The sequence below is a fragment of the Bos javanicus genome, chromosome 1 (assembly GCF_032452875.1).
Source record: "Bos javanicus breed banteng chromosome 1, ARS-OSU_banteng_1.0, whole genome shotgun sequence".
In the NCBI taxonomy this organism is placed as follows: Eukaryota; Metazoa; Chordata; class Mammalia; order Artiodactyla; family Bovidae; genus Bos; species Bos javanicus.
The window spans coordinates 6118282-6190370 of record NC_083868.1 but is presented as its reverse complement, the minus strand read 5'-3'; the positions used below and the strand labels follow the sequence as shown (position 1 = coordinate 6190370).

General features: G+C 38.7%; 1 protein-coding gene across 1 annotated transcript; it reads right to left on the bottom strand.

The window, feature by feature from the left end:
• Nucleotides 1-38460: 38460 nt before the first annotated feature.
• On the bottom strand, nucleotides 38461-40984 carry CLDN17 (claudin 17). Its single transcript, XM_061428235.1, has one exon. It carries the CDS (start codon nucleotides 40430-40432, stop codon nucleotides 39755-39757), a length of 678 nt encoding a protein of 225 aa, XP_061284219.1. The 5' UTR covers nucleotides 40433-40984; the 3' UTR covers nucleotides 38461-39754.
• Nucleotides 40985-72089: the final 31105 nt, after the last annotated feature.

The following is a 72089-nucleotide window of genomic DNA, read 5'->3' as shown; positions in this document are numbered from 1 at the left end:
AGACAGTACCAGAAACAGAGTCATTCATAATGATAAAATGGTCCACTCATCAAGAAGGCATCAAAGCCCATAATATATAGGCACATATGAGGAGAGTTTCAGAATAAATGAAGCAAAATCTGGCAAATATATTACAAATAAATCCATAAATAAAGTTAGAGATTTTAGCATTCCCCTTTCAGTCACTGATAGCACAAATTTACTATAAAAACAGTATGGGTATCGCAGATTTGGGTAATATCATCAGTCAACTTGATCTAATTAAATATTTAAACTTTCTTTTATATAACAGAATACACATGTGAAAAATGTGCAGTCTTCTCAAGAGCAAGAAAACATTCACCAGTATAGCGCATGCGCTGGGTCACAGGTGCTCAGCCGCTCAGTCACCTGAATCTTTGCGGCTCCACGGACTGTAGTTCACCAGGTTCCTTTGCCCGGGGGGAATTTTCCAGCAGCGTGATAAAATTTCCTCACTCACTGTTTTCCTTGCTCAGAGGCCTTGTGGATGTCTTAGACAGCAAGACATCTTTACTTTTTCTCAACCAGCAAGTGACCCACATGGATCAACATGAGAGGGGATGAGCATGTAGCCCTTAAGAATCCCACCTTAGCTTCCACACTCTCAATTTTAGCTCTTCTCCATCGCATCTTGAACTGGATGTCCTTTCTTTGCAAAGTGGTATTTCTTTCACCATGATGTATCCCTTCCTATATGACCATGATGCATCCCTTGCTATATGTCTACCCTCTCCTCAAGACATAATTTAAAATTTCACTTAATTTACTATCTAAAATCTTTCTAATCCACTTCTACCTGCTCTGAACTTTGTAAGCACAGACTACATATTATTATTTAACTCTTTTTTAAAAACCTCTTTAATACATTTATATCTTGTCTCCGCAATTGTATTAAAATCTCTGTGAGAGCAAGTGTCACACTTTATACTTCTTTGGAAATATCGCCTAACTAATTTCTCAATAACTACTTGCCAAGTAGGTATAATGAGTGAAAGTGGAATGGTACTTTTCTTTGTTTCATAGCTTTAACTTTCTTGTACACACATATCTTAAAGATGTTTCACATGCGCCTCTATATTTTACAAAGACAAATGTTCTAGCAAAATATGAATTGCTATTTCAGATGAACTTTGCTCTACTGTAAATATTCAATAAACAAAGGTTGAGCAGCGAATTGGAACAAGGGAGACAAGATTTTGAAATGATGTTTCAAATTTACTTTCAAAATAAGCATCACAATGTTTTAAATGAAAGAGTCCTTGATATGGATTCTAACACACAAACTTTAGGATTATGATAATTCTAGATGGTCATTGCCTAAGGGAAAGAACAATTGAATGATTATGAGTTAGGAGTTGTGCGTTTTTACATTATTAGTTAATAAGGAATTGTGAGAATTGTATCATTGCATTGCTTTGAGATTTCAATTCTTCACATTTAAAATGAGTAGTTACACTAAATGTCATGGAAGGTACCTTCTAGGTTTAATCTTTTTCTATCTTGTGTAGTTTACATTAGAGCCTCACTGCTTGAAGCTGTCATGAAACAATAGCAGTGCTGTCACTTGGGAGCTTGTTGGAAATACAGAGTCTCACTTCAGACCTTAGCCCAGACCATAGATTCACATTAAAGTTTAGAAAGCATCATTCTAAAGTGGGCTTCCATGGTGGCTCAGTTGGTAAAGAATCTGCCTGCACTGCAATGCATGAGACCCTCGTCTGATCCCTGGGAAGATACCCTGGAGAAGGAAATGGCAACCTTACTCCAGTATTCTTGCCTGAGAAATTCCAGGGACAGAGAAGCCTGGTAGGCTACCATCCATGGGGTCACAAGAATCAGACAAGATTTAGCTACTAAATCGTCACGGGAGTGTGTATGTTAAATTATACCCTAAATACGTTGCATATTTTTCTTTAAAGTTTAAAAAACTAGTCATGAACATGAACAACCTGTTATTTTCCCCCTCTGAAAGCTGTATGTTAGAAGAGGTGACTATTCATTGTGCATACAATCATCCTCTTGAATTTTCATTGTATACGTAAGAAAGCATGGTCTTCCACTCTTCCAAGCATCCGTCTTCACTTGTCTGTTTCTGTTCTATGAATTTGAGGGGAGTTTGCTCTTGAGAGGACAAAAGCAATACAGACTTTGGGAATGATAATATTTTATGTATTTGTCTCATGGTTGCAGTCTCTATTTTCCCTGTACATCCCAACTGAATAATAAACTAAATTATATTGGCATGTCTTTCTGAAATGAGTAAAATATTTGATTTAATTAGTTTTTCCTGTTTCATTGCTTGACATTAGCTATAATTAATGCATAAAACTGGATGTTACCATTCTGAGTTTCTTAATAAACAACAGCCTTGGAATTCATCCTTTTTTCTTTCCCTCTAAGATAGGAGGCTTTGTTAGTTACTTACTGTTTTTGGTGATTTTCATCATGTTATGTTAATTCTCTCCCTGTATGACATTTTTCTGTTCAATCAATTTCTTATAGAATGTATTATATGACATTAAAAATAAATCATTCAATTAAACATTTATTCATTTCACTGTTAAAATGGATTTCCTTTCATGAACTGCTTATTTCATTGATCAACTGAAACAATAGACTGATTGATGGAATGTTTTGACATTATATTGACATAAGCTTTGTAGTTAATTTCTCCTTTACTAATTTCACAAGCTAAACTGAGAAAAGGGGCTTCAATCTGCCTATATTCCCATATTAAACAATCCTCTTGCTTGTTAAGTTGTTGACATTTTTATTACTCTTCAATTTACACTACTTTGTTCTTATATATTTAACACTACTACTAAGATCTTCCTTTTCAACAAATCCCTCTTCCATCAGTTCAAGTGCAAATGAATTAGTTACAAGGCATAGTGTGCTGTGAAAGAAAGCTATCACAACCCGAGTAGCTATCACAACCTGATAGAAACCTATCTAAACCTGAGTTTAGAAAGTAAGACAAATTAGATTTATAAGGCTACTCAACAGTATGCCTTCTCAGGGGAAGATCTCTAAGGTCAGTGGACCACTGTCCTCAATTAATCCACATATGTAACACATCTCTCATTTTGGAGTGTTTTTCTCTCTCTTTTTTCCCTGATCAGTTTTGTTCAGTTCAGTCGCTCAGTCGTGTCGACTCTTTGCAACCCCATGGACTGCAGCAGGCCAGGCTTCCCTGTCTATCACCAACTCCCGAAGCTTGCTTTCTCCCTGATACCTAGAAAGAAACTTGCAGTTTTTCCATTCCATCACACACAGCAAGCCAAAGACTCATTTTTGCTACCCAGACCAAGCCCACCATTATACACATTAAAATGCTATCCCTCAATCATTATGTGTTATCTCCATTTGGACTTTGGAGATAAAATCTCACTGATGAGAAGGATCCAAGCACAGTCTCTGAGTGATTATCCATTTCTGTATGCATAAGAAATAACTACAATGAATGGATCTTGTCTCCACTTTATAAACCAGCTTACAGATAGACATAGATATAAATCTGATTTATGAACAAAAATAAAAATTTTAGTGTCCAAACTTACTTAACGGGGGACTTCCCTGGTGGCTCAGATGGTAAAGAATTGTCCTGCAATGCGAGAAACCCAGGTTCAATCCCTGGGTTGGGAAGATTCCCTGGAGACAGAAATGACAACCCACTCCACTATTCTGGCCTGGAGATTTCCATGGACAGAAGACCCTAATGAGTTACAGTCCATGGAGTCGCAGAGTATGACACAACTGAGTAACATTTTTACTTTAATAGGGATTCAGGGATAGAAATCTCATAATTTGGGTTAATAGCATCATCTTTTTCCTTTGTTAAAAGTTAAAAAGCGTAACATTAATTACAGAGATCAGAGTTTCAAATCCCAAAAAATGCTGCTAAGCTGAGTAGCATTTGGAAATTGACAGATGAGATGATTCTATCAACAATTGTCTTCAGTCAGGCCCATCTGTGGGTCTCCTATTCTTATCCTAATTTAGATTTGTGTTGTCAGCTAGCTAATTTAGATTTGTATTGTCAGCTAGCTACAGATTATCCCATTGCGAACTTGTCACATATTCCAAGGTGGCTCCACTCAAATACAAAATAACCATTACTAATATCAAATAGTGGCCTATATAACTTCTAGAAATAGCCATTTTATGCTTTAAATACTGTATTTGAGATATATAGATATGTCCTAAGGTAGTATTGGGGAGATACTGTTTTTCTGATATTTTTAAAATATATGCAAATTTTTAAAATATCCTAATCAAATATTGAGCTATTTTTTAAAGGAAAGTAAAGATTTAGAGGAAGACTGAAAAGTGTAGGAAATGTTTTATTTTCTACATTTTTTTTTTTACCAGATGGGCATTTTAGTGAAATAATTCTTGATCAAAACACTGACGTTAAAATATAATATTTCATTTTCATTTTTCTTAGAAATCAAAGATTAGTGTTGAATGGAAAATATATTATGCAGTATAACAAGTAAGCACCCTGCAGAATGCTTTCTGCTATCAGAATGGGTAATCTTGATGTTCTGTTAACGACTCTCCCCGTCCACACCTTCTCAAATGCCACAGGTCCTCCGTTTCAGTAGCTCTCACTCAGTTCCACATTCGTGCTCTCTGTGTAGACATTCCTCACGTATCACCATCACTTGAACTGCTTTCATTTCATACCTTGTACTACAAATGCTTTCGTAACAATGTCTCATTTTCAATTCATTCTCTTTCCTCTCTTGAACCAGATCTTCATTTTCATTATGATTTTCAATTCTTTTATAAATATATTTTCTTTCCATCTCATAAGTCCCACCTGGCTTTACTTCTTTATATCCTGAACTTCACAATCATTACAACAATGATTTTAGTAAGGATTTAGCATTTACCATCTCCTTAGCCTGCTATGATACCTTAGTAAATATATGCACAGTCTTGAGTACATTCTTCCTTTACCTACACTGGCTATCAAACATTGATATAAGAAAAGAAAGTAAATAAAGAAGTCATAAAAAGCAACTAGCAATACCAAACGTCTGATTTTTTTAAAGGCAAGACTTTTAATTTTTTCAGCAGTTCTATTGAATCTCTATGATAATTAACTGAGTTATTATTTTAAAAAGATAGAATAGACATTATTTTGCTTCAGAAATAACCTCAAAACATTATTGGCTTAAAATAATTCATGCAATATATTTCATGTTAATTCATGTGGGTGGGGGTGTGACTTTATTGACCAGACTGACAGAGTCTCTGGCCTTTAATGCTGCTTTCTTTCATGGTAAGACTCTAGGATTCTATCTGTATGTCAGGAAAGGTGATATAGAACTATCAGTCAGAAGGAGAACTTAAAAACTAGGTATCTTCTACAATATTCTGATGCTTCTCACTCTCCGCACAATGTAGGACTCATTTTCATTTTTCTTACTCTCAGTGGAAAGCTGTTCCCACTTTAGCTGGTAAACTGATGCTAAACAACACATGTCATCCAGTTGCTTTCCATTCCACATTCCTTTGGCATATTCACTCATCCTTTCTTCTCCTCTGATTGCCAGCATCAGCTCAATTGCAAAGAAGTTTAGAAATAGGGGCATTCATGGTCGATGGAAAAGAATGTTTACTAGGACAGCAGGACTAACCCAGCCTGTGGCTCAGCTGGCCAAGAATCTGCCTGCAATGCAGGAGACCAGGTTCCATCCCTGCTTTGGGAAGATCCCCCTGGAGGAGGAAATGAAAACCCACTCCAGTATTCTTGCCTGGAGAATTCCATGGAGAGAAGAGCCTGGCAGGCTACAGTCCATGGGGTCACAAGAGTTGGACACGACTTAATGACTAAAGCACCACCATGAATCAAAAACTATGAAAATTAGTACAGTGTAATATTATTATGTTAGGTCACTAATAAAACCATTTTGGTAAGATGTACAAGCTACAGTCTACAGTAGGAGTAAATGTCAGGGACTAGGCCATCCTATTAAAATAACTGAAAACAAGGACATAAGAAGAGTAGGGACTATAATGGTGCCTTCATAACAGTAAAGAATGGCCCAGAAATTGTGTCAAAATTTGTTATGAATTCTTGGATTGGCTCTGCTAATACCCACTTCAATCTTTTACAAAGTGTAGAAGATAAAAGAACAAATTCGCGAATGCCATTGCAGCGATATGGATGGACCTAAAGATTGTCATACTAGTGAGATACATCAGACAGAGAAAGACAAATATCATATGATATCATTTATATGTGGAATGTAAAAAAGTGGTATAAGTGATCTTATTTACAAAACAGAAGCAGAATTATAGTTGTAGGAAACAAACTTATGGCTACAGTTACCAAGGGTGAAAGGCGGGCAGGGAAGGAGACCAGGACTGACATTCACACACTATTATGTGCAAAACAGGTAACTAATAAGTGTTAACCGCTCAGTCGTGTCCAATTCTTTGCAGCCCATTGACAGTCTCCTCTGTCCATGGGCTTCTCCAGGCAAGAATCCTGGAGTGAGTTGCCATTCCCTTCTCTGAGGGATGTTCCCCAACCAGGGATCAAACCCAAGTTGCAGTGCAGATGGATTCTTTACTGTCTGAGCCACCAGGGAAGCCTAATAACCTACCATAAAACACAGGGAACTTTACTCAATACTCTGTAATGACTTATACAGGAAAATAATCTAAAAAAGAGTAGGAAAAGAGTGGAGCTATGTGTGTGTATATATATATACACACACACATATAACTGATTTGCTGTGTTGTATAGCAGAAACTAACATGACATTGTAAATCAACTCCACATCAATTAAAAAAAAAAAAAAACACCTTCCTTTACATATACATATGGGTTTGGGATCTGACTTATTTATATTTTTCATGTGTACTCCCATGAAACTTACATGAGGAACAGATCATCGAGGCAGATATGCCGAGATATATCCAATTTGTAGACTCAGATCATGACAACGATGGCATATTTAGACACTTTTTTGAAGAACAATAGCTCTGCCAGCCATGGAACACATGCATAAGTGTGTGCTCAGTCACATCAGTCCTGAATGATTCTTTGTGATCTTATAGACTGTAGCTGGTCAGGTTCCTTTGTCTATGGGATTCTCCAGGCAAGAATACTAGAACAGGCTTGTGGCTCAGATGGTAAAGAATCTGCCTACATGCTGAAGACCCGGGTTCAATCCCCAAGTCAAGAGGATCCCCTGGAGAAGGAAATGGCAACCCACTCCAATATTCTGCCAAGGGAATCCCATGAAGAGAGGAGCCTGGCAGGCTACAGTCTGAGTGAAGTCGTTCAGTCATGTCTGACTCTTTGCGACCCCGTGGACTGTAGCCCACCAGGCTCTTCTGTCCATGGATTCTCCAGGCAAGAGTACTGGAGTGGGTTGCCATTTCCTTCTCCAGGGTACGGTCTATGAGGTTGCAAAGAGTTGGAAACAACTGAGTGACTGCACTTTCACTTTCTTTCAATTTTCCTTCTCCAGGGGATCTCTGTAATTATGATATTTCTCCCATTTGGGGGTTGGGGCATGGGTCTTGATTATGCCACGTCTCCATCTCTCCTGTTTCATTTAGCTCCTTTTTTGTATCTTTAGCTGTGGAAAATCTTTTCTGCTAGTCTTCAGGTCCTTCTTATATACAGTTGTTCTGTAAGAAGCAATTCTGCTGTACCCACATGAGCGGGTGAGTTCAGGGTCTTCCCACACTGCCACCTGGGCCACTCATCTGTCTCAGATCTCAAGAGATGAAAATAAGTTTCATAAACTTAAACAGAGATGACTGTTTTGGAGCTGCTATTTTTAAAGTGGTCCTTTTTTTTCCCTCCCCCTAAAGCAGTTCAACTTATCTCCTGATATCTGGTAAATTTATTTTCTCTATTCCAATAAACAGGGAATAACTGAAGTTATTTGCTTTCACTTGGAAAGGAGAGTAAAATGTCTTTGGGACCTTACTTTGGAAGTACGTCAAATTTCTGGATTTTTCCAATTTATTCCTTAAGAAAATTTTCTATGCTTCCACAGGGTACCCACCAGTCTACTATATTGACAACATCAGATGATTTGATCTGATGAGCAGGGAAAACTTGCTTTATCACATGGTCTGAGTAATCATACAGTTTCTAGATGCAGTAACCTTATGGCCTTTAAGACCAAGTGGATCAGATGCTATGTAAGGATAATGAAAGCTTGAGATGAGAGTAAGAGTGAAAAATCTTAGAATTGGATATAAAGCCATTCTGTTTTCAGAAACTAATTTTTCTCTCTTTGAGATAGCTCTTGGAGACTGCACATATGGGTTCAGTGGGACCTGAGATGCCCAATACCAAGTGGTTAGCACCACCAATTCATGAAATAAGATATTTAAGCAGCCTCCCACCATTAAGCAAAAATAATAAAACAGAAAGAGGTTCAAGTGATGCTTGAGAGCACAAGTAATGTTGTTAGAAGACGCCTCTTTCTTGTGTGCCTTCTTCTGCAGCATCAGCATGATCCCCTCAGCCTGCATTATGACCTCATTGAGAATTCCCTATGACCAATTGATCAAAGAAGAAAAAAAGAAATTGAGCTGATTTGTAAGTATGCTATTTATTCATTAATTTAAACAAACAAATATCAATTGAGTCTGTTTTTTTTCTTAGGTCATATTCTAGACTCTGAGATACAACAGAAAGTCATACAGTTACTGCATCTAGTAACTGCACAATTACTCAAGCAAGTTTTTCCTGCTCATCAGATCAAATCAGCTGATGTCATCAATAGAGTAGACTGGCGGGTGCCCTGTGGAAGCATAGAAAATTTTCTTAAGAAATAAATTGGACAAAGCCAGAAATTTGATGCACTTCCGAAGTAAGGTCCTGAAGATACTACTGACTCAGGAAATGCAAATATTCCTCACTATTCAAACTCATTATAGATGGTGGGATGGGTGAGTGGTGGGAGGAGATCCAAGAGGGATGGAGTAGAGGTATACATATAGCTGATTCATTTCATTGTACAGTAGAAACTAACACAACATTGTAAAGCAACTATAACCTAATAATATTATATATATAATACATTTTATATATAGATTATATATATTTATCTATATATCCTATGTTTCCAAACTCTCCTTTACTGAATTCAAGAATTACCCTTATATGATCTTTGGTAAATTTTTCAGGCTATGTTCTCACCAAAGTCTTATTATTCATTAGACAAAGCACAGTAATCTGTGCTATTCCTACCCACACTCATTAATTAAATATATTTGACATTGAGAGATATTTGTGTATAATATATTGCTGTTGTTTAGTCACTAAGTCATGTCTGACTCTTCTGTGACCCCATGGACACCAGTCTCCTCTGTGGGATTTTTCTTGCTAGTATCCCAGGCAAGGATGCTGGCATGGGTTGCCATTTCCATCTCCAGGGGATCTTCCTGACCCAGGGACTGAACCAGCATCTCCTCCTTGGCAGGTAGATTCTTTACCACTGAGCCACCAGGAAAGCCCAATATGTTAACCTTTGATAAATGCTTTGGTGGTAAATAAAGCAGAGTAGGAGAGAAGCAATTTCCAGAGTTGGGATGGGTATTTTACATAATAGAAGGTGACACTTGAGAATTTGATATTTGAATAAAGAAACTGACAGAGTGATCTAGAAAGATATCTGGGTAGAGTGGGAGAAGTCGGGAAGCAGCATTCCAGACTGAGTGAACATCAGGTAGCAAGTTCTTGAGTCGAGCAAGATTCCTGTGTTCTAGGACAACAAGGGTGTTGATATAGTTCTAATGATGTAATGGAAGAAAATTGCCAGTGGGTGATGTCAGAGGTTTGAGGGCATTGGGATTACAAAAGACATGAGAACCCACTATAAAAATGGAAAGGAAGATTATCAAAGGGTTTAGGAGAGAGAAGCAGTATTTATTTACTTTACTTAAGCAACCTTGGGCTTCCCTGGTGGCTCAGATGGTAAAGCATTTGCCTGCAATGCAGGAGACCTGAGTTTGATCCCTGGGTTGGGAAGATTCCCTGGAGAAGGAAATGGCAACTCACTCCAGTATTCTCACCTGGAAAATCCCATGGTCAGAGGAGCCTGATAGGTTATAGTCCATGGGGTCGCAAAGAGTTGAACACGACTAAGGGACTTCACTTTCTTTCTTTAAGCAACCTTATATGCCAGACATTATCCTAAACATTTTACAAGTATCAAGTAATATATTCTTCATGGAAACTTTAAGGTTTATCACATTTTTATTTCTATTTTACAGATAAATAAACAGAAACCAGAGAGATTAAGTAATCCATGCAAGGTTACTTGGTGGGTAAGTAGCAGATCCCATCATGTCTGTCTTCAGAGTCCATGATGTTGGCCATGACTGTAGGTTGCCTCTCTGCATGAACTTAGATTTTGGTTAGGTTATTCTGACTGCTGAGTCGAGAATTATTTATAAAGGAACAATAATGAAAACAAGAAGACCAGTTAAAAGGCTATTGTTAAAATCTAAGCAAGAGAAAAGATTTATATGGATAAGGTGTTAGTGGTAAGGGAGAGGCATGGTGTCCAGATTCAGGGTACATTTTAAAAGTGGAACTGACAGAATTATAAAGTGTGAGATGGATTCAGCAATCATTCCAAGGTTTTTGGGCTAAATGATCAAAAGAATAGAACCATCATATGCTGAAATGAGGAAAACTGGGAGAGGAGTGGAAGGAAACGCCCATAAGAAAGAATGAAGGCCATCTTCATCTCTTCAATGTTGGAAATGTTAAATGTAAGATGTGTGTGTATGTGTGTGTGTGTGAATGTTCAGTTGCTCAATCATGTCTGAGTCTTTGTGACCCCATGGACTGTTGCCCATCAGACTCTTCTGTTCATGGGATTTTCCAGGCAAGAATACTGGAGTCACCTGGGAAGATTAATGAAAAATATTTATTGAATGTTCAATAGAAGACAATTATATATGTGAGTATGAAGTTCAGGGGAGAGGTCTGGCTGGAAATTTAGATGTCACTTTTTAGAACACAGATGGTGTTGAAAGCTATAAACATGGAAGAGAAAACTTTAGGAATTATTATTAAAAGAAATGAAAAGTTCAAGAATCCCAGTATTTGGAAGATAAGCAGGTGAAGAGAACATTTTGTCTCCCATTAGAAAAAGGGGCTAAGACGGTAAAGCGTCTGCCTACAAGGCAGGAGACCTGCGTTTGATCCCTGTGTCGGGAATATGCTCTGGAGAAGGAAATGGCAACCCACTCCAGTACTCTTGCCTGGAAAATCCCATGGATGGAGGAACATGGTAGGCTACAGACCATGGGGATGCAAAGAGTTGGACACGACTGAGCGACTTCACTTTCACTTTCTTTTCAGAAAAGGGGACTGGGGCTTAGATAAGAAGGTACAACCCTGAAGGTTAGAGGAAAGCTAAGACAGAGTGGAGCCTGGAAAGTTAAAGGAAGGAATGATTAGAGTAAATGCGAGAGAGTACTGAGGTTTCTTGGCTGAAAAAAACAGACTCAAAACACAAGAAATACTGCAACATAGTCAATAAAGACTTTTAAAATGGTTCATATTAGGAACAAAATCTCAAAAAAAAAAAAAAAAAATGAAAGCCTGCTTAGAGTGAGTATAAGGGGAATAATGTCTAATTATCTTGAAGAGATCTCTAGTCTTTCCCATTCTATTATTTTCCTCTATTTCTTTGCATTGATCTATGAGAAAGGCTTTCTTATCTCTCCTTGCTATTCTTTGGAACTCTGTATTCAAATGGGTATATATTTCCTTTTCTCCTTTGCCTTCACTTTGCTTCTTTTCACAGCTATTTGTAAGGCCTCCTCAGACAGCCATTTTGCTTTTTTACATTTCTTTTTCTTGGGGATGGTCTTGATTCCTGTCTCCTGTACAATGTCACGAACCTCCATCCATAGTTCGTCAGGCACTCTATCAGATCTAGTCCCTTAAATCTATTTCTCACTTCCACCGTCATAAGGGATTTGATTTAGGTCATACCTGAATGGTCTAGTGGTTTTCCCCACTTTCTTCAATTTCAGTCTGAATTTGGCAATAAGGAGTTCTTCATCTGAGTTACAGTCAGTCCCAGTCTTGTTTTTGCTGACTGTATAGAGCTTCTCCATCTTTGGCTGCAAAGACTATATCAATCTGATTTCAGTGTTGACCATCGGTGATGTCCACGTATAGAGCCTTCTCTTGAGTTGTTGGAAGAGAGTGTTTACTATGACTAGTGTGTTCTCTTGGCAAAACTCTATTTTCCTTTGCCTTGCTTCATTCTGTACTCCAAGGCCAAATTTTCCTGTTATTCCAGATATTTCTTGACTTCCTACTTTTGCATTCCAGTCCCCTATAATGAAAAGGACATCTTTTTTGGGTATTAGTTCTAGAAGGTCTTGTAGGTCTTCATAGAACTGTTCAGCTCCTTCGGTGTTACTGGTCAGGGCATAGACTTGGATTACCATGATATTGAATGGTTTGCCTTGGAAATGAACAGAGATCATTCTGTCGTTTTTGAGATTGCATCCAAGTACTGCATTCCGGACTCTTTTGTTGACCATGATGGCTACTCCATTTCCTCTGAGGGATTCCTGCCCACAGTAGTACATATAATGGTCATCTGAGTTAAATTCACCCATTCCAGTCCATTTTAGTTCTCTGATTCCTAGAATGTCGAGGTTCACTCTTGCCATCTCTTGTTTGACCACTTCCAATTTGCCTTGATTCATGGACCTGACATTCCAGATTCCTATGCAATATTGCTCTTTACAGCATTGGACCTTGCTTCTATCACCAGTCCCATCCACAACTGGGTGTTGTTTTTGCTTTGGCTGCATCCCTTCATTCTTTCTGGAGTTATTTCTCCACTGATCTCCAGTAGCATATTAGGCACCTACTGACCTGGGGGAGTTCATCTTTCAGTGTCCTACTTTTTGCCTTTTCATACTGTTCATGTGGTTCTCAAGGCAAGAATACTGAAGTGGTTTGCCATTCCTTTCTCCAGTGGACCACATTCTGTCAATAAAGGACAGAAATGGTAGGGACCTAAGAGAAGCAGAAGATATTAAGAAGAGGTGGCAAGAACAGACAGAAGAACTGTACAAAAAAGATTGTCATGATCCAGATAATCATGGTGTAATCGCTCACCTAGAGCCAGACATCCTGGAATATGAAGTCAAGTGGGCCTTAGGAAGCATCACTATGAACAAAGCTAGTGGAGGTGATGGAATTCCAGTGGAGCTATTTCAAATCCTGAAAGATGACACTGTGAAAGTGCTGCACACAGTATGCCAGCAAATTTGGAAAACTCAGCAGTGGCCGCAGGACTGGAAAAGGTCAGTTTTCATTCCAATCCCAAAGAAAGGCAATGCCAAAGAATGCTCAAACTACTGCACAATTGCACTCATCTCACATGCTAGTAAAGTAATGCTCAAAATTCTCCAAGCCATCTTCAGCAATACATGAACTGTGAACTTCCAGATGTTCAAGTTGGTTTTAGAAAAAGCAGAGGAACCAGAGATCAAATTGCCAACATCCACTGGATCATCGAAAAATCAAGAGAGTTCCAAAAAACATCTATTTCTGCTTTAATGACTATGCCAAAGCCTTTGACTGTGTGGATCACAATAAACTGTGGAAAATTCTGAAAGAGATGGGAATACTAGACCACCTCACCTGCCTCCTGAGAAATCTGTATGCAGGTCAGGAAGCAACAGTTAGAACTGGACATGGAACAACCGACTGGTTCCAAATAGGAAAAGGAGTACATCAAGGCTGTATATTGTCACCCTGCTTATTTAACTTATATGCAGAGTGCATCATGAGAAACGCTGGTCAGGAGGAAGCACAAGCTGGAATCAAGATTGCCGGGAGAAATATCAATAACCTCAGATATGCAGATGACACCACCATTATGGCAGAAAGTGAAGAAGAACTAAAGAGCCTCTTATAAAAGTGAAAGAGGAAAGTGGAAAAGTTGGCTTAAAGCTCCACATTCAGAAAACTAAGATCATGGCATCTGGTCACATCATTCATTCATTTCATTTCAGTCGCTCAGTTGTGTCTGACTTTTTGTCATCCCATGAACTGCAGCACACCATGCCTCCCTGTCCATCACCAACTCCCAGAGTCCACCCAAACCCATGTCCATTGTGTTGGTGATACCATCCAACCATCTCATCCTCTGTCATCCCCTTCTCCTCCTGCCCTCAATCTTTCCCAGCATCACGGTCTTTTCAAATGAGTCAGCTCTCTGTATCAGGTGGCCAAAGTATTGGAATTTCAGCTTCAGCATCAGTCCCTCCAATGAACACTTAGAATTGATCTCCTTTAGGATGGACTGCCGGGGACCAGCCCCAGCTGATCCAGGGTATTCGAAGGAGAGACGGCCTAGGCGACTATTTATATGCTAATTAGAGATATAAAGAATAATAGAATGAGGATAGCTCAGTAGGAAAATTCAGTGGAGAAAAGAGGCTGAGTAGCTTGGTTTACGCGGGAGACCAATAAAACTTCAAGACAAGTTTGCACCACTTACATAGGCCGCAGGCGCCCTCTCGAATAGCAGAAGGTGCCTCACCCTAGACACCTTCTCGAGTGCGTCTTAGAAGCCCAGGCATAATTAGTAAGCATGGTGGGTTCCGAGCTCCAGATGGAGACTCAGCTGGAAGTTAAAGGTAAGAATGACATGGGGAGACCAAGCGTTGGTGAGTAAGGCCCGTAGCTTTATTTTCAACAGGGGCTTATATACCCTAAGTTACACATAGAGGATAATAGGGGATGCAAAGTCAGCAGTCTTTGATTCTTATCAAAAACCAGGGTTTCTTTCCTGCAAATTTATCGTATACAAATGGTTTAGGTGATTTACATCATCTTCTGGCCAGAAGGCCTATTCACATTTTAGGACTCTTGACAAGGACTTATCAACAAAGACTTATTTTCTCTAAGAGTAATTATTTTAAGGTTTGGCGCCATCTTCCAAAGATAAAATTGCATTCCTATAGGGCGGATGTGTAATGGGTTTACAACAAAGGAAAGAATTTATTACCTTAAGGGTCTAAAGTTACTAACACCAAGGCCACTACTTATTTTTTCTACATACCCACTATTAATTAATACACATTCAAGGATACAATTCAGGGGATGTGAAAACTTGGCAACAAGCATTGACTCATCAATGAAATCCTTTACTAGTCTTATTCTGACAGTTTCTAACTCTCTGAGAGGTTCTAAGCTATTTGAATATCTTAAGCTTCCCGTGCCTCTCGAGGCTGGGAGACTGTAAACAATCGTATGCATAGCTGCAGGAGTCCGGGTAAACTTGTCAGGCGAATTAGAGAGCCATCTGAGGGGTTTGGATTTAAACATTCCTAATTGCCCAGGAACTTTATTAATTGGAGCTGTAAGTTAACTCTTTGACAGAGAGAGCGAGATGGTGGTAGGGGACAGCCCCCAGTAAAGTCAGAGGTGAGAGCACAAAGCAATAAAGTAGGCAGACTCTGGTTTTTGGGGGGAAAATGCTCGAGAATATCCGGGCGGACTCCTGAGGCTCGATCCGCCTTTGCGTATGCCGAGCCTCCTTCCTCATGACCTTTGTCACAAGCGGAATGTCTCTCGCCGGCTCCCGGCAATGGACTGGTTGGATTTTCTTGCAGTCCAAGGGACTCTCAAGAGTCTTCTCCAACACCACATGGCAAATAGATGGGGAAACAGTGGAAATAGTGGCTGACTTCATTTTTCTGGGCTCCAAAATCACTGCAGATGGTGATTTCAGCCATGAAATTAAAAAACAATTACTCTTTGGAAGGAAAGTTATGACCAACATAGATAGCATATTAAAAAGTAGAGACATCAGTTTGTCAACAAAGTTATATCTAGTCAAGGCTATGGTTTTTCCAGTGGTCATGTATGGATGTGACAGTTGGACTATAAAGAAAACTGAGAGCTGAAGAATAGATGCTTTTTAACTGTGATGTTGGAGAAGACTCTTGAGAGTTCCTTGGACTGCAAGGAGATCCAACAAGTCCATCCTAAAGGAAATCAGCCCTGAATATTCATTGGAAGGACTGATGTTGAAACTGAAACTCTAGTAGTTTGGCCACCTGATGCGGAGAGCTGATTCATTTGAAAAGACCCTGATGCTGGGAAAGATTGAGGGCAGGAGGAGAAGGGGATGACAGAGAATGAGATGGTTGGATGGCATCACCGACTCAATGGACATGGATTTGAGTGGATTCTGGGGGTTGGTGATGGACAGGGAGGCCTGGTGTGCTGCGGTTCATGGGATCGCAAAGAGTTGGACATGACTGAGTGACTGAATTGAACTGAACTGAAGGGGAATGATATGAATGGAATTGGAGATAGCAGGTATTTTCAGATATTTGCAGAAAAATGAAAGGAAGCTGGAATGTGATATCAGAAGAGAGCTCTTTTTTACATGCTTATACATTTATGTCAATGATTCAACCAAGAAAGTAAAAATTGATAATTTAAGAGAAGCAGAAGAACATTTCTTGGGCCACTTAATTAAGCACGATTGAGTGAGATGTAGAATCCAAACACAGGGCTCTTAGATGAAAAAATAAGCAATTTATCACAAATACAAAGGAAGACAGAGTATATACACCCATGCATGGGTAGATGTTAACTGTAATCTGGAAAGCTTATGTATTGTTTCTCCATATCTTGATTTTTTTTTTTTTTTTTACTTATGGGGTAAGGGTTTCTGTAGGAGTGAAGATGGAATAGGAGATGGTAGTGATTAGCTTCATAATTTAGTTCACAGATTACATGAACAAGATGGGGCTGTGACATAACTAAAGTGAAATAAATATCACCAAGATAGGAAGGTAGTGAGCCTGTGGATCTCATGTTGTTACGGTAGGACAAGTGCCTTGTGCACTATCTTAGGAGAAAACATGCTGTTTTTGGCTGGAGTAAAAGGTTCACATGAGGAAGTCTTAGAGAAATCAAATTGGAAACCAGGTAAGCAGAGGCCAGATACCAGGAGCTTAAGGTCATTTGACAAGTAATTTGCTCTTTATCTTGCTGTCCAGAAGGAAATTAGGAAGATTTTAAGTCAGGGGATGACATCATTAGATTTTTATTTTTAAAAGAAAAGATTAACCTCTCTATTGTATCTATCTTTATCTATTGCGGATAAGGCATTTTAAAAAGAGGCTAGAAATAAAATTAATTGAAGTAATTATGCAACAGTGCATGCAATGAATTTGAAAGACTAAGAGAATGGTAGCAGAGGTAGAGACAGAAACAGCTTCAAGATATATTGAGGATGAGAATATGGCAAGGATTATTGACTGATTGGAGTTGAGATTAAGGAAAGGTGAGGTCTCAAGGAAGTCCTTGAAAGTCTGTCTTTTGTGCCTCAGTGGAAGGTGGTGTCATTCAAGTTAAGAGATGGATGGTATGGGGAGGGAGGACGGAGGAGGGTTCAGGATGGGGAACACATGTATACCTGTGGCGGATTCATTTTGATATTTGGCAAAACTAATACAATTATGTAAAGTTTAAAAATAAAATAAAATCAAAGAAAAAAAAAGAGAGATACTGTGAGAAGAGCAGGTTGGAGGATGCCAATTATTTCTGGTATATATAAGTACCGCTGACAGTGCATAAATGATGTATAGATGGATATGTCTTGTAGACCCTCCACTTGTGAATCTGAAGCTCTGGAAAATAGTCTAGGTGATGAAAGAAATACAAATATTTAGTTCATCGGTGCATTTCAAATAACTGAGGTAGATGAAATGCCTGAGAAAGAAGGTAGAATGGAAGTAGAAGAGGAAAAAATCTTGGTGAGCATAACATGAAGAAGCTGTTAGAAGGGAAGAAGCCAATATAAAATGGCCAGGAAATGATGGTGAGAAAGAAAAAAGTAAAAACCAAGAGCCATTTCAGAAGAGGATTATTGTTCATGAGTGTCAGATACAGCCTGGCAAAGGCGTTAAATAAGCACTGAAAAGTGTTCTTTGGATTCAGTCACCCTACAGTCAGTAGTTCCCTGGCACGGTGGTGGGGTGGGACCGAAAGTCAGTTTGTAGTTAAGTAGCACAGTGAATGGGGAAGGCAGGAGGATAAAGACCAATGATAAATGTAGAATAACCTTGACTGTTAAGAGAAGAAAAATGTGCTGAGAAAAAATTTAAGAAAAAAATTTAAATAATGAAATAGAGTTGAGTGTATGTCTATGCTCACAGAGAAAAGAGACCGAGAAATGAAAGATCCATAATGAGAGAGGAATAATTGATATATAAAACCTGGACAAAGTTGAAAGAAGATAAGATCTATAATGTGTATAGAGATTAGTTACAAACAAGAGAAGTGATTCTCTTTATTTGAGATAAGAACTGAGGGGATTGTGTGTGTGTGTGTGTGTGCGTTAGTCACTCAGTCATGTCTAACTCTCTGTGTCCTAATGGACTGTAGCCCATCAGGCTCCTCTGTCCATGGAATTCTCCAAGCAAGAATACTCTAGTGCGTTGCCATTTCCTTCTCCAGGAGATCTTCCCAACACAGGAATCAAACCCATGTTTCCCTCATTGCAGGCAGACTCTTTACTGACTGAGCCACAATAAATGTATATATATATATATATATAGAAAAGACTCTAGGTATAGGGAGAAAGTTGATAATTCTGAAAAAAAGAATAATTGAGGTATAGAAGAAGAAGGCAGTAAAACCAGTCTAATGGTTTGGAAGTCAAGGGAGAAGTACAGAACATGGATGAGGGAAGAGTCAAAAGTCAGTGTAGTCAAGAAGAAATATCTATACAAATATGTTTTCCACATGCATGTCATAATTCTCCTCTTTGCCCACATTCTGACATTTTTCTGGTGACTTCAATATAATTGTGATTAAACTATCAACATCTGTCCCCTTAAAGCTTTGACTTCTTTTTTCCCAGTAATGCTGACGTTCTCTCAATCTGATCTAATCTGTATCTCGTTTGTCTTTGTAACCTCAGGCAAGCTCATCACATGGCATGAGTGAGCCCTCAGTATAAATGGACAAATGAAGAAAACAGTCGGTGAATGAATGGGATTAAAAAGCCAGGATGGAATAAAACAATGTTGAAATTTATGAATGAAGTCCCTCACTCTGTTGTTAGAGGGTAGGCCCAAGAATTTTAAAATGGTTTTCTACATAGCTGTATGCTTGTACTGAGCACTTGCTAATACCTTTTAAAAATTAAATTGTATTCTTGTATTCTTGTTTAAGGCTTTGGAAAATACCCTGATGCTGGGAAAAATTGAAGGCAGGAGGAGAAGGGGACAACAAAGAATGAGATCGTTGGATGGCATCACCAACTCGATGGACATAAGTTTGAACAAGCTCCAGGAGTTGGTGATGGACAGGAAAGCCTGGTGTGCTATAGTCCATGGGGTTGCAAATAGTTGGATAAGATTAAGCTACTGAACTGAACTGATTAAGCATGTATGAAAAGCAGTTAACCTAAGTGGCAATCTTTCATTATTTTTAAAGTGTCATTTTCAGGGTTTTAATAGAAATTAATTTTTTGGTCTGTTTTATGAATGTATAAATTTAACATATATACGTATATAACACATTTCACAACAGCCTTTGACTCACTCCTAATAATATAAATGAGATATTCTCCTTAAAATATGAACAACTGTATACATAGGTGGAAAATTGTGACAAATGCCAGTTGGTGTCATAGAGATGATCTGAGTTGTAAAAAATATCCAGAGAATAAATTCTCCCAGAATGTTTAAAAGCATCTGGCTGAGAAAGTCCTAGGTCTCTGGCATCATGCCCTCTACACAAAGTCAGTTACTGTATCTATTAAGCCATCTGCATTCATTTCCCAGGTAAACCAGGAAACCAGAATTGCCTGAGGGAAGTCTTGAGTCATATACAACAGGAAGTTTGAACTGTAGCCACACATGCAATTAAGATGTTCCGGTAGAGCTATGACTCTTGGTTCAGGCAAATTCCACTGGCTTAAGCACTCAGTAGGAGGAATACACCAAATACTTCACGCTTTAACTCATAGACTCAATATTGTCTTAATTTACATTTTAATATTTTATCAAGTTTTCATCAAATTTTATAGCATTTTCATCAAAAATAGTTCATGTTTTAGCTCATAAATTCTTAACAATGTGATGTTAAAAGACAGGGATAAAAATAAAGGAAAGCTGTTAGTATTTTACAGCTATTATCTTCATGAAATTTGAATTCTAAAGGGAATAATTGTATCTGTGTTTACTACAATTGTTCCGTATTTACCTAGATCTAAATAGAATCAAATTTAGAATATAAATAAAGATATGCTTACATTTAGTAGCTCAATTAGCATAATGTCTTAGATAATCTCCACTCTGAAGAATTACATGAAAAATAGTAAAATCATGGTAAAGTTAAAAGATAGTAGAGATTACAGACGGTCTCTAATGCAACACTTCATCTGCATGAGTTAAGGTGCCCTTCATAGAGGGTGGAGCACTGTGGAGCACCTGGTCTGGTCCCATTGAGGTGTCTCTTGGACCTTCTTCGTGAATTTCTCCAGCAGGGGATGTGATTGGCATTCCCCACCATGGCAGATACGGTCATGATTTGGGACAGTATTTCTTAAGTATCAAATCATTCTATCATACTGATTTTGCCACGCTTGTTAAAAGCTACTTAGGTCACTAAAAGAGAGTGACTTTGAGTACCTCTTGATAAAGAGAATGATATCCCACTAAAGTAGGTAAAACTTCAAAATGTATTATTCAGCAGAAGTATCTCAATAATTTATGGAGAGAAAATAAATATTCACTTTTTCAATCATAGCAAGTGAAAGTGAAGTCACTCAGTCGTGTCCGACTCTTTGCGACCCCGTGGACTGTAGCCCACCAGTCTCCTCAGTCCATGGGATTCTCCAGGTAAGAATACTGGAGTGGGTTGCCATTTCCTTCTCCAGGGGATCTTACCCACCCAGGGATCAAATCCAAGTTTCCCACATTGCAGGCAGATGCTTTAACCTCTGAGCCAGCAGGGCTTGTCAATCATGGGTAAGCCCAATACAGTTGTCTATAAATTTCATAACTATATAAAATTAGATAATAACAACAACAAATAACATGGAAAGGTAAAAAAATAAAAGATTATTGTGGTCTGAAATATGGATTGCTTTTGACTGTTACATGCATTTCCTAACTCCTAATTTTCTGTTTCTTGTTCTTCAATTATAGGAAGGATACCTGAATCAAGGCCAGTCATCACAATTCTTTCCCCATTTTTCCAGGACATAGTTATTGGTTCAGGGTGGACATTTGAACCAAGCCAGACAAATCCATTCAGCAGTACTGATCCACAGCTTCAAGTGGTAGGGGTCCTCCCTCTGGAACTACAGGACTAGCCATATGAGAAGTTGCCACCATGTTGAGAACACTTGTTTCTAATTCTGGAGAAAGAAACAAGCAGAGATGTGCCCTGGAGGTCCTTGCCAGCCAGTCCTTGAGTCCCTGGTTAATTGCAGATATATGGCATGAACCAGCAATCCTACTACTGGGCATATACCCAAGAGAAGACCATAATTCCAAAAGATACAGGCATCCCAAAGTTCATAGCAGCTCTATTTACAATAGTCAGTATATGGAAGCAACCTAAATGTCCTTCAGCAGAGGAATGGATAAGGATGTGGTACTTATATACAATGAAATATTGCTCTTTCTTTAGCTCTATCAGCTCCCTCAGAAACTCTCTCAACTACAGGACATAATGCAATAGCAGCAAGGCTTGAAAAGCCGATGTGGTAGAGTACTTACACACCTTCATCTATTTGAATAATGCCATCAGCTGATTAACACAAGAATGTTATCTAAACAAAGATTCTTCTGATGTATGCATCACTAGTCCACTTAATCAATTATATTAAAATATCTATTGTTGATCAGTGACAGAATCTAGGGCCTATGAGGCAAACCTTTGATCACTGACGTGCTATTTCAGGCCCTCATGGAGTCCAGTAAAGAGTGAGTGAACGTCTATACACTCTTCTTTAGTGGCTTGGAACTCACAATCTCAAAAGGCAGAATATTTTAGTGTTTTTAGTTATGTGAAAAATGTCTTACTCATATTGAGCTGAAAGTGTTGCTCTGTGACTTGACGCTAACTCTATTCCTGGTATCAACATAGAGCTGTTTGAGTTCTATTACAGAGTCTACTTCTTATGGCACATACGATTTTGAAATTTTTGGAAATAGCTCTCATATTCTTCAAATTTTCTCTTCTCTAAGACAAACATGCTCAGTTATTCTAAACATGTCTCAAACACAGAGGTCCTGGGACCAGATGTCAGGTATCACATTTAGGTAAAATCTTCCATAGACAATTGAATTACTCGTTTTCAATTCCTAACTCTAGAGGTACTAAATAACTTATATCTTTGAGTATATAAAAACAACTTAAACAAAAATAGCTTATATTTTGTGATTATAAAATTTAGACTCACTGGAGAAAGCTTGCCAAACTGCGAAAATCATCCAGGAAAAGACTTACCATTGAAAGCAGTAATGCTGGTTCAGTAGTTAAGACTGTGTTCTAACAGGGTAAGTATTTGATCCCTGGTGGGGGAACTAACAGAGAAGGCAATGGCACCCCACTCCAGTCCTCTTGCCTGGAGAATCCCATGGACGGAGGAGCCTGGTAGGCTGCAGTCCATGGGGTCGCTAAGAGTCGGATACGACTGAGCGACTTCACTTTCACTTTTCAATTTCATGCATTGGAGAAGGAAATGGCAACCCACTCCAGTGTTCTTGCCTGGAGAATCCCAGGGACAGGGGAGCCTGGTGGGCTGCTGTCTATGGGGTCGCACAGAGTTGGACACGATGGAAGCGACTTAGCAGCAGCAGGGGGAACTAAGATCCCATATGCCACATGGCTTGGCCAAGAAAAAAACCTTTTTCTAAAGTGTATATTTCTTCTGTGATTTGAACAAAAAAAGTACATCCCTCCCTACAAAGCTGTAGCTTTATAATTTGAAAACTGACAAATAACTAATAGTTAAAAATAAATACATGAAAGTAACTCTTTTCACCAAAAAAGATAAATGTTTCTACCCATTAACTACATTTGTAATATTTTTATAGTGATAATGCCCTGAGAAGAACAAAATCATTTTACTTTTGGAATGCAAAAATATTTAAAAGTCAGCAATGAAGAAGCTGAATCTTTAAAACAATTATTTTCTGAATTTGGGTTTTATTATTCTTAGTCTAAAGCTATTTTGTTGATCATCTTAAATACGGGTTATTGTTGTTCAGTTGCTAAATCCTGTCTGCCTCTTTCCGACCCCATGGACTGCAGCCTGCCAGGCTCCTCCATCCTTCACTATCTCCCAGAGATTGCTCAGACTCATGTCCATTGAGTCGGGGATGCCATGCAACCATCTCATTCTCTGTCGTCCTGTCCTCCTCCCGCCTTCGATCTTTCTCAGAATCAGGGTCTTTTCCAAAGAGTCGGCTATTCACTTCAAGTGGCCAAAGTATTGAAGTTTCAGCTTCAGCATCAGTCCTTCCAATGAATATTCAGGGTTGATTTCCTTTAGAATTGACTGGTTTGATCTCTTTGCTGTCCACCATTTCTGGATCCCTGGGTTGTTATAGGTATGTTCTCTGCTTGGCATCTAACAATGAGTCATCATCTCCTTTTATCTCCACTTTATATAACAGAACCAAGACCATTGACCATAAACATACAGCCAGCTCCCTACACTGCAGCATCCAAAGGGCAGAGGACTTGGGTTTCCTGAGGCTGATCCTCAAGCAGGACTTGTCTCCTTTCTCACTTCACATGATTGACAGTATATAGCCTCAAACTCGATCAGACTTTGGAATCAAAAAAATGAATCTTAAACTTTTTCATAAATCTATTCAAAATAATTTTTCATCTTTATACCTATAGAGGCATTTTAACTTGTCATTTTTATATTCAAAGTAAAATACAGTTTAATTATCTGTGATATCATGATTCCTAGCAGTACTAAAGTGAGTGGTATGCAACTTACATGTCCTGGATCTCCGTGGTCTGGTATCCACAGAGAAAGAAGCAAGTAGGAGCATGTGCCCATTACTGTTTATTAAGTCAATCAATAAATTTGCTAAGCACCACACTGGGCTTTTAGAAGCAGAGGAGGGAAAAAGATAGATTCCTAATCCTCAATGAACTTGCACTTTAGAAAATCAGCCGAGACTATGAAGCAAATAACCAAAACCCATTCGTATACCAGATAGTGGAAAGAAGGATACAGTGTCAGGATCGAGAGAAATGAGAGGAGGCTGCTAGAGAAGCAATGATCTAGAAGACATTTCTGATCAGGTGGAGAGACCTAAAGTGGAAAGTTTGAGTCTGCCTTTTAATGAGGCATGAATGGGTATTCCAGGCAGAGAGAACCACCAAGCTAAAAATGAGAAAACATTCTGTGTGCTTCAGTTCAGTTCAGTTCAGTCGCTCAGTTATGTCCAACTCTTTGTGACCCTATGAATCTCAGCACCAGGCCTCCCTGTCCATCACCAACTCCTGGAGTTCACTGAGACTCATGTCCATTGAGTCAGTGATGCCATCCAGCCATTTCATCCTCTGTCGTCCCCTTCTCCTCCTGCCCCCAATCCCTCCAAGCATCAGAGTCTTTTCCAATGAGTCAACTCTTCGCATGAGGTGGCCAAAGTACTGCAGTTTCAGCTTTAGCATCCTTCCTTCCAAAGAATACCCAGGGCTGATCTCCTTCAGAATGGACTAGTTGGATCTCCTTGCAGTCCCAGGGACTCTCAAAAGTCTTCTCTGTGCTTAAAAGCAGAAGGAAAATAGCTATGTGTAAAGAACTAAGAGGAGAACTAGGCAGGTGGGATTGGAGAGGTAACCAGAGAAAAAATCAGTGGGCAAACATAGATCAGAAAAAGTGAAAGTCCTTTGCAGTCCTTTACATAGTTAGTTGCTCAGTCAGGTCCGACTCTTTGAGACCCCATGGACTGTAGCCCACCAGGCTCCTTTGTCCATGGGATTTTCCAGGCAAGAATACAGGAATGGATTGCCATTTCCTCCTCCAGGGTATCCTCCTGACCCAGGGATTGAACCTGTGTCTCCTATGTGCTGCATTGAAGGCAGATACTTTATCTACTGAGCTGGACTGACACAATTAAAATTTTTTCAATTAAAAATTGGAAAAGAATTCTCTTCTGCCTATACTAAGAAAAGCAGGAGCCAAAGTGAAAACTGTAAGGTTAGTGCTCAATACAATGAGTTCATTTATATCATTCAGGAATATAATAGACAAAATTTTTAACTCATCTGAGAAAGTCCAGAAAGACCCTGAGGGATGAAGTAGGGAGAGGTAGAGATGGCAGAGGGATGAGTATATGTAAAGGACTGGAAGCATGAAATGTTGAGGCAAATTTCAAGAATTGAAAGTAAATGAACGTGACCTTAAGTTTGAAGTGTGTTTCAGAACACTGATTGGTCACATTGTAAAAGTAAGTAATAGTGAACTCAAAAGAGCCCTGGATGCCAGACTTTAGAACTGGAGATTTATTCTGTGAAGGATGGAAAACCAGTGAATAGCCCAAAGTAGAGACATAATCAGATTTCATAATCAGATTTCAGTCTTGGAAAAGAGGTGTGCTTAAAATGAAGATAGTAAATTCCAAAGGATCAAGACTATTAAAAAAAAAAAAAAGTAAAGAAAAAATAAAAAAGAGGAATTATTTGCAAAGTGTTTTATTCATTCAGTTAAAAAGAGGGTGAAGATTTGGCTTCAAAGAATAGGAGACAGTTTCCAGCATTATTCAGGAGGAAGCATGGATGGGAATATTAACTCTATTAGAAGGTGAACTCAATAAAATCTCTGAAGATTTTGACTATTGTCTTCACTGGCATTATCTCCAGGGTCTAGAAAAGTACCTGGCACCTAAAAAAAGGTTAATGAAATATTTGTTGAATGAATGTATGGATGGATTAATTAGTCACCAATTAGGGAGACCAAATTTTTGTTTATTAAGCATGTATTAATCACTAATCATAATATAGATATAAATAGAAATATATGTATCTATATATTCATTTCTTTCTCTCTGCCTCTCCCTCTCTCTCTCCTTTTCCAACTATCCACTCATTCATCTATGATTTTATCACCTTTTCTTTGTGTCATTTTACTTACCTGCTGCTGCTGCTAAGTCACTTCAGTCGTGTCCGACTCTATGCGACCCCATAGACGGCCACCCACCAGGCTCCCCATCCCTGGGATTCTCCAGGCAAGAACACTGGAGAGGGTTACTTACTTAATTGTAGTAAAAGTTATTATTTTAACCTCAAGCTGTTTCTCACTTACAGAAACTGAAAATAGTGGAAAGAAGAAATCTTTGTAACTGTAAAGTGAAAACTAAAACTGAGAAAAGGAGTTTAACTTTTTCTGTACAGGAAAATTCACAAGAAATGAGAAGAGATTCTGAGAATTAAAAAATTCTACTAATCATTTGAGGAGTAGGATGGAGATGAATGTAGAAAATTAGAGGCAGAAAAGTGGCTGGTGACAGAGGGTTCAAGTGACTGAAGAGCTTCTAAAATTAGGGATAGCTAGCATCAACTGGCACTGCACTCCAGTACTCTTGCCTGGAAAATCCCATGGATGGAAGAGCCTGGAAGGCTGCAGTCCATGGGGTCGCTGAGGGTCGGACACGACTGAACGACTTCACTTTCACTTTTCACTTTCATGCATTGGAGAAGGAAATGGCAACCCACTCCAGTGTTCTTGCCTGGAGAATCCCATGGACGGGGGAGCCTGGTGGGCTGCCGTCTATGGGGTTGCACAGAGTCGGACACGACTGAAGTGACTTAGCAGCAGCATCAATTAATTTTTAAGATTGGTTTTTCTTTGCATTTTTGTTACCCAAACCTTCCCTATCAAGCATCTGGAGGTGAGAGATTAAGAAAAATGAATTATTATTCACATCTGAGATAGCCTGGGTAGGGAGAAGAAAATCAACTACAAAGCTAAGATATAACAGGTTGCTGTTGTTTTTGTTTAGTTGCTAAATTATGTCCAACTCTTTTGTGACCCCATGAACTGTAGCCCACCAGATTCCTCTGTCCATGGGATTTCCCAGGCAAGAATATTGGAATAGATTGCCATTTTCTTCTCCAGGGGATCTTCCTGACCCAGGGATCAAATCCATGTCTCCTGCATTGGTAGGCAGATTCTTTACCACTGACTGAGCCACAGGGGAAGCCCTGTGATGAGCTTTCCTTCCCTTGAAAAAATAATTTGCTAGGAATTTATTTCCAAATATAGTTAGTTCTCACAAGATAAATTAATTTCTGTTAGTATTTAAGTTACATATCTTAGTTGTTCCTTTAGGTAAATAAATATATCTTGCAGTAACACATGATGCTGTGTATTCGTATATATGTCTGATGAGTGTCAGTGTTGAGTTTAAGGGCTTGATGAGATAAACGAAGGAAATTTCTTTCTCTAGTAGTTTCCAATGGCTCTTACTCAATAAAAACACAGGATTTATACTGGCTGCCAAAATGCAGGCACAGTCACAGCTCTGTGGTAGGCGAGCTCCAATTAGCCAAAATTTGAGGATCAGTCCTGTTTAGGCATAATCCAGGGGTAATTGCCATGGTTCCCTTCCCAAAGTCATGCACGTTTAAACCACTCCTCTAAATCAGACTCCTGTTTAAGCTGTAATAACTCCAAATGAAATGATGCAATAGCAGTCTTTATGGACAGACAGGAAACCATTCAAAGTTGCTCTACTAGTTGCCATGAGTGGTTTTTGAAGCTGTTTGAAGTGTACTTTTGCATTTGAGATGTCATGGAAAACACACAAGCAGGGAATTCCTTGACAGTCATGATTAGGACTCCACACTTCCACTGCAAGTGTTTCCATCTCTGACCAGGGAATTAAGACCCACATGCCATGGGGCATGGCCAGAACAAAACAAATAAGCAAACAAACAAGAGGAAAACACAAAAGGAAATCCAACAGTAGCAAGGGGAAGCAATAAAAAGGCTAGTTCAAAGGAACTCCTAAAATTCAGATCATTAATTAGACTAATACCTTTGACAACACCAACAAGACCTACACTCTTTGCTTACAGGTCATTACAGTGTGAGGGAGAACACAGGCTTGCCTTTCCTATGGCTTTCTCAAACTCTAAGCTATATGGAAAAGATGATTCCAGGGTGTATATAAGACAGAAGATCCTGAACTCCATGGTAGATCATCTGATTAAGTACATCGTATATAGGAGTGCAGGAATATGCATTTTTAACAAGTATCTTCAGTTTTTCAGATACAGTCATTTTAACAAAATATTGGCAGATCGTGAGATTTCAGAAACTTATGTGTGTGTTAGTCACTCAGTCGTGTCCAACTCTTTGCAGCCGCATGGACTGTAACCCAACAGGTTTCTCTGTCCATGGGATTCTCCAGGCACAAATACTGGAGGGCATTGCCATTCCCTTCTCCAGGTGATTCTCTCGACCCAGGGATCGAACCCGGATCTCCTGCACTGAGGGTGGTTTCCTTACTGTTTGAGTCACCAGGGATGCCTGAAACTTAGACAGTAGATTTATTCCATCTCTTTCCTCATTAGCTCACTAATGCTTGAAATCCCTGTAAGGGCAGACATAGCCTATCAGTCCACATCAGTGATGGATATCTGTCTGGTAGTTTTAAGATCTAATGTGATTTAAACGTCTTTCAGTATTCTGTCCTAAACCCATGTTGTAGGGATTGGGGAGGTAAGAAGGCTGTAGGTGTTAGGGTTCTCAAGAGAAACAGAACCACACTCTCTCTCATATGTATTTATTATAAAAAAATTTTAAAAATGGTTCACACAATTACGGAAGTTAAGTCCTTGGATACTGCTCTCTGGAGGTAAGAGAGCTGGGAGAGTCGGTGATGTAATTCCATACATGTCCTCCAAAGGCCTGAGAACCAGGAATGCAGATGCTGTGAATTCTAGTGTAAAAGCAGAAGACCTATGTCCCAGATCATTAGTCAAGCAGGAGAAAAAAAAAAAACAAAGAAGAAGAAGAAGAAGGGAGAGACAGATAGACACATTCTTCCTTCCTCCACTTTTGGTTGTAATCCAGACCTCAGTGGATTGAATGCCACCCACCTACTTTGGGGAGGTGAGAGCTATTGTATTTTACTAAACCCACCAACTAAAATGCTAATCTCATCTGAAAACACCCAGGCAAATACACTCAAAAATAATGTTTAGCCAAATATTTGGGCATTCTGTGATGCAGCAGGTTTACACAAAAAAATTAATCATCAGGCTGCCTTTGTTAACAACTGGCACTGAAATCCCTCCAAACATAATGCCTAGAATGCAAGATGTGAGAACATTCATTTTCATAGAATTTACAGAATGTGGTTTTTTTTTTAATGTCATCAGTGAAGTGGAGTTTCCTTGTGTTCCTTAGTACTTGACACTTTAATCAGGCCATCAAAATATATAGGCAAACATTTACTTTATTAAAAAATACTCTTCATGAAAGCTACACTTTTATTATTGACAGATTTTTGTTTTGTATTGCTCTGTTTTTCACTGTAGGATATGTTTGAGACCTAACAGGTCTGAGCACTCCTTGAAAGAAGATGGTGACTGCTGGTCACTATTCTTTCTTTTGTTTTTAGACTGTCTCATGACATCTAACCCACTTCCTGGAGTAGTGCTTGTTAATGTATTAGCTAACTACCAATCAATGTATTGGTTTTGATCAGCTTGCTAATTAATGAGGCACATAGGCATAGAGTCCATTAAAATGACATAGAGGAAACTTTCTATGAACAATTGTAGCAATATGACTCAGTGGGGGAAATTCTTTTGACAAATTATAAACAATAAACTCTCCATTCTAGATTTCAAGGTCTTCCATACTCTGAACACTTAACTCTCCCAAAATATCTCAAATCGATCTGGTTATATATGCCTGTGTTCTAATGCATGTTTCCCCGGATATCTCTAGGGTGTTTCCATATTTGCAGCTCCACTTTGACATGTTTTCAAAGCTTCTTTCACTTATTTCTCACCGTTGGGGATCCTGTTCGTCCCCAAGGTCTGTCTCAATTACTGTTCTTTCTAGGAGCCTTCTCTGCTTATATATAATTAATCCATATTATCTCACTCCTCTTCATTTCCAGAGCATTTTATTTTTCAAATTGCAGTTATCACAGATTGCATTGCATTTCTTTGTTCCTTTGATTTACCTTGTTTATGTTTTGTTGACATGACTTCTCTATAGTATAGGAGACCTTATAGTCTACTGGATCTAATGAAAAATGTTTATTGTACACACTACTGAAATGACAAAATAAGTAATTTAAATTTGATCTGATTATTCATGGATTAGTAAATTTTGTTCAAGTTTCTTAATGTCCTTGGTGATGGGTGTGCTTATCCAGAAACTAAAGATGGCAGCACTTAAACTGTATTTGGTGAAAAACTTAGGTAAGATTGTTGATGTAAGGCACTTGTATACCTTTAAAAAATTTTCCAGGATATCCCTATAGATGCAAAGAAATAAGAAAGGTGGAAAACAAAACATATTATGTTGCTAATACAGATAGTCATATTAAAGGAATGGATGAAATAAAGTGAGTTTTCAAGTATCATTTGCCCCAAATTTTATGAGGCAGAAGTTTGAGCTGGGCTCACCCAGGAGAGGCCTTTTCTGTCCCACATGGTTTACTGGGGCTTGCTCTTATTTCAGGGACCTCAGTTGGGATTGCTTGAATTACTGGGATGGTTTAAATTACTGGGATGGACTTCTCTCTCTACCTGGCGTGTCATCTTCTATCAGGGTGGTTTGAACTAATGACATGGTAGGAGCATTCCAAAAGAGCAAGACTAAAAGCTGAAAGACTGATAAGGTCTAGATGCCAGACTCACTTAATGTCATTTCCTTTGCACTCTTTTGGTGAAAACAAGTCATGAGACCATCGCCCATTCCAGAACTGGGAAAGCAGACTTCATTCCTTAATAAAAGGAACTGCAAAAGACTGATGGCCATTTGCAATCCACCAAAACAGAGATGGAGGAGAGGGATATGGAGAAGGCATGATTACAGAAGCCACAGAAAGTGTGCTGTAGGTTTGGAGCAAACATACCTAGGATTATTGACATATGAGACAGGGAAAAACTGGTTGTATGTACTCTAAGTAGTAATTCATAGTTACAAAGAAAGAAAGCTGAGGAAAGAAAAGAAAAGAAGGGATGACTGAAAGCAAACAGTAAAGGTTACAATTAGACATTTAAATGATTTTGAACTCTAATGAAGGAAGTGACATGATAATGGTTATGGCTGGTTAGATGTGATGTGAGAATCTGTGTTTCTGTAAGTAGGAAATATGGAACTGAGGTATTCGCCAGATGAGCAGAGGGGCAAAAGGACTTAGTTTACTGAGAAGTAAGTAGCAATTGAATTAGCATTAATGAGTGTAAATGGGAAGGGATAGGGTTTTAAAATACAAAATGCAAGAATCAGGACCATAGCAGGCACTTGAGAGATCCTAAGTGAAGAAGTAAAGGCACTCAGTTGCGTCTGACTCTTTGCGACCACGTGGACTGTAGCCCAAGATGCTCCTCCATCCATGGGACTTTCCAAGCATAAGTACTGGAGTGGGTTGCCATTTCCTTCTCCAGGGGATCTTCCCGACCCAGGGATCGAACCCAGGTCTCCCACACTGTAGGCAGACGCTGAGATCTTAGGTGACCATAAAATGTATCATCCAAACTGGGAGTTCTGAGAGGAAAAGAGGGTCCTATTAATTATTATTCTGGGACCACAGGAGTTAAGCCAGAATGTAGCACCCATCAATGTTTTAAGGAATCAAATAAACTGTGATACTTACGAAGGTTAAAAAAAAAGAGGAAACATGAAGCTTAGGAAAACATAATGAATGTTATGTTTGCCTAATTTTAAGGCCAACAGGACAGACAAGTGAATTACTTTGTAGGCAGAGAAAGCAAGTAAAGAGCTTAAGACTTGGACTGATGGGAGATAATAACAATAATTACGCATTATATTTACATAATGCTTTATGATTAAAAAGCTTTCACAGGCACCACCCGAGTTTCTCCTCTTAGTAGCTCTTTCAGGTAGAGAGGGTGGTTTTTATTCTCCCTGTGTGGGGAGATGGCAAGGAAACGCCCACATGGGAGAAAGCATACTCTTTCAAGATGCCTGGATGCGGGGGTTGGCGGTGGTCAGTGACCTAGTTATGTCCTTGGAAAGGCTATAGAACTGCTTTGAGCATCAGTTATTTTTTAACTTGCAAAGAAAAATAAGAAAAATTATATGTGTGCTTGTGCTTTTAGCCTACTTAGAAGCACATAGTACGTGTCTAAAAGTATGTATTCACTGTCTACATTTTGTAGACGAGAAAACTGAAGGTCAGTTTGAAATAGAAGAGCTCTATTATAAACTCAGGTCTTCTGGTCCAATGCTCTTTTACTAAGCCATTTGCCATTTACTGGAAGTTGAAAGATCAAGAATGAGTGAGTTTTCAAGAAAGGAGATGTATATATGATCTAGAGAAGGAATACAAGAGCAATATTTCTTTTTTTTTTTTTTAAGAGCAATATTTCTTAAAAAAAAAAAAAAAGCCTTAAAGAGAAGAGTTGTCAGCAATAGTTTTAAGAAAAATTGAGTCAGAAAAAAATAGGAAAAAAGTGAGATAATTGATACAAATGTTTGTTAGTCTTCAGGTAACCACTGTTTTCAGAAGTCAAAATAGAAGGTATTTCAAGGGGCACAAACTGCAATAGGAATGGAAGCTCAATGCTCAGACAGGTCTGAGGTCAAGTTGAGGGTGGAAGAGAAGGAGTAAGAAGTGGGACCAGAGAAGGTGAGTGGAAAGTTGAGAGGCAGGTCTTTCCAGGGAGCAGCAGGTTTAAGTCTAGAGACTTAACTAGTCTTAACTACTCAACTAGAATTAACTACTGATGGAAGGTAGCGTGGCCTCGAGTCAGCCCTCACTGAAGAGGTTGAGGAGGAGTTAAATAGAGAGGCTCACTTGTCTTGGCCTTAATTCCTTTCATGATCCTTTTCAACCTTACAGTCATATGATAACCAAGTCACTGTCAGCTCTGAGAGAGGATGGAAAAGGGCTCTGTAAAGAGTAATGGTGCCTCCAACGCTTCTGAGAGTCTTCATACAGATTTAGTACCAGCTCCAAGAATTATTTCCCTCCTGATGAAGCCCAATGTTCCTTTGTTGCTCCTTCTGTAAGCACTGAAATTTTCCCTCCACTTCCTATCATCATGGAAGGGATGAGATGGGTGAATGGCATCAATGAAGTGGGAAAACCCCTGGTGGTACCAAACTCCTGATGGCACCCCATCAGGACTGGGAAGCCTGATGTGATGCAGTCCATGGGGTTGCAGAGTTGGACTCAAGAACTGAACCATAATAACAACCAGTCACCATAGCCTTTCATCCCTACTCCTGCCCTTATTTTTGTTTTACTATTTTCTAGTTGTGTCCTGTCATCATTATCAGCTGTCTTTTATACTTTCAGATCTTCTTTATTATATCCTATCACTTTTTTTTTCTCAGAATCTATTTGACAAATTCATTTCTGTCAACTTCACGGCCAGAATTAATCTTGTTATTCAGAGTGTCTGGGAGTTTTTGTTCAACTGATGAAAGCATTCTTTAGCCCACAGGGAGACCAATCATGATAAAATGTCTGATACATCTTTATTGTGGTAAAAGTTTTAGTCATTTTGCTATAGCCAGGTCCATATTTTGATTGGCTTCTTACTGAATCTTTTATTAGTTATTTCCACCAGAAAATTTTGAGATTTACTAAATCAGTCTAAATTCAGACTTTTGCCCATCTGAAAGATATTTTCTTGGCATCCTAATTTGTAAGCAGTAATTCCTTAAATTTAATGGGCAGTCCATTAAATAAATATTTTCTTTGAAATTATCCTGCTAAGAGTACTAAGAACACAAAACTCCTCTAGACTCACTTAGGAATTGAACTTATGATTGCCCTTCAATAAGGTTCTTTATATTGCGATTTGCTTATTTTCCTCTTTCATTAATTCGTCATTTATTCATTCTTTCGGCAAACATTTGCTATCTCTTGTGTCAAGTGTTTTGCCATGCAGATATTCATAAAAACTGAACTTAATTGCTTTTTCAAACCCTCATGCAATGAAAACTTAATCTTATTCAGTGAGGGTCCCTCCTTTTCCCAGGGTTGTATCCAACCTCATGTGAAGCCAAATCATTGATCTAATCCTTACTACCATTGTTTGTTCACCTTGGGTTCTGTTGAGATTCCATGATTTTCAATTGTTGTGCCTCTCAGGTCCAGCCAGGGAAAACGAAATCATTCTAAATATTCAGATTAGTAGAATTTAATAGAGGAACTTGGTTAGGTAGATTATGGGGAGATTTAAGAAACCAAGGAGAGGACCATGGAGGCTTCCAGGCACTAATAACAGCAGAAAATTGGGAGCTTCCCTGGTGGCTCAGATGGTAAAAACATCTGCTTGCAATGCAGGAGACAGGGGTTCAATCCCTGGGTGGGGAAGATCCCCTGGAGAAGGAAATGGCAACCCACTCCAGTACTCTTGCCAGGAAAATTCCGTGGATGGAGGAGCCTCATAGGCTACAGTCCATGGGGTTGCAAAGAGTCGGACACGACTGGGCGACTTCACCTTCACTTTACTTTCCTGAAGACGAGAGAATTAAAAGCGCTGATCACTGGACCTAAGAGATGAGCATCACTTGGCAGAAGCTGGACCTATGGTGTGGCCCATTCTAGCAAGCTGGGAAGAAGATATAGTCAATGCTGGAGGCATCTGACCCAACAAAGAGTAAAGGGGTGGAGCTCTACTGCCCTCCAGTCTTTAATCTGGGGTTACTATTGGCCAAGTCTAGTGAGCAGCAGCTGAACGTGGAGCTCATTCCCAGATATGAATAATTTTTTTTTGTATACCTCTCTTCTGTAAAAGAAATTGTTTTGTTATAAGCTTCAAGTTAACACATTTTTATTATTTATCCTTTAATAAACACAATATTCTTTATAAGTCATTACTCTGAAGAAACTCCAGTAATTCATCAAAGGTTACAGTCACTGGAGGTAGATAGTGTATATACAGTTTCTGCCTCCAATTTCTGTAGCATAGACACCATCAAGAGATAGAAATAGAACTTGAGTTAATTTTGTTATTTTACAATGACTGGGAGTTTTTATTTGTGTTAAAGAAATTAAAGCAATAAAACCAAGTAAACAGAGAGATGATTTGAAAAACAAGCTTTACTGAATGTAGGAGAAAACTCCCTCTTGAAACAAATACATATACCCATGTGTCCAGGCTCACTATAGATAGGTTTTCTATCTATCTACCGGCTTATCTCTCATCTATCTGTCATCCATGGTAACTACATGATTTTCAAGAAATTAGGCCAACATATTTTTTGCTCTCTTTGAGCAGGAGTTCTTTACCATTGGCATTGTTTAGAAAGACTATCATGTAAAGACAATAAAAAGACCAGATTTCTATGTGTGTGTTTGTGTTTGTGTGCTGAGTCATGTCTGACTCTCTGCGACCCCATGGACTGTAGCTCACCAGGCTCCTCTGTTCATGAAATTCTCCAGGCAAGAATAATGGAGTGGGTTGCCATTTCCTACTACAGGGGATCTTCCCAACCCAGGGATCAAACCCTTGTCTCCTACATTGGCAGGTGGGTTCTTTATCAGCTGAGCCACTGGGGAAGCTCCAAGATCAGATTTCTAGGTGGTTTTATTATTGATCTTAAACCCTCTACAGATACAACTACCCCTTACTGCCTACACCTGGTGAGGACTGCAGCCGCCACCCACTCTTGGCACAGCACTGCATAGCCTGGGGGGACCAGCCTCCTTAGGACACAGAGCAGAGCAGAGCAAGGGAAAGGAATGGATCTGAAGACAAACAGGCCGTGGATGGCCTGCCCTTGTCCGTCATGTGTGTTGCTGATGTGGTCTCACTTCATCCCAACAGCAAGGACTTTTGAAAGCTCTGTTCCATTCTCAGGAGAGTAGGAAATGGTCTTCTGTTCCCTCTGAGTTCTAGCTGTGGAAAATTTGTCAAGATTACCGCTTGTCATGCCAGACAAAACACATTACAGAGGTGTCTCTTATCTCCCAGCACTATGAGGGTGTGAAGAAAATTCTCAACGTCCTTGTCTCTGCCTTGGTCAGGACACAGATCATTTCTGTCCTTAAATCCTCAAGCCCGTTTGGTAACCTGTCCTTTCTCTGTGTCTCAGTCACTAAGAACTGAACCAGGGCGGTATATAGGCTTCTCCCCAGGGACACACTGAAATCTAGACCATCTTAACTGTTCTTTTTTATTTTACCTTCATCCACAGAAGTCATTGTATAATCTTAAGATTCAGAAAAAAACCTGATTCTGACTGAGCCATTTTATTCCTTGCCCACAGTCTCCTCAGAATGTAGGCTTTTCAGACTAAAATTCAAGGACTGGTCTTTAAATTTCTGAGTTCTAATGTTTCGTCTCTTCCTTATGGAAGGAGGAGCTCCATGTTAGTTAAAAATCTCAAATTACTATCCTGATGTATACAGTTTCTTGGTCATTCCTCAAATATTTATTAAGTCTCTACTTAGAATGGCTGACTTCTTGATTTCTCAGTGTTGGTATAAGTCATACAACCTTGTCATTTTCAGTTCTCTTAGTTAAAGTATATGAATAATGATTTCTGCACTGTCTACATTATGGGGTAGCTTTGGAGAGCAACTGAGCCTAACAAAATACTTTTAAATGTATCAAGATCTTTCTGCAAATGAAAAGAATTATTAGTGTGCATTTAATTAAGTTTGTATCCTGCCAAGCGTTCATCTTTTAAAACATTTTAACCACGTGTGGCTGGATAAGATTATATTTCACCCCTCTCTCTGATCCTCATTCCAGAAGGAAATTAGCAATGCATTTCACTGGCTCAGTGGGGTAGGTAGTAAAACTGAAAGCAAAATCGCCTAGAAAATTTTCCTTTATTTATGCATTTTCACTTCAGAAAGCCTAAGTATCTATGAAGTTGCATAAAATTTTTGACAGTGGAGAAGGAAATTTGTGGATGTGATATTTTTTAAAAAGATCTTGTGGGAGTAGTCACAATTTGCTTCACAATTTGTCTACTGCGTGTAGACAGCTGGTAACCAGTCAAGAGGTCAGGTTTCCACCATGACTCTGGAAATTGGTATCATAGATCATCTGGACCCTGGCTGCAATGGTAGTTTAAAGTTCTTCTGGCCATTCTAATGTGCAGTGAAGGTTGAAATCTACTATCCAAGTGGCCAAGAATAAGGGAGTCTCAAGAAAAGACTGCCAAGCATAACAGAGAATTGACTGAGCAGAGAGCCTAAAGAGACCTTGAGGGCAAATATTAATACAGTAGACATCTTCTCATTAACCTTTATGGAGTTATGGTCATAGACCGATCCCCTGATTCCCACCACCCAGCCACTGCTTATTCCTGCAGAAAGACTCCAAGAATTGTGTAAGATGTGTAAGAATGCTCAAAAAGTTGAATTTAAATCAGATTTTAGAAAATGAAGATGCATTTCTTCCACATAGGGGTTTGTGGTATGAGATTTGCATCCATAATGCACCTTGAAATTCATTGAAAATTATTTTTTTGGTGTAGTAGGGTAAAGATTTCAGCAAAGAGAAGGAGGAAGCAGAACTATAATGTCTTTTTTTTCCAAAAGTACACTTTGATTAATGAAAGAGCAAAGAAAATAATCCTTAGTCCTTAAAATTTTGCCCCATATTCCATAGTTAATATTGTCTCTAGTAATTTTATGATTCTACCTAGAGTTACACAATTTTACTCTTTAGTCTCTGACTAGCAGGAAAACATGCCTCATTTAGATTCTGGGACCCATCCTGCAAAGCTAATTACTTCTTCTGGTGAGCCAAAGGGTAAGACAAATGATTCTATGACAACCCTTAAGCATATATCTTGCTTGTCTTGATGTCTTATTTATTTGCCTGTGTAAGATAAATGACTCCTTTCAACATGCCCAGTGTTTTGGCCTTTCTCAATTAAGCCTGAAAAATACAACAATCTTAGGAAAAATAAATCTAAATTATTGTTTTTCTTATTTTTATTGCTATGATTTGAAGACATTTACATTGCTTTGGACTATAGCATTAATGTATCACTAATTTTTAAAATACAGTTTTATATTACCAAAGGTTTGACTTATCAAAATATTGCTGGTGATTTGTAGAATGGAATGAGGGTTTGACATTAGCATCTAGGCTTGAGTTATCTCTGATTTAATGTTTCAGAGTTATTAGATGATCTTTTGAGGATAGAATTTCATTTTCAAACTGACCCCCCCCACACATACACACACACAGGCAAATAGACCAAAATCATTGAAAATATGTAACTATTTTACTTTATTATTTTATTATAATAAACATGAACATAAAATAAATATTTGGCAAACAAATGTCTCTTCAATGAAATTATGTATTGTATATGAAATACATTTTTATTATAAAATAAACACAATATTTGAAAAGTGAAAATTGAATAGATAAACATTAATTGATTCATAAGATATTGAAGGAGCATCCCATAGGAGTGGTCTTGCCCCACAAACTCTGTTTTGCCCCATAGACTTTTGTCTAGCCATCTCTCCCCTACAATATTGGCATGTTCAATACATAAGAAGTGAAGAATTGAGAAACAAATGCATACAATTTGAGTAAAACAAAATGCTTTATAGATATTTATTTGAGAATAAAAAAAGGATACTTATTTTGGCCTGACTAACTGCCTGAATCATGACCTTGAGACCTCATTCTACTTAGCATGTATAGACCTGTGCAATGACTAAAGAATAAAACAAGGAACAGAAACCATTCCCTTCAACACCTAGACCTTAATTCATTAATCGGGGCTGTATTTACTTTTGATGGGAATTGAGTGTTCACAGTCTTCTATTGTTGTATCTTATCAAGACAGATAATTCTGTTTGCTTGTAGGTACACATCATAAGTTTTGAAAGCATATTATTTTTCATTTATAAATTGTTTTTCTTTGTATATATAATTCTAAGCAAGTTTAACTATATACATTAGAGGCTTTAAAATCATCTTCTTAAATATCTTAGCAGAAATCAAAGCTCCCTTTCCCTAAAACTGTTTAATTGCTAATGCATTTGAGTTTCATAAAGGATTAACAAATCTTTTCATTGAACTAGTATTTCCATATTTTGATAAATTCAATTAAAAGCATTATTTGATGTCTATTGTTTTTCAGCTAATTGTTTAAAAAAGAAAGAAGCCATCATTTTGGTTGTCATCATGTTAGTAAATATGTTTTATTGCTATGGCATATCAATAGCAATAGAATTCAGACCTTTTAATAGATAATATATGATAGTGAAAAAAGAGTAATTTATCAGTAGATTACACAAATTGGACTGAAGATTGAGTCTAGAATAGTAAATGCATTTAATACACATGAGGTTAGAGGGTCCGAAGTAAGTCATTTCTCTTCCTGCCACAGGTGACTACAATCTACATGCCCTTTAAACTTCTCATTTCAATTTAAGAGCAGTCATAAAGCAAATTCTCCTGCCTGGCATACTTACAGTTTCTGGCAAGCGTCTATAAAACACATGGATCATAATCCACAGTTCGAGCTGAAAGCAGGTGTTAGACGTAACTGGTGGAAGTCCTACTGAGCACTGCCACTGGCCGTGGTGGATTACGTGCGTGTGGCACACGACGCCCAGGGGCTAAATATCTGTGCCTTGGCGTGTTTCGGTTGCAACAGCAGAACCCACAGAGCAGAACCCCTCCGATGATGAGGACCGCGGTAGTGGCCCAGCCGACGAAGAGTGAAGCTCCCAGTTCTCGTTTCTGACCCACGTGGACCGCTGGGTTGTAGAAATCCCTGATGATGTTATTGGCCATCCAGCACACCGGAATCAGAACGAAGATGCCGGTCAGGATAAAGAGGACTCCGGAAATTCCCACGAGGTATGCTTTTGCCCTCCGGTTAGAGCCTGTGCACTGAATCTTCTTCATGCCACAGATACCAACAAGCAGAGCAATCACAGATAAGGCTACAGCCACACACATGAGGGCCCGGGCTGCCTCTAGGGCAGGAGGGAGGGCCAGCAAAGAATCATAGACCTTGCACTGCAACTTATCCTTGGCTTGTCGGACGCAGTTCATCCAGAGGCCTTCCCAGACCCTTTCGAAGACAATAATGTTGCTGCCAATAAAAGCCGATACTCTCCACTGAGGCAGAAGAGTTGTGGTAAGGGTCCCGATCATGCCGAAGAACCCAAGAACCAGTCCAGCGATTTGCAGTGGATAAAATGCCATCACCTTTGTTCTGAAGACTGATCCAATCTGCAACGGGAGCTGCTCACCATTCAGAGCAGAGAGGACCCTATGAGTCTACGGCAGGCTCTGGTGATGTTCTATCGCTGTTACTGGGCATAACAGTTTAGTCCAAATCCAGAGCAGTGACTGAACTTAACTGGAAGTACCTGTTGTAAATGCATGCTGCCTGTCTACATACACACATTTCTGTATGGATTATTTAGTAGTCATATGGAATTGTTTCCCAGCCAATAAGAAGTAGACAGGTGTGTCGAGAAATACTGCATTCAGTGTTCATATTTCTCATGTTATTGTTGTCTAAGCAATGTTGTAATTAAGTGTCAAAGCCACCATTGTGGACTACTAATTACAGAGCTGAAAACTTCCTGTTTGAAAATTACTCTGATGTTTAAGTATAAATATATGTGTTAAGCCACAACTGAAGACAATACCAAAACCTTGCCACTTCTTTGGAGAGCATTTGAAAAACACATTGGATTTTAGATAATGTATTATTCTCTGTTAATCTAAGCCAACTTTCCTTAACATGGTTAAAGAATTCTGGTATTAAAAGGCTTTTGGAATCAAATAAATGTTTAGGTATTATTTTCTACATTTCTGCTGAAGTCATCAGTATTCTAAAAAAAGAGGCATGCTAAGCAAAACCTTCAGATTTCATGCTTTTTTATTTCTAAGATCCATAAAGCAAGGAGAAGCACTTATTATTGAACTTACTGGTAATTATTATATGTTGAATAATACCTTTCTCTCTAGTGAAATCATGTTTATAAATGCTTATTAGCTATTTCTTCAACAGCAGCTTGGAATATATCACATTTATCAAAGCCAAAAGTATATATTCCATTTTTATGGCACCGTATGAAAGTGGCCTTTTGGATTAGCTGTACAATTACTTAAATCCAGATAATAAAAAGCTTTTTAGAGTTGGAAGACAGTTTCAAAGTCATCAGGCTTAAGTTTCCCGTTTTCTAGATGTGGAGTGTGAGGTTTCCGGAGCACTTGGCTAGACTAGCTTTGTAGTGACTGATCCAAGCTTCCCAGATCCCCTGGAGAAGGGAATGGCAACCCACTCCAGTATTCTTGCCTGAGAAATTCCATGGACAGAGGAGCCTAGCGGGCTACAGTCCATGGGGTTGCAAAGAGTTGGACACGATTTAGCAACTAAGTAAAAACAACAGCAACAACAGTGGATCCAGGACTTGTCTCTGATTTATGACATATACCTCCTGTTTCTAGTATGACTCAAAAAGAGGAGGATAGGAGTGCTTTTTAAAAACTTTCATATGAATGGGACTAAACCTGACTTTCATGCTATCCCCTTGATAGTTTTTCAAATTTTGAAAGCACGTAAAATTCAGTTGAGACTGTGTGAAAATCCAAGACTCAAGTTGTCATTCTTGATAGCCACATTCCTGCCATTGCTCAGACATGGGGTGGCATGTAGGCTTAATATGAGAAGCATAAGGATTTTGCTGAATCAAATTCTGAATAGGCTACCACCTTGTTCAAATTTTTTCAGTAGTCCTCTATTGCCCCCAGTATAAAAATTCAAATCCCTTAGCATAATGCAAAAGACCCATCCTTGGCCCCTGACCATTTTAACACTTATCTTCTGAACATGACTTCATCCCATGTCTTCACATTCTACTTCAAGGAATCCATTTCAAGGATGAAAACTACTTGAAAGCAAGCACACGGAGCATATTCTAGGTAAGAGGCATTACTGCTTCCAATTACCGCTTCCATTACCACTTTCAGTCAACAATAGGCTAAGAGATAATGGGTGGTCCAATACTATCCAGGTTTTAAAAACCTATTGATTTAATTAGAATATGTGAAAACAAGTTTCCAAAAAGGGTTGTCTATCTATCTGTCTACCTATCTATACATCCATCTATCATCTTCCTATCTTATTTGATGTTTTGTTGCTTTCTTACTACCATCTTAGACCAAAGGAGCATTTCCTCTCGAAGAAATGTGAGTCATTGAGGAAACAGATGACTTCTGTATGGTTCACAGTTCCTAACACCAGCTCAGGATGAAGGGTTTTCTCGGCTCTTTGTTTGATGTTGCTGAGACACAAGTTTAACCATTCCCACCCTGAAGGGATTTGCCAACACTATTCTGACTTATTACTTCTATTTCCTCTTCCTCATTCTGCCTCATTTTTACTCCTATCTTTATTTTGTCCTGGAAGTTTCCAACTTCCAGTTTGATTTTTCATCAGATAGAATCTGTCTGTATTACAGATAAACACAAGAAAGAGCACGTTTACTTAGAATATGGAGGCGCATCTTAAGTTTAAGTATAATCTGAGAAACATAAATAATGCAAGAGCTTCAGCTTCCTTTTGCTTCTCATAGCCAATTGTCAACACCATCATGACTTTTAAAGGGAGATATTGTTTGCCTGTCCAACATTTCTGTGAATCTTATTCCCTCCCTCTTCCTCAGGGGCCCTTGGTCCATTGACACCCCATCTCTTTATAGCACCTATGGCTTCTCCATCTCTCTGTGTTGGCCTTTGGAATAGAAACATACTCAATTATCTTTCATATTAAAATTCTATTCTGCCTGATCTATAGCCCCTGGTATGTATTCATATATATCTTTTCTATCCACCTTCACATTTTCCACTTGCAAGAAATGTAACAGAATTTTGGGACATCTACACTATTGTATTCAAAGATTACTTTCATATTCTTACTTAATTGTCCTTTCTGTAAAGATCAAAATAAACCATCATCTTCTAGTTGATGTGGTAAACAACACATGCCTTGGAGAGAGGTTTGTTTCAGTCTTGGCTTGATGCCTTGGCCATCAAATATTGGCCTGTTTTGAACTTCTCAAAACTGTCTGTTTTTAAAAAGGAAGATAATAATGATACCAACCTCATAGGGCTTCTTTGAAGATTGTTTCATGGAATATGTGCAAAGGACCTGACTTTGAGGAAGTCCCCAGGAAAGGCTTGCTGCAATGTTGTCTCTTTTGCCTTTGTTATATTATCCTGCTTGCTTCTTCTCTACTTGCTCATCCTTGGTCTTTTCATTCTATTAGTGCCGTGACCCAGGTCTGTTTGGTCTGGTTGTTCCAGGATTCTGTATATAGCTTAATACCCTTCTCTCCTAGAACATGCTGTCTGGGGAGTTTCACCCAGGGCCATAACTTTTACTATATCTTGTCAGGTTACAAGTTTCTAATCTTCTGTCTTCAACCCAGGCCTCTCTCTGCTTATTATCCTGGGTTTTTATTTTGTTTTGCTTCTCTCAGCCCCTCAGTCAGTAGGAAACTCTGGAGCTCCTATGCCCTTCCAACTGCTGAGAGTGCTCACCTACATCCATCTTTGGATATTTCCTGAAAACAACCATCTCACTGAAATCACTCTACATTCATGAGAGTGTTAGTTGCTCATTTGTGTCTGACGCTTTGCAACCCATGGACTGTAGCCTGCCAGGCTCTTCTGTCTATGGGATTCTCTAGGCAAGAATACCAGAGTGGGCTGCCATTCCCTTCTCCAGGGGATCTTCCTGATCCAGGGATCGAACCCAGGTCTCCTGCACTGCAGGCAGATTCTTTACCATCTGAGCCACCAGGGAAGCGGACATTCATTCATGGGGACAGTCTATATCTAACGATTGACTGATCAATATAGGAGTGTACAGGCTAGCCCACTATCCCCAAGTAGGGGTTAACTCTAAGGGGCCCTCCTAGTTCCAGTGCTTACTGTGGAGTTAGCTTAGGCCTTCACTGAGTCTGTACTACAACTTGACTTTTCATTTCCAATTCTCTTCCTTTTTTTCTTTCCCTCAGATAGGAATACTCTATAGTAAACCCAATATGCCCCAATCTCCACCAATAGAGTCCGCTTCTCAAGGAGCCCAATCACTCTGATCAACAACTTATTGTAATTTATCATCTTATCAATAATAAATCATAAATATAATGATCATAAATATATGATATAAATCATAAATAATAAATAATAAATCATCTTATCAATAATAATATCTTATCTTGTCTCCTTTCCTCTGATATTACTCCACTGACAACCATAAAGACTTCGCTGAAACAAATTCTGAACATGCCACCACCTTGATTAAATCTTTTCTTCTCTTTCTCTGTTGCCCTCAAGATAAAATCCAAATCCCTTAGCACAATGCAAAAGACCCATCCATGGCTTGGCCTCTGCCCAATTTTAACATTTATCTTCTGAACATGTCTCTATCCCATGTCTTCACAGACCTTACATTTCAGTGAGAGTAGTAAATATTTTTTTAAAAATTGCATGCACAAAAACATGCAGGTCCAAATTGAGATAGAGCTAGAGATAAAAATATAGGGTATATAGGTATATAGAAAACATAGGGTATAAAGAGAGTGCAAACAAATGAGATCTTAATTTTAATTACAGGGTGAAAAAAAGGCTCTCTGACAAGGGGGTATTTAAGCTATAATCTGAAGCTTGAGGAAAAATTAGGCAGATCATCAGATAAAGAGTGAGGTAAGGAGGATTCTGGTCATGGGAGACTGGCTGGGTGAAGGCACTGAAGCCAAAGAGAGCTTGGGGCTAATGGGGTGGAAGACCTTGTGCAAGAGGGAGGTGAGAACTGCTGAAGGGCACATGAGGCTGAAATACAGGCAGCATCCAGATACACAGGGCCATGTGAACCATTTAATGATCTTCTGCCGAGATCAATGCAAAATCAGTTAAAGATTTTAAGCATCAAATTGACGTGATCAAAACTGTACTAACAAAATATAATAAGGGCCTACTGTATAGCTCAGAGAACTCTATTCAACACTCTGTGATAACCTATATGGAAAAATAATCTAAAAATGAGTAATTATATATATTGGTTTCCCAGGTGGCACTAGTGGTAAAAAATCTGGCTGCCAATGCAGAAGACATAAGAGATTCAGTTTCAATACCTGGGTCAGGAAGAGCCCCTGGAGGAGGGCATGACAACCCATTCCAGGATTCTTGCTGGAGAATCCCACAGAGAGGATCCTGGTGGGCTTTGGTCCATAGAGTCAGACACAACTAAAGCGACTTAGCATGCATGCATGGACATACGTCTTTGTATAACTGATTCACTCTGTTGTACACCTGAAACTCATCCAACATTGTAAAGCAACTATACGCCAATAGATTTTTTTTTTTAGAAAAGCTTCTATTTGGTGGGAAGAGATTAGAAAAGTATCCAATTGAACATGAAGAAACCGGTTGGAGGGTTACTGCAATACTCCAAATGTGAGAAGATGCAAGTTAGGGTAGAGTAGCTGCAATGTAGAGGACTGAGTAGATTTGCTATATATAGCAGTTATAACTGACAAGGGTGAGTGCCAGATTAAGGTGGGGAAATGTGTCAGAGAGGATAGTCATATCATTGGTATGAGCGCCATTGTACACAGGGATTCACGTACTGAGGTGAGAGACACTCAGGGATGGCCAACCTTTCAGAAACAGATCAAGAGTTAAGTTTCAGGTGTGAACCCTGTGAGCCATCCCAGTAAAGAATGCAGAAAATCAGATTCTGAGGAATGCATAGGAATGGTCTGGATTGTACACAGAAGAATCCACACCCTCCATCCTGTCCACAAAATCATCTATGATTAGAACACAAGCAGTGAGAGGAATCTGACAGACTGCTGACTTACTCTCTCTTCACATCCTCCTGGGCCTTGTTCTGAGGCCTTAAAGAATCTAATTGAGGCTGAGGAAGTTTTGCAAAAATGTGTCTGAGTTTTACCTGCAGCATCAGCTTCCAGTGAATAGCGGTGGAGGTAGAACACCAGAATGGAAGAATGAGGATTCACGAAGTATCCTCATCTTGCCTGATTTTTCTCCCCTCCCAAGAGTTCCACACCTCAAAATATTCAGATATTCTGCTAACTTATTGCGTTCTATTTTGAAAGACACTCTCCTGTCTTTCTTCATGTCCAGTTCAAGTTTTAACAAGTATAAATGAGTGGAAAACTTTTAATTGAATGCCTGTTGGATTGATTTGAGCTCTATGTAAGTAAATGTGTGAATACACATGGAGGAGAAGGGGATGACAGAGGATGAGATGCTTGGATGGCATCACTGACTCAATGGACATGAGTTTGAGCAAGCTCTGGGAGACGGTGAGGGACAGGGAGTCCAGTGTGCTGCAATCTCTGGGGTCACAAAGAGTCAGACAGGACTCAACAACAATATATAGAAAATTTTACTTTATTATTGATTTTCATATATGCTATCCCCTCACCCTTGTTCATACATACACATTGCCCACTTGATAATTATTCATTCTTCTTTAAATTTTGATCCAGATTTTGTCTAAGAGAAACTTCTGATTATCAGAGTATGAATGGATGCTTAGTCGTATAGTCCTCTTTGCAAACCCATGGAGCCCACCAGGCTCCTCTGTCCATGGGATTTCCCAGGCAAAAGTACTGGAGTGGGTTGTGATTTCTTCCTCCAGGGGATCTTCCAAAACCAGAAACTGAACCCTCCTCGTCTCCTGCAACTTCTGAATTGGAAAAAGGTTCTTTACCGCTGTGCCACCTGGGAAGCTCCTTATCAGAGTGTATTAGACTCCAATCCCATCCCTTCATTTCTGCCTTTTTTTTTTTTTTTTTGCATTTAACACATAATAATATGCATTTTCCTCCATAACATTTTTCATTTGTTCTAAACAGATATACATTTCTGTTTATGTTTACTCAAGCCTGTTTCCCATCTAGAGTATAGATTCTATGAAAACAGAGACCATCTACTTTATTAACTGCTGTAGTCACACAGCATAGCAGAGAGGCTGACCCAGAGTAGGACCATAGTAGCCTGCCCAGGAAACATTGTTTGAGCTAATGATGAAGTAATTATTAGTACAATGCTTCATTTAGTTAGGCTATTCTTTAATTTAAGGATTAGCATTTAATTATATCTTCTTAAATTATAAGTTCATAGTTTGAATACTTTTCTACAGAGTTAAAGACTGGATTTACATAAGGAAATACACTACATAACAGTTTAAATATCTCATGTGTTAATAAAACATTTTCTATTCCAGGAACGAATTTGGGGGTCATCTAAAATCCAACTAATTAGGCTTACTACCACCACCTGGTCCATCAAATTTATCCTATTACCTTCCATTAGTACTCAAATTCAACTGTTTTAAGGCTACTTTCAAGGCTACTTACATGGCAGTATTTAAAATGGACTTTTCTGTGATATCAATCAGGGAAATTTGAATTCACTCCAATGCAAACCTGTGTTAAATGTATGTGTTTTTGATTTTGTGTACAAAGTTGAGTATATGCTACAAAAATCCCTGAATTTATCTTCCTTCCCTCCCTTTTCTTTCTCTTCTTTCTTTTTTCAGTCTCATAGAGCTGCAGAAATAATTAAGAAGACTTGTTAAAAAGGAAAACAAAACAAGAAGTCTTGTGATTAATGAAAAACAAATGGAATTTTTGAGACGGGGTACAACAAGAATAGGAAATAGGAGGTAAAAATGACATGAAGTTTGTCATAACATATGTGCCACATTTCCTAAGCACTGGCCTTGAATTTGTATCTAAGCCTTTTAGCGTTAAGGCAAAGTGTCCAGACCATATAAACAGAAGTATTTCTTCAGGAGTTGGATCACTCGTCTTGCTTCTGACAAGAGGAAAAAAAAAATCTCTTTTACTGTGGAATAGAATGAACAACATCCTTGCAGTGAATGTAACAGACAAATTGGCCCAGGTGTTCTTCTTTTATGGGAATCTAAATAAGATGGCCCAGGTGTTCCGGTCTTAGAGCAATTGTTCTCAGCCCTGACTTCACATTAGAATTGCCTGGAGGAGCTTTGAGACAATACCCATGAAACAGGGCCCCACCCCAGATCCATTAAACCAGAATTCTAGGACTCAGGCCCTAGCATCAGTACTTTTGTTTTTGTTATTTTTCTTTATAGTTGCATCACTATTTTAAAAGCACCCCCTAAAAAAAAAATAATAAAAGCACCCTCTGTGACACTACTATGCAGTCAGATCAGGAACCCTGCTTAAAAGCCTCTATTCTGGTGGTTCTCAGTTTTGGTTTTTAATTCCAATAGTATTTATTAACCATATCAAATCCCATATTAAATCAAAACAGCTCAAGATGGGATCCAGGAATCAGTATTCTGGGTGCGGGGCGGGGGGGCGGGCAGCGGGGGGGCATGCCACGCAGCATGTGGGATCTTAGTTCTTGGATCAGGGCTCAAAAGCTCACCCCTGGCAATGGAGGCATGGAGTTTTAATCACTGATGACCAGGGAAGTCTCCAGGCATCAGTATTTTTAAGTATCTTAGGTGATTTTAGTATGCAGCTAAGATAGAGGAAATCAGTCCTGAGTATTCATTGGAAAGACTGATGCTGAAGCTGAAACTCCAATACTTTGGCCACGTGATGCGAAGAACTGACTCATTGAAAAAGACCCTGATGCCAGGAAAGATTGAAGGCGGGAGGCGAAGGGGACAATAGAGGATGAGATGGTTGGATAGCATCACCAACTCGATGGACATGAGTTTGAGCAAGTTCTGGGTGTTGGTAGTGGACAGGGAAGCCTGGCATGCTGCCATCCATGGGGTCGCAGAGAGTCAGACAAGACTGCGAGACTGAACAGAACTGAACTGAACTGAAGACAGAGTCACTGATCTGTATGAATGGATGGATTGTATATCCTTAAAGTAATTTCACATCAATATTATTTCTTTCAGTAGAGCTGTTGAGACTTGAGAGTGACTTTCGGATTATGCTCCTTGACAAGAACCTACACGGTAAATATTTTACATTGCTGGGTAAACTGAGTCTTATGTGAATAGGTGGTGAACAGCTTTGAAATAAAAATGATGAATGTATTGCTCTTATCTCTCTGCAATTAGGCAATGTTATTTCTTAAAAAGCAGAGTAAGGACATGATATTTACCAATTGTAGTTGAAACTTCCTCAACTGGAGTATTAGCACAGTGTTTCTAATTGTAAATTATGTTCAATACCTTTGAAAAACAAGTTAGAATTTTTACATTATAATACTATATTACTTCACTTATGTTCAGACATAAAATGTGGAATAAACTTTAATGCTTACAGTCCTTACAAAAGCCACAAAACCAAAATAAAGTTAATTACAAACAAGACTGCACAACTGATAAAATTTAAATTATCATTAGTTTGATATAGTATATAATATTAAAATTTGAAACTAAATCCTGGATATTAGGAGAAGGCGATGGCACCCCACTCCAGTACTCTTGCCTGGAAAATCCCATGGACAGAGGAGCCTGGTGGGCTGCAGTCCATGGGGTCGCTAAGAGTCGGACAGGACTGAGCGACTTCACTTTCACTTTTCACTTTCATGCATTGGAGAAGGAAATGGCAACCCACTCCAGTGTTCTTGCCTAGAGAATCCCAGGGATGGGGGAGCCTGGTGGGCTGCCATCTATGGGGTCACACAGAGTCAGACACGACTGAAGTGACTTAGCAGTAGCAGCCAAAAGATACACTTTCATAATTTGTCCTCCACTTGTCACTTTTTTTTAATTTGTTGGATTTTGAATGTGATACATCATTATTTGAAGCATTCATTTATCATTGTCATTTATTTTTCATTATAACAATAAAATTATTCTTAGTGTGATCCACTATTATGATGAGCCAAAATATTTGAAAGCATTTCTCTTAAGTAAAATATGGCAAATTAAAAGGTACTGTTCATTACTGCATATTTATATCTATATTAAATAATGAACTGTTGCAAAATTCAGATCTGTTTATTATGTTTGATACAAATATGAGAAAAATCAGCAAGTTCTTCCTTTCATTTGATGTTGCCTAAGTGTCTCTGCATGTCGTAAAGTTCAATAACCCACTTTTTGATTGTGAACTCTACATATGCACAGTGTACCATGATCACATTTGACCTTTATTTTGAAAATGATTCCAGTGTAAAATGTCATTTTCATGGAGGCAAGTCAATGTCTCTATTAGTTGATTTAGAAAACTGAAGCCTAATGTTGAATTTCTTTACAATGAAAAATTATCACTGCAGAAGATCAGTTCAGTTTAGTCACTCAGTCATGTCTGACTCTTTGCGAACCCAGGGACTGCAGCACACCAGGCCTCCCTGTCCATCACCAACTCCAGGAGTTTACTCAGACTCGTGTCCATTGAGTCAGTGATGCCATCCAACCATCTCATCCTCTGTCATCCCCTTCTCCTCCCGCCTTCAATTTTTCCCAGCATCAGGGTCTTTTCAAGTGAGTCAGCTCTTGACATCAGGTGGCCAAAGTATTGGAGTTTCAGCTTCAACATCAGTCCTTCCAATGAACACCCAGGACTGATCTCCTTTAGAATGGACTGGTTGGATCTCCTTGCAGTCCAAGGGACTCTCAAGAGTCTTCTCCAACACCACAGTTCAAAAGCATCAATTCTTCAGTGCTCAGCTTTCTTTATAGTCCAACTCTCACATCCATACATGACCACTGGAAAAACCATAGCCTTGACTAGACGGACCTTTGTTGGCAAAGTAATGTGTCTGCTTTTTAACATACTGTCTAGGTTGGTCATAGCTTTTCTTCCAAGAAGGAAGTGTCTTTTAATTTCACAGCTGCAGTCACCATCTGCAGTGATTTTGGAGCCCAAAAAATAAAGTCTGACACTGTTTCCACTGTTTCCCCATCTATTTCCCATCGAGTGATGGGACCAGATGCCACAATCTTCGTTTTCTGAATGTTGAGCTTTAAGCCAACTTTTTCACTCTCCTCTTTCACTTTCATCAAGAGGCTTTTTAGTTTTTCTTCACTTTCTGCCATAAGGGTGGTGTCATCTGGATATCTGAGATTATTGATATTTCTCCCAGAAATCTTGATTCCAGCTTGTGCTTCCTCCAGCCTAGCGTTTGTCATGATGTACTCTGCATATAAGCTAAATAAGCATGGTGACAATATACAGGCTTGACGTACTCCTTTTCCTATTTGGAACCAGTCTGTTGTTCCATGTCCAGTTCTGACTGTTGCTTCCTGACCTGCATACAGATTTCTCAAGAGACAGGTCAAGTTTTCCACAGTTTGTGGTGATCCACACAGTCAAAGGCTTTGGCATAGTCAATAAAGCAGAGATAGATGTTTTTCTGGAACTCTCTTGCTTTTTTGATGATCCAGCAGATATTGGCAATTTGATCTCTGGTTCCTCTGCCTTTTCTAAAATCAGCTTGAACATCTGGAAGTTCACAGTTCACATACTTTTGAAGCCTGGCTTGGAGAATTTTGAGCATTACTTTACTAGTGTATGAGATGAGTGCAATTGTGTGGTAATGAAAGGTTGTTGTTGAATCAAGCAAAGACACCGGGATTCTTGGCCCCCCGAGGAGAAGAATTCAATCCGGGGCCAGAGACGAGGCTTGATCGCTCAAAGCTTTTGTGTAATAAAGTTTTATTAAAGTATAAAAGAGATAGAGAAAGCTTCTGACATAGGTATCAGAGTGGGGCAGAAAGAGTACCCCCTGCTAGTCTTCAGCAGGATGTTATATAGTCACTAGCAGTCTGTTAATGAAAGAAAGGAATGTCTTAAAACTCAGAATGGCACCAGGCCCCTCACCCATAAGATGCATTTTAGGATAATCTTGGCACCAAATGGTTTATCCTGGGCCATAAAATGATTAACTTGAATCTTGAAGAAGGGCAGACCACCATACAAATAGTTTTATTTACATAGATTAGGGGAACAATATCTGAGTATAACATACTGGTTTGTCAAGTAGGTTGTGAGCCAAGAGGCAAACCAACTTGAAGACCTAGTCTGGGGTAAATGCATAGTACATTAGCATAGCTTAAAACAAACATTTCCATAAGAAAAAGGCATTGGTTATCTCTAGGTTTGAGAATAGTTAACTTCAGGTGAAACCAGGTGTCATTATGGCAACACAGTATTTTAAGAGAAACCTCCTTTTAAATTTGTATAGAGAAGGAAAAAATATCCCTAGTTTGTTTCCTCCTGCCTCTTAAGAGAGATAAAGATGTCTGACACTTGCAGGCTATTTCCTCCCTTTGGAGACCCCTGGCCTTCCTGCCTGTTACCCTCTCAGTAGTTTGAGCATTCTTTGGCATTGCCTTTCTTCGGGATTGGAATGAAAACTGACGTTTTCCAGTCCTTCTCCAGATATGCAAAAGATCATAGCTATATAAATAGTAAAACTAGTTCAACCCGTAACTGTATTATGCAGACCAAATATTCTTACTTGAAAGTATGAACAAGCCAACCTGGAAGAATTCAGATGCACATTAAGCCCATTACATGTTCAGTATTTCCACTTTAGATAACCACAGGGGTCAATCATAATTGCAGCTGTCATGCAGATAATCCAACATAATTGAAAACACTCACTGAGCAGATGTGTCTCCCGATATACTGGATACGCTCATGTTTCTATGGACATCAGTTTAAACAATATCAAAGTGCCTTTCTAACCCTTGGTTTACCCTTGGGTATAAATGGGTTAAATGACATGTTAACATAAATTGGTTAACATTAAATATAGTAAACAAGTTTTTCATACACTAATTTTATAATCAAAATTTATCAAAATGTATCCAATCAATAATTAATTTTATGACTTTTTTGAGATAAGCTTAACAAATGTGACAGTCCATTTTGTCATATTATATATATGTACGTATATATATTAAGAATAGATTTAAATAAAAAAAATAAAGAAGTTAGTATAGGGAGTTTCTATACTTCACACCCAGTTTCATCTATCACTAATAATCATTCATCAGTATGGGATATTGGTTGCAATTAATAAAAATACTGATGCATTCTTATCAACTGAAGTTCACAGTTTATTCAGATTTCCGAGTTTTTAACTGATATTTTTTCTCTGTTCCAAGAGTCTATCCATGATACCACACTATCTTTGGTTATAAAGTTTCCTTAGACCCCTTTTGTCTATGACAGTTCCTCAGACTGTCCTTGGATTAAATGACCATAAAAGTTGAAGAGTACTATTCATTGTGTAGGATGACGTTCCATTGGAATTTACCTCATATTTTTCTCATGATTAGATTGTGATTATGGCTTTAGGAGGTCAGAAACAAAGTGCCAGTCTCATCACATCATATCAGATATACAAGCTCTGGAGAACAGTATGGATGTTCCTTAAATAAAACTGCCATAAGACCGAGCAGTCTTAGGCATACACCTGGACAAAGTTCAGTTCAGTTCAGTCGCTCAATCGTGTCTGACTCTTTGTGACCCCATGGACCACAACACACCAGGCCTCCCTGTCCATCACCAACTTCCAGAGCTTGCTCAAACTCATGTCCATGAAGTTGGTGATGCCATCCAACCATCTCATCCTCTTTTGTCCCCTTCTCCTTCTGCCTTCACCCCAGCATTAGGGTCTTTTCCAATGAGCATGGCCCCTCCCATCAGAATAAGACCCAGTTTCCCCCACAGTCATTCTCTCCCATCAGGAATCTTCCATCAGCCTCTTATCCTTATGTGGACCAAATGAACACCACAATCACAGAAAACTAATCAAACTGATCACTTGGGGCACAACCTTGTCTAACTCAATGAAACTATGAGACATGCCCTGTAGGGCCGCCCAAGATGGACGGGTCATGGTGGAGAGTTCTGGCGAAACGTGGTCCACTGGAGAAGAGAATGGCAAACCACTTCAGTATTCTTGCCTTGAGAACCCCATGAAAAAGAAAAGAACACCTGGAGAAAACCATAATTCAAAAAGACAGATGCATCCCAAAGTTCACTGCAGCAATTTTAAATAGACAAGATACGTTAGCAACCAAAATGTCCATTGACACAGGAATGGACAAAGAAGAAGTGGTACATATTATACAATGGAATATTCAGTTCAGTTCAGTTCAGTTCAGTCGCTCAGTCATGTCCGACTCTTCCCGACCCCATGAATCACAGCACACCAGGCCTCCCTGTCCATCACCAACTCCCGGAGTTCACTCAGACTCATGTCCATCCAGTCAGTGATGCCATCAGCCATCTCATCCTCTGTCGTCCCCTTTTTCTCCTGCCCCCAATCCCTCCCAGCATCAGAGTCTTTTCCAATGAGTCAACACTTCGCATGAGGTGGCCAAAGTACTGGAGTTTCAGCTTTAGCATCATTCTCTCCAAAGAAATCCCAGGGCTGATCTCCTTCAGAATGGACTGGTTGCATCTCCTTGCAGTCCAAGGCACTCTCAAGAGTCTTCTCCAACACCACAGTTCAAAAGCATCAATTCTTCAGCACTCAGCCTTCTTCACAGTCCAACTCTCACATCCATACATGACCACTGGAAAAACCATAGCCTTGACTAGACGAAACTTTGTTGGAAAAGTAATGTCTCTGCTTTTCAATATGCTATCTAGGTTGGTCATAACTTTTCTTCCAAGGAGTAAGCGTCTTTTAATTTCATGGCTGCAGTCACCATCTGCAGTGATTTTGGAGCCCAGAAAAATAAAGTCTGACACTGTTTCCACTGTTTCCCCATCTATTTCCCATGAAGTGATGGGACCGGATGCCATGATCTTTGTTTTCTGAATGTTGAGGTGTAAGCCAACTTTTTCACTCTCCACTTTCACTGTCATCAAGAGGCTTTTGAGTTCCTCTTCACTTTCTGCCATACATAAGGGTGGTGTCACCTGCATATCTGAGGTTATTGATATTTCTCCCGGGAATCTTGATTCCAACTTGTGTTTCTTCCAGTCCAGCATTTCTCATGATGTACTGTGCATAGAAGTTAAACAAGCAGGGTGACAATATACAGGCTTGACGTACTCCTTTTCCTATTTGGAACCAGTCTGTTCTTCCATCTCCAGTTCTAACTGTTGCTTCCTGACCAGCATACAGATTTCTCAAGAGGCAGGTCAGGTGGTCTGGTATTCCCATCTCTTTCAGAATTTTCCACAGTTTATTGTGATCCACACAGTCAAAGGCTTTGGCATAGTCAATAAAGCAGAAATAGATGCTTTTCTGGAACTCTCTTGCTTTTTTGATGATCCAGCAGATGTTGGCAATTTGGTCTCTGGTTCCTCTGCCTTTTCTAAAACCAGCTTGAACATCAGGAAGTTCACGGTTGCTGAAGCCTGGCTTGGAGAATTCTGAGCATTACTTTACTAGCATGTGAGATGAGTGCAATTGTGTGGTAATTTGAGCATTCTTTGGCATTACCTTTCTTTGGGATTGTAATGAAAACTGACCTTTTCCAGTCCTGTGGCCACTGCTGAGTTTTCCAAATTTGCTGGCATATTGAGTGCAGCACTTTCACAGCATCATCTTCCAGGATTTGAAATAGCTCAACTGGAATTCCATCACCTCCACTAGCTTTGTTCGTAGTGATGCTTTCTAAGGCCAACTTGACTTCACATTTCAGGATGTCTGGCTCTAAATGAGTGATCATATCATCGTGATTATCTGGGTCATGAAAATCTTTTTTGTACAGTTCTTCTGTGTATTCTTGCCACCTCTTCTTAATATCTTCTGCTTCTGTTAGGTCCATACCATTTCTGTCCTTTATTGAGCCCATCTTTGCATGAAATGTCCCCTTGATATCTCTAATTTTCTTGAAGAGATCTCCAGTCTTTTTCATTCTGTTGTTTTCTTCTATTTCTTTACACTGATTGCTGAGGAAGGCTTTCTTATCCTCTTCTTGCTATTCTTTGGAACTCTGCATTCAGATGCCTATATCTTTCCTTTTCTCCTTTGCTTTTTGCTTCTCTTCTTTTCACAGCTATTTGTAAGGCCTCCCCAAGACAGCCATTTTGCTTTTTTGGATTTCTTTTTCATGGGGATGGTCTTGATCTGTCCCCTGTACAATGGAATATTATTCAGCCATTAAAAAAGAACAAATAATACCATTTGCAACAACATGGGATGGACCTAGAGACTGTTAAGTTGAGTGAAATAAGCCAGACAGAGAAAGACAAATATCATACGGTATCATTTATATGTGGACTCTAAAAATGGTACAATGAACTTATTTACAGAATAGAAATAGACTTGCAGATGTAGAAAAACTTATGGTTACTGGGGGAAGTAGGAAAGAGTGCGGAGGGGGATAAATTAGGAGACTGGGACTGACATGTACACATTATTATATATAAAATAGATTACTAATAAGGACCTACTGTGTAACACAGGGAGCTTTTACTCAATACCCCATAAAGATTTATATGGGAAACAAAATTAAAAAGAGTTGCTGTTGTTTAGTCAATAAGCTGTGTCTGATTCTTTTGTGAACCCATGAACTGTAGCCTGCCAAGCTACTCTGTCCAAAGGATTTTTTATGCAAGAATACTGGAGTGGGTTGCCATTTCCTTCTCTAGTATGTATGTATATGTATAACTGATTCATTTTGCTGTGTAGAAGAAAGTGACACAACATTATAAATCAAATGAAATTAAAAGACGCTTACTCCTTGGAAGGAAAGTTATGAACAACCTAGATAGCATATTCAAAAGCAGAGACATTACTTTGCCAACAAAGGTTCGTCTAGTCAAGGCTATGGTTTTTCCTGTGGTCATGTATGGATGTGAGAGTTGGACTGTGAAGAAAGCTGGGTGCCGAAGAATTGATATTTTTGAACTGTGGTGTTGGAGAAGACTCTTGAGAGTGCCTTGGACTGCAAGGAGATCCGACCAGTCCATTCTGAAGGAGATCAGCCCTGGGATTTCTTTGGAGAGAATGATGCTAAAGCTGAAACTCCAGTACTTTGGCCACCTCATGCGAAGAGTTGACTCATTGGAAAAGACTCTGATGCTGGCAGGGATTGGGGGCAAGAGGAGAAGGGGACGACAGAGGATGAGATGCCTGATGGCATCACTGACTCAGTGGACGTGAGTCTGAGTGAACTCCAGGAGTTGGTGATGGACAGGGAGGCCTGGCGTACTGCGATTCATGGGGTCCCAAAGAGTTGGACACAACTGAGGGACTGATCTGATCTGATACTCCAATAAAAAGTTTTTTTTAAAAATAGAAAATGAATGAATAACATTGTTTCAATTAATTACATGCTAAAAATTCTTCCCCTTTCATTAAATACTTTCTTTGAAATAATTGTTACAGTTGAACGTCAGCCTATTATATAACTCTATATTACTTTAAGGACTAATGGTAAATTATAGAAAGCACCAGATATAATGTCTAGTATACAGTAGGAACTCAAGAAACAATACATTAAAATAAATTGATAAATTAAAAATTTTATTTAACCAATCTGGCAGAAACTAAAGAGGAACTAAAAAGCCTCTTGATGAAAGTGAAAGAGGAGAGTGAAAAAGTTGGCTTAAAGCTCAACATTCAGAAAACTAAGATCATGGCTTCTGGTCCCATCACTTCATGGGAAATAGATGGGGAAACAGTGGAAACAGTGTCAGACTTTGTTTTTGGGCGTTCCAAAATCACTGCAGATGGTGACTACAGCCATGAAATTAAAAGACGCTTACTCCTTGGAAGGAAAGTTATGACCAACCTAGATAGCATGTTCAAAAGCAGAGACATTACTTTGCCAACAAAGGTTCGTCTAGTCAAGGCTATGGTTTTTCCAGTGGTCATGTATGGATGCGAGAGATGGACTGTGAAGAAAGCTGAACGCCAAAGAATTGATGCTTTTGAACTGTGGTGTTGGAAAAGACTCTTGAGAGTCCCTTGGACTGCAAGGAGATCCAACCAGTCCATTCTGAAGGAGATCAGCCCTGGGATTTCTTTGGAAGGAATGATGCTAAAGCTGAAACTCCAGTACTTTGGCCACCTCATGTGAAGAGTTGACTCACTGGAAAAGACTCTGATGCTGGGAGGGATTGGGGGCAGGAGGAGAAGGGGATGACAGAGGATGAGATGGCTGGATGGCATCACTGACTTGATGGACGTGAGTTGGAGATGGGAAATGGTGATGGACAGGGAGGCCTGGCGCGCTGCGATTCATGGGGTTGCAGAGAGTCAGACATGACTGAGCGACTGAACTGAACTGAACTAGTTTGTTTTGACTTTTTAAAATTCCTCTTGAGCATTTCTGGCTATTTTATTAGATTTTAATCGGGTCATATAATACAAATGCTGTACAGATTTTTAGCTTATGTTTTATATTACTGTTCACCAGCAGCACTTGAAAGTACCTATTACTGTATTTCTTTACCATTACTGGGTTATCATAACAAGAAGATACATTTAACAGGTGAAGTACTGTGTCTTAATTTCTTTGATTACTGGTGAGATTAAACTACTATACAGTTGACCCTTGAAAACCATTAGTTTGAATTGCATTAATCACTTATAGGTGGATTTTTTTCCCTAATAGTAACTAATACAGTACTGCACATTTGCAGTTTTTTGTTTGAATCCATGGATGCAGAACCATGAATATGGAGGTCCAAATATACATTATACATGGTTGAAAATCTATGTGGAAGATTGGTGTCTTTTACCCCTCCATTGTTCCTTGACCAACTATGTTTCATGCCTTTTTAGCACTTAAAAAATTCTTAGTAAGTATTCATTTTATTTTACCATTTTTGCTTTTGATGTACTTGCTATAAATATCATTTATGGCAACTTTATAAATTAGAAACAATATTAAATCTACATTCTTGTAAATTGTTTTATTTGTTGCCTGCCTTTTCATTTTAATTATTCTTTGTTTTGATGGACACCATTCATATAATCCTGGAGAAGTAAATGGCAAGCTACTCTAGTAATCTTTCCAGGAAAGCCCCATGGACAGAAGAGCCTGGTGTGCTACAGTCCATGGGATTCCAGAGCGTTGGACATGCCTGAATGACTAACACTTTCATTTTCACTTTTCTTCATGTAATACTGATGTACCAAAGTCACATAAGTTAATATTTTCCATTATGCTTTTATTGAATTCCTCAGTATACTTGTCTATAAACTATTCCAGTGTTCAAGAAGATTCTTATTTCTATAAGAAAATTTTAATGCTTCAATTATTAAATTAATATATGGTGTGAGATGAGAAATTCACTCTTTACCTTTTTTATATCTTTAGCCAGTTAAATCTATACCTTTGATTAAATAAACCATTTTTTTCTCCTTTTTTTTTTTTGATAACATGCTGCCTTTCTTTGTCATAGACTGTATTAATGAGAATAATGGTCTCCCAACGATGTCTACATCCTAATACTTGGAACTGTAATAAGTTTGGCTACATGAAAAAGAAGAAGTAAGCTTGTAGATGAACTTAGTTGATTGCAGATAACTTTAAGAGAGGGGGATTATCCTGTATCTCAAGAATAGGTTCAAGACAATCAAGAAGGTCTTCAAATGTAGGAAGCAGAGAAAAAAAAAAAGCCAGAGAGACCATAGTAATGTGAAGAACAGCCAGATGCTGGTTTTCAAGATGGAGAACGGTGGTCATAAGCTAAGGAGTAAAGCCGCCGCCGCTGCCACCAAGTCGCTTCAGTCGTGTCCGACTCTGTGCGACCCCACGGACTGCAGCCTACCAGGCTTCTCTGTCCATGGGATTCTCCAGGCAAGAACACTGGAGTGGGTTGCCATTTCCTTCTCCAAAGCAGTAAAGCCAGCCTCTCAAATTGGGGAAAACAAAGCAAAAGATTCCCCCCCAGAGCCTCCAGAAAGGCCTTAGCCCTGTCAACCTTGATGTTACTCCACTGGGACCCACGTTGGACCTCTGACTTTCAGAACTGTGAGATAGTAGACTTGTGATGTTTAAACCTCTGTGTTTGGGGTAATGTGTTAGAGCAGCAATCGGAACTGAATACACATGTGTATCACCACCTTTTTCTTAAAGCACCCAGCACCTTGGATCTCTACATTTCATCTGCATGCTCACTCTTGGTGACCATATCCAGACTGTGGCTTTAAAATTATCTCCAAATTTATGTCTCCCAGTGGTTGTCACTTCCCTGAACTCTGGACTCATCTAACAGCCTATCAGTTCACTACCTTGGGGTCCAACAGACATCTCAAACATAACTTGTCCATACCCAAACTTTTGATTACTTAAACTTTCCCTGTCTCAGTAAATGCAACTTCTGCAGCCCAGTATCTCAAACCCCAAAAGTTGAAGGTATCTATAAAATAACCTCTTTTTTTTCTCACATTCAACATATGATTCATCAGCAATTCATAATGTTCTACCTTCAAATTTCAAGTCTATTTCTCACCTCCTCCACCACAAATGTCATGGTTCAATACTTTAAACAACTAAAGTTGTTTTCTAATTAGTCTTACTGCTGTCATTTTGTCTGTTACTACTAAACTAAGAATGAGATTCAGTATCTCTATCATATTTGGTACCTAGTTAGTTTTTTTATTTAATCTTCCACTGCTCTGGCCCCCAAACCCTCCAAGCTCTACCTTCAGATATATGTGGGAATCCCTATCTGTTTTTTAAAAGATCTTTGCTTAAATGTTATTAACATTTATTGAAAGAAGACTTCTCTGTTCAGAGGCCACCCTACCTAAATTGGAAATCCTCTATGACTGTCACACTACTCTCATTTATGTTTTTAAATCACTTATCACCTCAGTTGATGATAGCTAGGGAAACCTGGCATGCTGCAGTCCATGGGGTTGCAGAGTCAGACACAACTGAGCGAATGAACCGAGCTGATCACTATCAGATTTTGGCCAGTACTTTTGCCTCCTGATGTGAACAGCCAACTCATTGGAAAAGACCCAGATCCTGGGAAAGATTGAAGGCAAAAGAAGAGGGTGGTAGAGGATGAGATGGTTGGATAGCATCACATTCAATAGACATGATCTTGGGCAAACTCCAGGAGATAGTGAGGGACAGGGGGGCCTGGCGTGCTACAGTCCATTGAGTCACCAAGAATCAAACACAACTTAGCGACTGAACAACAGCATCACTATCAGACATTATGTAAGAAATCTATGAGTTGATTTATAAATTTTTTTCTACCTGTTCTAAGCTTCCCAGGTGGCTCAGTGGTAAAGAATATGCCTGCCAAGCAAGAGACGAGGGTTCCATCCTTGGTTCAGGAAGACCCCCTAGAGAAGGAAATGGTAGCCCACTCCAGTATTCTTGCCTGGGAAATCCCATGGATAGAGGAGCATAGCGGGGTACAGTCCATGGGGTCGAGGAAGTGTCAGACATGACTTAGTGACTAAAGAACAACAACAAGGTGAAATCTGAGAAAACAAGGATATATTCTGTTTTCTAACTAATATATCCCCAATATTTAGATCAATTCCAAGACCACAGTATAGGTTCAGCAAATATTTTTTAATTGATTGAAAGCACACTTGAATTGCTTCTGAAGTTTCTATTCTGCCTCATGAATCTCTAAAGTTTAATGTGTTACAGATCTATATGTATTCTTTGTTTTCATTTGTCATTGGGCTGGATTTTGGCTTCTTTCCAGATGAACTTTAAAGTAGTTTTGTGAAATTAACAACAAAAAAGACCATACTGGATTCTGAAAGGATTTATGTAAATGGTATTAGTACTTGAGAAGTGGCCAACAGTTTCCATTATTAAAGCTTCTTATCAGTTTCCTAATTTACAGCTCAGTAATTATTTTATGTATATAGTTTACATTATTTAATGTATATAGTTTACATTTGGGGTGTTCTTATTTTGTTAATTTTATTTTCTGTTGCTATTATGATTTGGGTATTTTATCCATTATAATTTTAAACTATAAAATGAGAAGACTCTTAATTTTCTGCACCTGTTTTGCTACCAGACCAGTTCTTGTATTGTCTGCTTAGTTCTAATGGTTATCTGCGCTTTACAGATGAGGAAATGAAGCAACTAGAAACATGCTAAAGAATGTTCAGCATCCACACTCAAGTTCCAACGTGTTTCAGTTCAAATTCTCTGTTTCAAAGATGCCTGTCCCACGTAGTATGCTTCTGGCCTTTGGGGACCATGTCATTTCATAATCACTCTGTCCCCTCTGCATAAAGTTTGTTATAAAACGATGGCTCTCAATCAGAGGTTATGTTTCCCCACGGGACATTTGACAGTATCTGCATACATTTTTGATCACACTGGGAAAAGTCTGCCGACAGCCAGTGAGTAGAGGCCAGGACAGGCCCCCATCCCAGAGAATCATAGTTAATACTTGAGTAAGCACTCAGATATGTCACACAGATATGTACTGTTATTAACTGTGTAATCCATGCATTACTTATCATCATTAGGACCCAAAACAAGGTTGACGTTGTCTCCATTCCATCTTTCAGAAAAGAATCCGGAGCATGACACACTCAGGTTAACAGGTAAAGCCAGGGTTCAACCTCAGGCAGCGAAACCTCAGAACCACACCTGAGTGTTATATGCCAGCTTTAGTTTGTTGCATTTCATTAAATTCAAGGCAAGGGCTTCTTCACACTTAACATACAAATTTACCTTACAAAAGCAAGTTAAAATTCATTAAAATAGACATTTAGTATTAGTTTAATTGCATAGAGATGGAAAATTGTCAGTCTCTTCTATAGTTAATTTGAGAGTTAATGTTTCACTGTGAAAGATGAGAATATAAACCCAAGACTCTATCCCATCCAAGTTCAGTGCTTGCTCCTGAATGTTTTTATGGGACTCATAAAAGCTGACGGTGGGGATGCTTGGAGATTTATGTAATACTGCACAACTATATAATAAGAGAATTCATATTTTGTATTGTTCAGTGGTTAAGAAGAAAGGGCAGACACACCTTGCTCTAGCAGCAAAAATCCACAGGAAGACAGGATTCATCAACACTCTTTATAATGTCACAAGACAGAGAAATTTTAATAAGGGGACCGACAAGTGTGCCATGGCCTGAGAACAAAGCCTTCATAGCCATTATCTAGTCTTACAGCATTCCCAGGAGAGAGAGCAAACGCCTGCTATGTCCGCAGGTGCTAAGTGAGAATGCACAGCAGCTCAGTGGCTTGGACAAAGGCTTGCTGTAAATCAACAACAGAAACATATCTCTAGTTGCCTCTGCTTTTCAGCACTCTTCTTTGAACTAGGGATTCTTTTGTGGCAATATTTGTAGAATGCTTTGCAATTCTAACTCATATTTTCAAGAGTTTTATTATGCGAGTACTATGCTTCTGCAATGGCTCAAACTAAATATACATAATGAATAAATAAATATGCATCAATTTGTCCAGCATTCTTTAAATGCCCTGCCTTCAAGGAGCTTACCAACTGTTCAAAGAAACATGAATAGTGGTGCATATTTAAAGGATCAATTGATTGGTAGTAATTAGAAAAAAAAATATGGATTTATGTAATGTATACTACAATACCTCTTCAACCTTGGAATTGATGAGAATTTATTCATCACAACAACCCAGTGAGATGGCTACCAATTTTATTTAAGTTTATTTAAGTGAGAAGAGTGAAACACAGGGAAGTGAGATGGGCTGCCCAGGGACACAGCAGGTATCTGAGATTAAAAACCCAGGCAAGAAGATTACAGAGCATACAGTCTTGATCCCTGTAGTGTATGCACAAACTTTCAGTTCAGTTCAGTTCAGTTGCTCAGTCATGTCCAACTCTTTGCGACCCCATGGACTGCAGCACACCAGGCCTCCCTGTCCATCACCAACTCCCAGAGTTTACTCAAACTCATGTCCATTAAGTCAGTGGTTCCATCCAATTATCTCATCCTATGTCATCCCCTTCTCCTCTGGCCTTCAATCTTTCCCAGCATCAGGGTCTTTTCAAATGAGTCAGCTTTTTGCATCAGGTGGCCAAAGCATTGGAGTTTCAGTTTCAACATCAATCCTTCCAATGAACACCCAGGACTGATCTCCTTTAGGGCTGACTGGTTGAATCTCCTTGCAGTCCAAGGGACTCTCAAAAGTCTTTTGAACTCTCACGGTTCAAAAGCATCAATTCTTCGGGGCTCAGCTTTCTTTATAGACCAACTCTCACATCCATACATGACCACTGGAAAAACGATAGCCTTGACTACACAGACCTTTGTTGGCAAACTAATGTCTCTGCTTTTGAATATGCTGTCTAGGTTGGTCATAACTTTCCTTCCAAGGAGTAAGCATCTTTTAATTTCATGGCTGCAGTCACCATCTGTACTGTAAAGTACAAACTTAAAAGGTTGTCAAGTGTTAGAGAAATGAAAGAATAAGTTTCACAGGAATCACTAGGAAACACTCATGAAGATATATTGTTCAAAATGACCCTTTAAAATAGGTAAATATGCCTCAATCAGTGGTCCTGAAAAGAATACCAGTTTAGAAATATTTTGATAATGTGTTTTTGCAGAAGTGGAATTTGGTTGCCACAGTGATTGGAAACTTCACTAGCATTTAATAGGTAGAGGTCTGCTAGTCACCTTGTACAAACAACACTTAAAAGACAGTCCTTTACAAAGATCTGTTACTCTGCATTTCATGCAACTTTCCAAATGATCTTTTGGATAGCAACTGAAAACCCTAGGTATGTTTATGAACAAAAAGTCTACTCTATTTTGCATTTAAACTCAAAGCAGTTTTAAATGCACAGTAAAAATCCAGGAATTCAGTAAATAAAAGGAAGGCTAACTTTTGTTTTGTCTGGAACTTATACTAAAAGTTATTCATCATCTTTTAAAAAATCATAGCATTCAAGGCAATCAATCATGGAATTTGGGTCACAAATCTAACATCTGTATCAATCTGTCTATAACTCCTAAATTGTTAGTGAGTCTACAGATAAACATTTTTCATATAAAAGCCAGGATCTGATTTCTTTTTCTTTTGGTGCAAATGTTCCTATTTGAGTACATAATGAAATATGTGTTGTATTAAATAAATTATTCTCATTTAAAATTTCTCTTATGTTATAGTAGGACATGATTTTTCCAAATAACTATTTTATATCTTATGTGACTTTCATTCCACAATATTCCATGGGGTGTTACCAAATATTTCATATTAACAGGAGTTTCAGATCTGATAGAATGGGGATGCCTTAATTTAGATAAATAGATGAAAAAAGGGCATAGACTAGGACAGTTTCTTTGGTTCATTGATTCATTATTTCAACATATTTTCTGAGCACCTAATATGTGTCAGGCCACTCTACTCTGCATTAGTCATGGAAGAATGAACAAGAAGGGTAAAGCCCTGCCATCACAGACTTTACTTTATAACGAAAGAAAAAAAATCTACTACTCAGAAATAATTCAAGATAAGGACTCTTAACGGCAGAAAGTAAAGAGAGGCTAAAGAGCCTCTTGATGAAGATGAAAGAGGAGAGTGAAAAAGGTGGTTTAACACTCAACATTCAAAAAACTAAGATCATGACATCTGGTCCCATCATTTCATGGCAAATAGAAGGGGAAAAAAGTGGAATCAGTGATAGATTTTATTTTCTTGGGCTTCAAAATCACTGTGGACAGTGACTGCAGCCATGAAATTAAAAAAATAAATAAATAACGTACTCTAGACAGCATATTAAAAAGCAGAGACCTCACTTTGCTGACAAAGGTCCATTTAGTCAAAGCTATGGTTTTTCTAGTAGTCATGCATAGATGTGAGAACCGGATTATAAAGAAGACTGAGCGCTAAAGAACTGATGCTTTCAAATTGTGGTGCTAGAGAAGATTCTTAAGAGTCCCTTGGACTGCAAGGAGATCGAGCCAGTCAATCTTAAAAGAAATCAACCCTGAATATTTATTGGAAGGACTGATGCTGAAGCTGAAGCTCCAATACTTTGGCCACCTGATGCTAAGAGTTGTCATTGGAAAAGACTCTGATGCTGGGAAAGGCTGAAGGCAAAAGGAGAAGAGAGCAGCAGTTGGACAGCATGACCAACTCAATGGACATGAATTTGAGTTAGCTCTGGGAGACAGTGGAGGACAGAGGACCCTGGCGTGCTGAAGTCCATGGGGTTGCAAAGAGTCGGGCATGACTTAGCCACTGAACAACAATAATAAGGACTGCATGCCATTTCAATACCAAGAGGGAAAACTGCTTAACAGAATCAACCAAGTCTTATTTAATTCTTTAGGGGATTGTACTTATGTTCTACTTGGCATTTATTATTGGCTGGTACTGAAATTTTGTGAAGTCATATACTAAATTATGAATGTTTTCCTGTGGAGAAGCAAATAATTCCTGGATACTAAAAAATAATAATTGTCCGTATGTTTTCTTTCTCATAGGACACTAAAGAGGTTTGTTTTTCACTTAGCAAGCTTATTTCAGTATATCTCTCCTTAAATGCTTCTGCAACCAGCCCTCCTAACCCAGTGATTCTCATTAATGAATAAGTACACCTTTGAAACACATTCATTTCTGTGTTGACGTAAGAGTGATATTTTTAACTTATTGAAGTTTTATTTTTACACATTTTAGTAAGAATCATATAATAAAAGAATGAAGTTAGGATAAATATCAGAGGGCCTAAAAAGTAGACAGTTTAGATATTTTGAGATAGAAAAATGAGTCCAATTATAAGTTTGGGTTTTTTAAAACAGTTATTTACATCACAAGACAGAGATTAAAATGAATCATAAAATCTGAGAAATATGTTTTATATTTTTATTCAATTTAACTCAATGGTTATTTAATTTTAATTAGAGAATCTTCTTGTGCTGTTAAGCATAGACTGGCTATCAACTTAGCACTTGATTGATATTCAGCATTTTCTGTTGATAGATAGATAAATAAGGCCAATTATAAAGTTGTTTTTTTTTAATCAGTTTATTTACTTCCCAAGATAGGGATTAAAATGAATCGTAAGAGCTGAGAAATATGTTTTTATATTTTTATTCAATTTGACTCAATGGTTATTTACTTTCAGTTAGAGAATCTTCTTGTGCTCTTAAGCATAGGCTATCAATTTAGCACTTCAGTGATATTCAGCACTTTCTGTTGATACTGGAGGCTAGTACGCTATAATTTTCTCATAAAAAATCTAAGATTCTTGAAAGAAAAAAATGTTATTTAATACATATGATGTTTTTGAGAAAATAAAGGAGACATTTTGAGAGCAAGAATTTAGCAGGAAGTTAATTTTTTAAGATTTGCTTTTATGTAGATCATTTTAAAGTTCTTTATTGAATGTGTCACAATGTTGCTTCTGTTTATGTTTTGGGTTTTGGGCCACGAGGCGTGTGGGATCCTAACTCTCTAATCAGAGATCTAACCCACACCCCCCACACTGGAAAGTGAAATCTCAAGTGCTGGTCTACCTAGGAAGTCCACCACAGAAATTTAATTTTGAACTCATATCTCCAAAAATTTGAGGTTATTGGGAAAAGAATATAAACTAAAAATATATATGATGAAATAAAATGTAGACTCAAAAATAATGGAAATTTTAATAAAATAAAAATAACTGCAAATGGGTTTTGCTAAAGATAAAAAAGAATTAGATCTTTATAAATTTTAAAAATTATTCATGTGTAGCAAAGAAAAAGAGTTGGAGAATGCAAAAGGAATTTTGAGCATTGTGGAAGAAAGAGAAGTTCAAAGTGAGTTTAACTGGACTTACATTTGAATGGAGATAACATATAAAATGAAGACCAAGATCAGAGATAATAGGTGAGAATTTTCCAGAAAGTCAGATTCTGAAATCAGAATTTCCAAACTACAGACTTAGAAAGCACTTTTAATTCCAAGCTGATAAATAAAGATGATTTATTAGATGTATTGTGGTAAGTTGCAGAATACCAATGACAAAAATGAACAATTTTACTATCAGTTGAGAAAAAAATGACACCTTACAAGGAAAAAATAATTAATGTGATAGATATTTTTTGTTTTCAGCTTTTTATTTTTCCACTTTATTTAAATATGACTGACAAAAATTTTAACTATATAAGGTGCATACTATGATGTTTTAAAATATGTATATATTATGAAATAATGTCACAATCAAGCTAATTAACATATCCAGCAGCTCACCTATCAGGTTTTTTGTTTTTGGTATTTGTATTGAGAATACTTGATATCTAGTCTCTCATCAATTTTAAATATAAAATTCATTATTCTTAACTATACTTGACATGATATATAGCTAGAATGTATTCATCTTATAATGTGTTCTTTTTGACCAATATCTCCCCATTTCCCAGTTTCCTGCACATCTTCTTGGTAATCACCATTCTGTTCTCTTTCCCTATGAGTTCAACATTTTTAGATTCCAAATGTAAGTAAGATCTCGCAATATTGGTGTTTCTGAATCTCATTTATTTCACTTAGCATGATATGCTCCAGGTTGTCTTAAGTGGCAGAATTTCTTTCTTTAAGACTGAATAATATTTTATAATATATTATGTCATATATATTATACTTATATAATATATATAAAATGGTATGTACTACATCACATTTTCTTTATCAGTTCATCTACTGACACATGGGTTATTTCCATATCTTGATTATTGCAAATAATGCTGCAATGAACATGGGAGGGCAAATATTTTTTGAAGATAGTGACTTTATTTCCTCTGGATACATACCCGAAAGTGGGATTGCTAGGTCATAAGGCAGTTCTGTTTTTAATATTTTTGTGGAACTTCCATACTGTTTTCATAGTGAGTGCACAGGTTTCACTTGCACCAATAAAGTACAAGTGCTCCCTTTTCTTCATATCCACATCAACACTTTTTTTTGTCTTTTTGATAATAACCATCCTAACAAGCGTGAGATGAAATCTCATTGTGGTTTTCATTTGCGCTTCCCTGATGATTAGTGATGTTGAGCAATTTCTCAGGAGAGAAATACCTTCCCTAGTCAGCTTGGCTTGGGAATCTGTTCTTGTTCAGTCACTCAGTTGTGTCCAACTCTTTGCGACAGAATGGACTGCAGCACTCCAGGCTTCCTGTCCTTCACATCTCCTGGAATTTGCTCAAACTCATGTCCATTGAGTCAGTGATGCCATCCAACCATCTGGTCCTCTGTTGTCCCCTTCTCCTCCTGCCTTCAATCTTTCCCAGCATCAGGGTCTTTTCTAATGAGTCAGATCTTTGCATCAGGCAGCCAAAGTATTGGAGCTTTGGCTTCAGCATCAATACTTCCAATGAATATTCAGGGCTGATTTCCTTTAGGATTGACTGGTTTTATTTTCTAGCTGTCCAAGGGACTCTCAAGAGTTTTGTCCAACACCACATTTCAAAACATCCATTCTTCGGCACTCAAACTTCTTTATGGTTCAACTCTCACATCCATACATGACTACTGGAAAAATCGTAACTTTGACTATATGGACCAAAATCAGATTGATTGTATTCTTTGTAGCCAAAGATGGAGAAGCTCTATACAGTCACAAAAAGAAGACCAGCAGTTGACTGCGGCTCACATTCAGATAAGATCAGATCAGATCAGTCGCTCAGTCATGTCTGACTCTTTGCGACACCATGAATCGCAGCATGCCTGGTCTCCCTGTCCATCACCAACTCCCGGAGTTCACTCAGACTCACGTCCATCGAGTCAGTGATGCCATCCAGCCACCTCATCCTCTGTCGTCCCCTTCTCCTCCTGCCCCCAATCCCTCCCAGCATCAGAGTCTTTTCCAATGAGTCAACTCTTCACATGAGGTGGCCAAAGTACTGGAGTTTCAGCTTTAGCATCATTCCTTCCAAAGAAATCCCAGGGCTGATCTCCTTCAGAATGGACTGGTTGGATCTCCTTGCAGTCCAAGGGACTCTCAAGCGTCTTCTCCAACACCACAGTTCAAAGGCATCAATTCTTCGGCTCTCAGCCTTCTTCACAGTCCAACTCTCACATCCATACATGACCACGGGAAAAACCAAAGCCTTGACTAGACGAACCTTTGTTGGCAAAGTAATGTCTCTGCTTTTGAATATGCTATCTAGGTTGGTCATAACTTTTCTTCCAAGGAGTAAGCATCTTTTAATTTCATGGCTGCAGTCACCATCTGCAGTGATTTTGGAGCCCAGAAAAATAAAGTCTGACACTGTTTCCCCATCTATTTCCCATGAAGTGATGGGACCGGATGCCATGATCTTTGTTTTCTGAATGTTGAGCTTTAAGCCAAATTTTTCACTCTCCACTTTCACTTTCATCAAGAGGCTTTTGAGTTCCTTTTCACTTTCTGCCATGAGGGTGGTGTCATCTGCATATCTGAGGTTACTGATATTTCTCCCGGCAATCTTGATTGCAGCTTGTGTTTCTTCCAGCCCAGCATTTCTCATGATGTACTCTGCATATAGGTTAAATAAACAGGGTGACAATATACAGCCTTGACATATTCCTTTTCCTATTTGGAACCAGTCTGTTGTTCCATGTCCAGTTCTAGCTGTTGCTTCCTGACCTACATACAGATTTCTCAAGAGGCAGATCAGGTGGTCTGGTATTCCCATCTCTTTCAGAATTGTCCACAGTTTATTGTGATCCATACAGTCAAAGGCTTTGGCATAGTCAATAAAGCAGAAATAGATGCTTTTCTGGAACTCTCTTGCTTTTTCCATGATCCAGCGAATGTTGGCAATTTGATCTCCGGTTCCTCTGCCTTTTCTAAAACCAGCTTGAACATCAGGAAGTTCACAGTTCACATATTGCTGAAGCCTGGCTTGGAGAATTTTGAGCATTACTTTACTAGCGTGTGAGATGAGTTCAATTGTGTGGTAGTTTGAGCATTCTTTGGCATTGCCTTTCTTTGGGATTGGAATGAAAACTGACCTTTTCCAGTCCTGTGGCCACTGCTGAGTTTTCCAAATTTGCTGGCATATTGAGTGCAGCACTTTCACAGCATCATCTTTCAGGATTTGGAATAGCTCAACTGGAATTCTGTCACCTCCACTAGCTTTGTTCATAGTGATGCTTCTAAGGCCCACTTGACTTCACATTCTAGGATGTCTGGCTCTAGGTCAGTGATCACACCATCGTGATTATCTGGGTCATGAAGATCTTTTTTGTACAGTTCTTCTGTGTATTCTTGCCATCTCTTCTTAATATCGTCTGCTTCTGTTAGGTCCATACCATTTCTGTCCTTTATTGAGCCCATCTTTGCATGAAATGTTCCTTTGGTATCTCTGATTTTCTTGAAGAGATCTCTAGTCTTTCCCATTCTGTTGTTTTCCTCTATTTCTTTGCATTGATTGCTGAAGAAGGCTTTCTTATCTCTTCTTGCTATTCTTTGGAACTCTGCATTATGAACTCCTTATTGCCAAATTGAGACTGAAATTGAAGGACGTAGGGGAAACCACTAGGCCATTCAGGTATAACCTAAATCAAACCCCTTACGATTATACAGTGGAAGTGACAAATAGATTCAAGGGATCAGATCTGATAGACAGAGTACCTGAAGACATATGGATGGAGGTTTCTAACATTGTACAGGAGGTGGTGATCAAAACCATCCCCAAGAAAAAGAAATGCAAAAAGGCAAAATGGTTGTCTGAGAAGGACTTACAAATAGCTGAGAAAAGAAGAGAAGTGAAAGGCAAAGGAGAAAAGGAAAGATATACCCATCTGAATGCAGAGTTCCAAAAAATAGCAAGGAGAGATAAGAAAGACTTCCTAAGTGAACAATGCAAAGAAATAGAGGACAACAAGAGAATGCGAAAGACTAGAGATCTCTTCAAGGGAATTAGAGATACCAAGGGAACGTTTCATGCAAAGATGGACTCAATAAAGGTCAGAAATGATATGGACCTAACAGAAGTGGAAGATATTAAGAAGAGGTGGCAAGAATACACAGAAG

What these genes read in the sequence shown, in the direction of transcription:
- CLDN17 (XM_061428235.1), bottom strand. Translation starts at nt 40,432, where the DNA reads ATGGCATTTTATCCACTGCAAATCGCTGGACTGGTTCTTGGGTTCTTC.